The following is a 57,702-nucleotide window of genomic DNA, read 5'->3' as shown; positions in this document are numbered from 1 at the left end:
TTTAATTATTTTTTTTTTTTTTTTAATATTTGACTGACTGTTAACTACTGTGATGGTTTTAATGTGAAGAATGAAGTAACTGTTTAATTCAAATGTAACTCTTTGCTCAGCTGATGTGTTTGTGTAATTACATGTAACAGCTCATAATCATTTGACTTAATGCCATGGACTTTATGTAGGTACAAGAGAATATGTAACTGAAAACATCAGTTACACCTGTTTCACACTTACTCTGATTGCAGTGGGTATGCGAACAAGAAGCAGTATAGGCTCATTATACTTTAACATAAGATACCTTTGCAGTGATTCTGATCTGTGGTTGTATACCACAAATACAACTAGTTCTCCATCTATCCATTATTTTGATTTCAAATCCAAACATTCCTCAAATCCAAGTAACAGAAAAGGTTTTGTCTGAATAAACACTTAGCAACTGTATTGCAGGATCGGTGTGGTGCAGCAGTGCAGCAATTGTTTCCACACCAAGTCTATTTTTGATGTGCTGAACAAGCTGAATTAATGCAAAAGCACATTGTTCGTGGTCAAAATGAACATGGATTGATGTGGAAATGTTGCAGTTTCACCATTTATACTACAAGTCTGTTTCACAGTCAATATATGACTTTCTGCCCTATAGGTAAAGCAAAGAAAAATACCTCACATTTAATAAAACAAGGCGATGTAATGTATGGTACTCGTCACTTTGGAAGGTGGATAACAAAAAGTCAGCTGTTTGTGTGAAAAGTTTCATTTAAAATGTTTGTGATACTACCTTTTGACATAAGAAAGATACCATGTTTAAATGTTTGCCACTTTTTTGAGCACCATAATATATAAATCTGTTTAAAAATGATTAATGGATACATTGTTGTTTTAAACATTAGTTTGTCTATGAAAGACTTGTACACAAAGAGGATCACAATGTCGAAAAGCATTTTCTGCTGCTTTAACGACATTTGGATTTGAAAATTAAAATAATGGATAGATGAAGAACTAGTTGTATTTGTGGTATACAACCACTTAGAGATGTAACGGTATGAAAATTTCTTATCACGATTATAGTGACATAAATTAGCATGGTTATCAGTATTATCACGGTTTTGTTAAAATGTGCTAGAAATGTTCGAAAAGTACTGACACATAAATTGTTTCACCAAGTTTTGTATATAAAATCAACAAACATTATATAAATTTACTTTTTCTTTGCATAAACTTTGTCTGTTGTCTCTTGACAACAGTTGATCTAATAGCATGTACAAAATGTTCAAATAAAGCTTTGAAAAAGTTTTATAAAATGGTCAACCTTACATTTCAGCCTTTAAGTAAAGAAGAGGGTTAAGTCAAAATGATAATTGATTAATAAATGATGATGTGTATTTTATCTGCTCCAGAAGTAATTCTAGACACATTATCCATTTTTTTTTTTTTTTAAATATGTAGAATCCACATCAGCTTGTTTTTCCTCAACCAGTCAAAATTTACAGCAGGGCATGCAAATTCAGTCGGTTTTTTTTTGGCCAGTCAAAAACTATAATGTAAATGTAACTCTCTGTAAATCCACTCTCTGACACTAGGGGGGGCTAATTGAAGAGCTGAATTAGAGCTGTTTCATGTAACCTCAGTGGACAAAGCAGCACTGTGATTAAGAACACTACTTGATTAGGTATTACATGGAGTGATGATGAAAACAAAAATCGACTCTTTTCTGAAGACAGTCAGAGGGTTGTATTCCAGAAAGCAAGGTTAACTTACCGTCACATATACTCTTAACTCTCAGTTAATTAACCCAAACCTTCAGGGGTGGCCCTAGCATTTTGGGGGCCCTAAGCAGATTTTCAAAAGAGGGCACCCCATAACCATCCCCCATCATACACATCCACCTTATGGTAAAGCACTGTTAGTATAATTCAAGTACCAGTTTTTGTTAATATTTTGAATTATTTTTTATATTTTCTGCTGTCATTTTCATTTTAGTTAAAGTTTTAGTAATTTTATTGTTTGTTTTTATTAGTTTTTTTGATAGTCTATATATTTATTACATTTTATTTCAGTTTTAGTGTTGGTTATTATAGAACATCAAGATAAACTAAATGAAATGGGAAATGTTGCCTTGTCAACTAGCTAAAATAAAACAGTCTAAACATTTATTTTATTTCAAGTAACGAAAATGTTTATATATATATATATATATATATATATATATATATATATATATATATATATATATATATATATATATATATATATTTCATATTTTATATTTAACTTATTCAACTATAATAACCCTCTTGTAAAAAAACAACAAAAAAAAAACAAAAAAAAAACTGTCTTACTCAGTATCTTCTCAGTATTTATCTTTCAATACATAAATATGAAGATATATTTACTTAAGCACTTTTAACAAATATTTAAAACATTTAAAACTATTTAAAAGTTTAACCATTGCTTTCAGAAAAAAATTAACATTTAGTGAGATTAATGCTAATAAAGCAAGAACACACGAGAATAAACCAAGAATAAAGCATAATTATGAAAAGTAAAGAGAATAATTTATTATTATTATTATTATTATTATTATTATTATTATTATTATCAATAAAAATACAGAATAATATCTTTTCTGGCCTGGCGTGTTTTATTTCTGATTAAAATGAAAAAAATGTATAAGTGTAAACAAATAAAGATATGGCATATTTACATTTTTGGTGTTATTTGATAAACACCAAAGTGAATAAAGAATCTGAAAGGCTTTTTGAAAACATGTAAATATTGTCTGACTTCCTCCATGACAAACAAGCAGGTGTCAGGAGGTGAGCTGGGCTGCTTTGTGTAGAGGGGTAACCATGGTAACGGCTGTATTTCTGCTGTTCCTAAAGCGCCACCTGCTGTCAGAGAGTGAACTTGCATTTTTATTCATATTTATTATTTTATTCAGCGCAGTGTTGTGGCCCCCCTGGTGGCCACGGGGCCCTATGCAGCCCCTTATATTGCTTAATAGGTGGAAGAGGAAGATGTGAAGAGGAAGATGTGATATGCCAGACCCAAGAATGTAGAAGAGCTGAAGGCCACTATCAGAGCAACCTGGGCTCTCATAACACCTGAGCAGTGCCACAGACTGATCGACTCCATGCCACGCCGCATTGCTGCAGTTATTCAGGCAAAAGGAGCCCCAACTATGTATTGAGTGCTGTAAATGCTCATACTTTTCATTTTTATACTTTTTAGTTGGCCAAGATTTCTAAAAATCATTTCTTAGTATTGGTCTTAAGTAATATTCTAATTTTCTGAGAGACTGAATTTGGGATTTTCCTTAGTTGTCAGTTATAATCATAAAAATTAAAAGAAATAAAAATTTGAAATATATCAGTCTGTGTGTAATGAATGAATATAATATACAAGTTTCACTTTTTTGAATGGAACTAGTGAAATAAATCAACTTTTTGATGATATTGTAATTATATGACCAGCACCTGTATTTATCCTGAATTGTTGAAATCGCAGTAATTGAATACAGTTTTAATGATAATTGAAATATGAAATGGTAATACTAACCGTGGGGAATTTTATCATGATTCATCGTCAAACTGGTAATCATTCGGTCTCTACAACCACACCATAACACACCGCAAACACATCAGCAAGCCTGTACTGCTTCTAGACTGCATATGAACTGCAAATGGAGTATGTGTGAAACAGTTGTTATCATGCCAAGTGTTAGTTCAATGGTTAGTTAATAAATGCTACCTATTGTGTAATACAATGGCTCGTTACTTTTAACCAGTAGGTGGCACTGTAACAAAATGTGTATTGTCAGGGCATGATTACCGACAAAATCCAATGATTGCTTTAGGACAAGAGTTCTCAACTCTGGCCTTCTCAGTTTAGCTGCACTCTTAATCAAACTCACCTGCCTGTAAGTTTCTAGTAATCCTGAAGCCCTTGATTGCTTTGTGTTTGATTAAAGTTGGAGCTAATATCTGCAGGATTGCTTTCTTCAGGATGTATATATATATGTACTGAGACTCGAACCTATGACCTTTGGGTTACAACTCTCTAACTATTAGGCCACAACTGCCCCCCTAAATTGAATCAACACCGAACTGACCTCAGCTGAACAATGACACTAATGAACTGATAACTGAACCAATAATGAACATTTTTCTGTTTATTCCTGCAAAGCTGCAAACAATCTGTATTATATAAAGTGCTATATAAATAAAGGTGACTTGACCTGGCTTTTCATCACTCACACATACTACAGTACAGGAAATCATAGACCAGGTTTATTACAAAATAATTTGCTTACCATTTGCTGTCTGGTCCTTTTTCTCAAAGGCTCAACTGCAGAGGACCATAAAGCTGGTTGTCATCTTTACAGAAAAATTAGCCTCACAGTGAAGAACATGTTACAACATAAGTACAAGCAGATATTGGTTGGTAATTCTCACACAGGTCGTAAGGAGTACCTGAATGATATTTACACTGATCTATATGTGGTTGAGAAAGAGACTGGAGGAATACTGCATAGCCATGAGGTGAGACAGATCGAATCAAATCTCAACAGATTTACTGCCAAGGAGATGCCAATCCGGTGCAATGACATGCTCAAAGACCGTATGGGTCGACAAAATAGAAAAATACTGACAATGGGAATCGCAGGGGTGGGAAAAACAGTCATTGTTAACAAATTCATCCTTGACTGGGCTGAAGGAAGAGAAAATCAGGACATACTCTTCATATTTCCACTCCCATTCCGTAGACTGAATATGATTAAAAAACAGTGCAATCTCATGGAACTGCTTCATGAATGCTGCTTTACTGAACTGCCCTCTCTTCCTGAAGATGACAGTAAGGTCATGTTCATTTTTGATGGGCTGGATGAATGTTGCTTCCCTTTGAGATTTCATGAGAATGATGGATTTAGAGATATCCATAAGAAAACGACAGTGAGTAAGATCATTACAAACTTGATTGAATCAGATCTGCTTCCTTCTGCTCTCATCTGGATCACATCGAGACCAGCAGCAGCAGGCCTAATACCCCGAGACTACATTGATCAGGTGACAGAAGTGCGAGGATTCAGCAATGAGCAAAAAGAGCAATACTTCATCAAAAACAGCAGTCCTGAGGTTGCTGGAAACATCATCCGTCACATCAGGAACTCCAGGAGTCTGTACACCATGTGCCAAATCCCCGTCTTCTGCTGGATCTCTCTCACTGTTCTTCAGCCTCTGCTGGCTCGAGAGAGCAATGACAAAACTCCCACAACTCTCACAGAGATGTACACAAACTTCTTACTTTCTCAGAAGCAAAAGATGGAAAAAAAAACCCTTGAAAATCCTCAACTTAAATCCAAAGCCAAGGGTTATGATCAGATTATTCTGAAGCTTGGTAAACTGGCCTTTAAACAGCTACAGAAAGGAAATATGATTTTCTACAAAGAAGATATAGAGGAGTGCGGACTACATGTCAGTGAAGGGTCAGTGTTATCTGGGTTATGCACTCAGATCTTCCAGATGGGAAGCTCTCTTTCAGAGAGAAAGGTTTACAGCTTCATACATATCAGCGTCCAGGAGTTCCTTGCTGCTCTCTACGTGTTTTTCCAATATAAATGCTATGAAAGAAATGCCTGTCTTCAATTCTGGATAGACAAACTGAAATGGAAACTCTCCAAAACATCATTATTTGATGTTCATAAAGCTGCAGTCAACAAGGCTTTACAAAGTGAGACCGGGTACCTGGACCTTTTCCTCCAGTTCCTGCTGGGTCTATCACTTGAGTCCAATCAAATTTACCTGAAGGAACTTTTGCCGAGATTGCAACTGAAAACAGAGAATGTCAATTACACTGCTGACTATATAAAAAATACAATAGAGGTGGAGAAATCAGTAGAGAAGATCATCAATCTCTTCCATTGTCTGAGTGAACTGAAAGATGACTTTGCTGAGGAAATCCAGAAGAATTTGAGATTAGGGAATATTTCAACACAGAATCTCTCCTCTGCTCAGTGGTCAGCTCTGGTGTTTGTGCTCCTGAGGTCAGAAGAGACTCAGGAGAAGTTTGAACTTCAGGAATATGGTAGATCTGATGAAGCACTGATGAGACTGATGCCAGTGACCAAAAACACCAGACGAGCTCTGTAAGTCATGGTTACATTTGTGTATACGTATACAATTAAAGTTCTTTTTTTTTTCTAAAGAAGTTTCAGTTACACTTTACTTAAAGCCTTTATGTACTGTGCTGCTTGAAAGCTTGTGAACCTTTTACAATTTTCTATATTTCTGCATACAGTAAATATGACCCAAATCATCATAAAATTTTCACACAAGTCCTGAAAGTAGACAAAGAGAATCCAATCAAACAAATGAGGCAAAAATATACATATATACGCATACATTGTTACATATCTGTGCATTGCAAAAGTATGTGCATCTTTGCTTTCAGTATGTGGTGTGACCCCTTTTTGCAATAACTCCAGATAAAGTATCTTGTAACTCCGACTGAGCCTGGTTTCTCCCAAGGTTTTTTCTCCATTCTGTCACCGATGGAGTTTTGGTTCCTTGCCGCTGTCGCCTCTGGCTTGTTTAGTTGGGGACACTTCATTTACAGTGATATCGTTGACTTGATTGCAAATTATTGCACAGATACTATTTAAACTGAACTGAGCTGCATGATGGCATCACTGAATTCAATGATGAACTGCCTTTAACTGTCATTTTGCATTATTGACACACTGTTTTCCTAATTAACAGTTGCTTTGATGCAATCTTTTTTGTTTAAAGCACTATATAAATAAAGGTGACTTGACTTGACTTGCTGATCAGTCTTGCACAACATCTTGAAGAAGTTTTAGCCCATTCCTCAGTACAGAACTGCTTCAACTTTGTGATGTTGGTTGGTTTCCTCCTATGAACTCCTTGCTTCAGCTCCATCCACAACATGACTTGGCCATTTTGACTTGGCCATACCAAAGCATTAACCTTGTTCTTCTTTAACCATTCTTTGGTAGAATGACTTGTATACGTTGTCTTGCCGCATGACCCACTTTCTTTTCAGTCTCAGTTCTCAGTTCATTTTCCTTTAGAATTTGCTGGTATAATTCAGAATTCATTGTTCCATCAATAATGGCAATTCGTTCTGGTCCAGATGCAGCAAAACAGGCCCAAACCATGATACTACTACCACCATGTTTCACAGATGGGATGAGGTTCTTATGGTGGAATGCAGTGTGTCCTTTTCTCCAAACACAATGCTCATCATTTAAAACAAAAAGTTCTATTTTGGTCCCAACTTTCCACAAAACATTTCTACAGTAGCCCTCTGGCTTGTCCACATGATTTTTAGCTGTACTGTCTCACTTCCTCTTCACTGTACATTTTGCCCCTCTCATCTAGGAAATCCATAGCCCTACAGAAACAGACTGCCATTACTCATCCTGCATTATTGTGTGTTGTGTTGCTACGATTTACTCATCTGTGTGTTTGCTCATTGCTGTGAATAAATCTCACATTAAGGACACTCACACTGAGTCTGGATTCCCTAACATATTTTATTTATTCATTTCTGTGTTTAGTTCATGTTTTCATGCAATTGTATTATTTTGTATTATGTGTTTATTTATGGTGTCTTTTCAAAAACAATGTTTGCAAACATTTGGGACAATGAACTGAATTGGCCAAGAGTGATGTTTTATGAAGAGCTAAATTATTGAAACACAAATTTAAACTAATGAATGCTCTTTTAATTTAGCCTTACTTTAAAAAAAAAAAAAAACTGAATAATCACAGGATAAAACCGATGGTTCTAGATTCGCTTCTATTACATCACTACAGTTTTTTTCTATACTCCAGATTATAAAACCTGCTTAATAAACATTGTGTCACTGTTTGTTTTGTTCTCCACACAGGCTACAGTCCTGTAATCTCACTGCTCAGTGTTGTGAGAGTTTGTCATCAGCTCTACAATCCTCAAGCTCTGTCCTGAGAGAAGTGGATCTGAGTAACAATGACCTGCAGGATTCAGGAGTGAAGCTGCTCTCTGATGGACTGAAGAGTCCAAACTGTCAGCTGGAGATGCTGAGGTATTTAAAGAGGGTTTTAACTGGTCTGGCAGGGGTTGAAAGCAACATGGTACAACTACGCCCCTTATGAAAAATAAACCTGCAGTATTTAACATTTAGTATTTAACAGAAGTGCAGTTGTATAGTACAATCATTTTATATTGTACACTACACTGTAGAACTTTAGTACACATCAGTACAGTTACATTTAAATAAAGTATACATTTAGTCTGCTATAGTACAGGTGCAGCTGAGTGCAGTTTACCAATCTTCCCCATAATATAACTCCAGGTCACTAAAGTACAAATATAGTTAAATGGGTAACACTTTATAATAAGCATACACTTACAAAGTATTTATAAATCATTAACAAACTTTTAGTTTATAGTTAATTCCCAGTTTTAAACTTAAGTTATTACATAAATAGACTCTATACAAATTCTTGAGTTCTTCATTCATTATCACTGTAATTAACATAATTATTATTGTTTAATTAGCTCATAGTAAAGGTATTTTTAATTTGTAATAAGGAGTGAATAGTTCTCACTTTAGATTAGGTCATGAACAATGAGAAAATGACATTAAGTGCTCTAAACCAAACTTTATGGAACATTAATTGCATTCATATTCACTGTCCCTTAAAGTGTTTACAAATACATTAAAGACACACACACACACACACACACACACACACACACACACACACACACACACACACAAACACATTGGCATATGTGGTTGACAGGGACTCTTCATAAGTGTAATGGTTTTTTATACTGTACAAACTGTATTTTCTATCCCATAAACCTAACCCCTAAACCTACCCCTCACAGAAAACTCTCTCTCTCTCTCTCTCTCTCTCTCCTCTCCCCAAAACAATACAGCATTGCTGCATACAATCAAAACAGTGCATGAAAAGAGTAGTGCAAACTAACATAAAAAAGAACAAAAACAATAATTGAAGTATAAAAATATAATAGGTTCACAAGTAGAAGTAAATAAGAGTAATAAAATTAAATAAGTTATACAATAAAATAAAAAAGAATGTTAATAAAGTGTGCAGGAGACAAACTCAAGCTGGATCACTCATACATTCCCCTAGTAACATGGGCAGTTTCTCATAGTTTGACAGAGACTCAATATTCTGGTGTACATCACGGCGCCATCTTGAATCTCAGGCCACAGGCAGGGAAACACCATCTGTCTGTAGCTGATCTGTGTGTGTCTGTAGGTTGTCTGGCTGTATGGTGACGGAGGAAGGCTGTGGTTATTTGTCTTTAGCTCTGAGTTCAAACCCCTCACACCTTAGAGAGCTGGATCTGAGCTACAATCACCCAGGACAATCAGGAGTCCAGCTGCTCAACCATAAACTGCAGGATCCAAACTATAAACTGGAGAAACTCAAGTATGTCAAACACTAATGCTGACATATTGTACTGTGTGTAGGGGGACATCTGGAAAATTGTGATAATAGGTAATATAATACATAAAGAGTTCTCTGACTAAAAAATCCCTTTATAAACATTTCTTTACTGGTATTTTAAAGCTTTATGAGTCTTTTAGTCAGATGATACTGTGGTGCAAAATACTGTGTATGATTAACAGTTAATAATAAAATTGTAAACTGTACTGTACTAAATAATACTGTTTGTAATAGCTGTCCTGACTATCAACATGAGAGAGATGAAGTTCAAATGTGTGTTTGTGTGTTTATAGTGTGGAGCATGGAGGAGAGATCAGAATGACAGCAGGACCACAAAGATGTAGGTTTAAACACACAGAATCTTCATGGCAGGGTCAGAAATGCAGAAATTCATGATTAGGAGACAAAAATGACCATGCACTAAATCTATTAAGTGAAATGTGAAAAATGAATGAAAAGTGTTGATTGTTGCATGGCCTTTAGATCTGCTCACATTTATAAATAATGCATTAATTAATTTATAAATTCACTAACTATTAATAAGCAGCAAATTAAGAGTTTACTGAGGCAAACGTCATAGATAATAGTTAGTTAATAGTGAGAACTGGACCTTAAAACAAAGTGCGACCAAAAAAGTTTTCAATGTGTTTCTTTAATAAGCATTAATAATCATTATTACAATATGACAATCAATAATCAGCCATAATGATTTGTCATAGTATTGGAGCCCTACTCTTTACTAGATAATTTTGGAGTGGTCAAAACAGGCAGGATCAAACAACAGCAAACAGGTATAATCCAGGGCAGACAAAAGAGTAATCCAATAAACAGGCAATGGTCAGGGCAGGAAGCAAATGATCAAAACAAGGAAACAGTCCAGGGTCAAAAACAAGGCAAAGCAAGGCAACAAGGAACAAGGAAAACACAGGAAACATGAGAATGCAACACGTTAGTAATACTGAGCAATAAATGAATGGATAACCATACTATATAAATAGGGTGAGACTGATGAGGTAATGAGATACAGGTGAAGGCAATCAATGATGATGAGTCCAGCAAAGAATTATGGGAACTGAAGTCTGGGGTAGATTGGCAAGAGTCAGAGGTGGAGTGCCCTCTGGTGGAGTTCATAGGCACTCCAGCTGCAGATCGTGACAGATTCTTTAATTTTAGGATGTATTTCTAATAAAACCTGATCACAAATATCGATTATGTATTAATTTAGATACTAAATTATTCTGGAAATCCCATACTTTAAATTATTTGTTCATTAAGGACCCGGTGTTGCATAGAAATTAACTCGGCCGTAAGTGAAATCACGGACACAAACTCGCCATTTCTGATCTTCGTCAGAGGATGCAGGGTGATTATGATACCTTGGAGTAGGCCGCTCCCTGCTTGTACATAAAAGTGTATTTATTTATTTTTTTATTTTCTTTTTAGAATCACGAAACTGCAACTTACTAAGTCAGTAATAGTCAGACATCAGAAGGTCCTGGATGATGTGCCCCCTACTCCATTCATTGGTACTTTGGCATGATCTATCCTGGATGCCAATTTGCGGAAATGCACTTTAATCTACTAGAAATAATGATTTCAGAAGAACCCAGAATAAATCAAATATTAACATTTATTTTGCCAGGCATAATCAAACATTAATCAAACAGAATAAATTCAATAAATTAACAATGAGAGTACATCAATTAGAGAAAATATATCCTGAGTTTTGGCTTCACAAGGAAATCAAAGCGGCCTTACATAATTATAATTATAAATGATAAAAAATGTTATAATAAAAATTATATTAAAAAATTATTTTAAAAAATACACATACAAAGGTAAAATGTCCCTCTAAATCAGTTCCATTGGGCAAATATTGGCCCTGAGAAAGTTATTTCCTTACACTGATTGATGAATTGCTCTTATTGGTGTTCTTATTTTATCTCTCCTCTTGTGTTCAGGGGCCTGTGATCTCACACTGGATCCAAACACAGCAAATACTAAACTCATGCTGTCTGAGGAGAACAGAAAGATCACGTATATGCTACAGCGCCAGCCGTATCCTGATCATCCAGAGAGATTTGAGCTCTGTGATCAGGTTCTGTGTGTTGAGAGTCTGACTGGACGCCATTACTGGGAGGCTGAATGGAGTGGATATACTGCTAATATATCAGTGACATACAAAGGAATCAACAGGAAAAAAATGAGAGAGTCTTGGTTTGGATACAATGACAAATCCTGGAGTCTAAACTACTTTCAAGGGAGATACACTGCCTGTCATGATAAGAAGCAAACAAACACGATAGACCATCTATCCTCTAAGAGAGTAGGAGTGTATCTGGACTGGTCGGCCGGCACTCTGTCCTTCTACAGTGTCTCTGACACACACACACTCACACACTTACACACATTCAACACCACATTCACTGAACCCCTCTATGCTGGATTTAAGGTTGATTTGAACTCGTGTCTTTTTATCAGACTAAAACAGAGGTTTGGAAACAGAGATCATTTGTGAATATTTATTCCACATGTAGATTTGTGAACTTTCATCTTATTGCCATGTCTAATTTTTAAATGACCTTTGCCTTATTGAACCAGTAAAGACCTTGACTAACCAGAAGCTGTAGCTATAGTACATTTGCTGAATCTGTGTTTCTCTCACAAACACAAAGAGAGAGAAAATGTCCTTCATACCACATAGAATTGACGTGCTGCATGAAAATTATATTCTTTGTGTTTTTTAATGCCAAAATATCTGAGTTGGATTCGAATTATTCAGCCTTTAAGAACAAGAAGAAGGTACTGGTGGTTCTTTCTCTAGTGGGTGGAACTAATGCACAAGTAGCAATCTCACTGGCTAGCATTCACCTATTATAGTCCATGTTTTAATTTCAGCAAATCAGTTCAAGCCAAAGCAGGCAGCATGATTAATATTGATTAATCCATATCAAATCCCAAGTCCAAATACTGAGGCAAGGAGAATTGTTTGTATAGTATAACCCAAAATCTGCTCTCATCTCTGTGACAGTTTCATGTCTGTGAGAATTTGCTGGTCTGAGGAGATTATTTAGAAGGTATAGATGTGAATCTTAAAAAGAAATTGCAATGTTCAGATCAGAGGAGTCAAACATTTCAAATGATGACTAAAAACATGGAATGTGTACAGTCTGAATTTGACAGGAGTAACTGCAAGAAAGAGTTTGAGATAAAAATCAGCAGTGTGAACAAGAAAGGCTGAATCTGTAAATGAACTGCTAATCACAGAAATGTAAATGCCCCAACCATACGTTACTTAAAAAAAGCATGCAAACCGATTGCCTTAATAAAACTAAGTAAAGTGAAATAGGAATAATATGTTGTACTGACAAATGCTTAGTTAGTATAGTTCACTTACAAAGAGTTCTAGTAACTAAAAAAGATCTGTAGGGAGTACTTGATAATTTACTTTAGGTTTATATTTGACTTATTATAGCTACTCAGAATTACTAACTCCCAGAGTGCATTGCGGCATGAATAAATGATGCAATTGCTCTGTTTTACTGCTGTTGTTTTTTTAATTTTTCAATTGTATTTGCTTTACCGCTGTTGTTTTTTACATTTTTCACTTGTATTTGCTGTCTTGTGTCAGTAGTTGCACAACAAAAAGAGCAAATAAAATTGTTATTGTTACAATTAATAAAATTAATTGAATTGTTACCATTGTTTGGTGTGCTGAATGTTGTGTGATTCAAGCATGGTCGATTGCAAGATATTGCCACAAATACTGAAGGATTATATCAACCCAAATAAAAGCTTCAGAAGGTGTTTATGAAAAACAATAAAACTGTAAAAGATTGTTAATCAACGTGAAACATGCAGTAGCAAATTATATAATTAGAAGTTAGGTCACCTTCTGAAAGCAACCTATTTATTACTTCCCTTTCTTTGAAACCAAATAACCGTGATTTAATGTTGCATTGTTGCGTCAATAGGAAGAGAATTATAATAATATAAATGAAGTTCCAAGTGCCCAACCAAAGAGAGAGCACTAATCACTATAATGGTGAGTTCAAACAAAAATGTTTTTTAGGAAAATCAACATCAGTTTATGAAGTCAGCTTATGTGATGTTCTCTCAATTTTTCTATTTTATTGACAATTTAATATTCAAGATGACTTTGGTAAACAAGTGAATGCAACTAGAGAAAGAGAACTGCAGAAGTGGAGGAAATGAGTGAAAAGTTTATTAAGAATTGCCCCACCTCAAAAACTATTTTTCTTTTTCTTTTTCTTCTTCTGTTTATTAGTGCACTGCTGCCTCTCACAAGTGTATTAATGTCATTGGTTCCTTGTAAGTAAGTATGCTAAGTAAGCATCTCTCAAAGCAATAAGTAAATTGTTTTATTTGCCTTGAGATAAGCTGTAACTTAATAAAACCTAGTAAGTATAACAACTGAGTAAAGATAGCTAATTATATCTAAGGTAAACTATTGGATTTTGCAATCTATGGGCAGTCTTGTTGCTCTTGATCTTGAAAACTCTGGATCCTGTGGATTTATTGCTGAATCTGGAGGACATGGTGGACCATAAACTAAATTTTGGATGCAAATGCATGTGCAAATAAAAGTATCATTTCAGTTCTGAACGTTTACATGCAAAGCTGAAAGTCACAATTACATACCTGTACATTTTACATTCTAAGCATCCACAAACCACAAAATGTTCACTATAACACATTTTTTTTGCCCTAATGGGGGCAGCATAATGAAATACTGTTATCAAACCATTTCAACCATTATAAATTATTTGCTAATATAAGCATACCTTATGTGCAACTCTATTTTAATGCAGAATGTGGAGGAGAATAACCACCTGACATAGACAAGATAAAAAAAAAAACTTTCAATCAAGGTCTTTATCAACAGATATTATTAGAAATACATGGTCATATTCAGTACAACTACATGCTTAAATATGCCAAGTATGGTTTCGCACACTTGGAATTTGTGCTGTGCATTTAACCCATCCAAGTGCACACACACAGCAGTGAGTAGTGAACACACGCACCCGGAGCAGTTGGGGGTTCCGTGCCTTGCTCAAGGGTATCACCTCAGTCATGGTATTAATGGAGAAAGAGAGTGTTGGTCATTCATTTCCCCCACCTATAATCCCTGCCGGGACTGAGACTCGAACCCGTGACCTTTTGAGTTAAGTTAGACTTAATAGCAAGCTATTAGAGAAACTTCATTAATACACATTTAAGTGATTTTGAGTACGTAATGTTGATGAATAATGAAACAAATCAAAATGCTTAAAACATTTATGTAAAAAAGAATAAATAAACTATTATTTAATAAACTCCATCATTAAAAGCATTGTTTCTGTATGCAGATGTATTGGAACAGCTATTTTACCAGAGAACCTCAGGAAATGACCCAGCTAACATGTATAGTGTGTTTGTAGTGGGCCACTAGATCAGAGTTCACTAAACACTGACATCCACCCACACTGGACTCACATTTGACTGGATTATTCATTACAGCTTGTGTTTGATAAACTGACTGAACTGTGGAAAGATTCACAAAGTCATTCTCAGGTCTGTCAGGTAAAGAATCTCAGAGCTGGATGATAAAAGCTGTGCATTTATACACAGATCTGGACTTCTCACACCATCACTAAAATATATTCAAAGTATAGAGTTTGTTCTGTCTGTGAGGTAGTCGGCTTTGGGTTTATCTTTAAATTAATATCATTAGGTTCGTTATAGTCTATAAATGTCAGGGTTATGGACCTGTCTGTGTGTGTGTTTTTGCTCCCTGTGACCCAGTTTTTGTCTCCCATTTGTCTCCCTACAACAGTTTATTGCAGTTTCCCCTCTGCTTTGTTTCTGTTTTCCTCCCAGTGTTTTTCTTTCCGTTGTGTTCCATGGATCCCCTCCTTCACCCGGAATACCTCCTAGAAATCGTTTGAGGCCACACCAGACCGTTCCTGGTCCTGGCAAGCCTCACCAACTACCTGGACAAGGCGCTGTCATCTGAGGACAGTCCTCGAGCAAATATCCCCACCTTTGTGGAGTGGAGACTGGTGAGAAATGGATTTCCATTCCCCAACGGTTCTAAGGAGTTTATCGCCAGTACCACTCCTTACCCAGAGCCCAGCCCACCCTCTCCCCACAGTACAGAGCATCAGCCTGAACGTACTGTTGACGGAGAGCCATTTTCCGCCGCGAGCCAGAGCAAAGCCAATCGACTGAGCAGAGGATCGCCCCGGAAGTTGAGCCCAACCCGTCAGACCAAGTATGAGAGCTGGCTACAGAGCTCACCACGAGGGAGAAAGCTGCGGATGGTGTGAGCACTGAGAGGAGCTCCGCCCCCTGCATCGCGGCTGAGGGTGAGCTGAGTATGAGTAAGGCGCAGCGTTAAAACAAAAAAACAGGGGAGGGCTCCAAACCCCCAATCTAATTCAGATCACCCTCCAGTGCCTGCTCCTAGAATGCGCCCTCCAGTGCCCGCTCCTCGAAAATGCCCGCCCTCCTACCCGCTCTAGCCTCTTCTACTGCTGTCCTCTGGCAGCCCCTCTGCTTGCAGATACGACAGATACGACACAGTGTGAGCCCTGCCTCAATCACATCCACCAGCATCACCGGGGTCAGAGTATCCCTCACCTTTGCCTCCAGCCTCCGAGGCCCAGACTCTGCCTCGGCCCGTAGACCCACTGGCTCCACCTCGGCTCCTAGCTCCCTCGTCTTCACTGTCACCTGTTGATCCATCAGCTCCACCGGGCTCCCTCGTCCTTCGGGCTCCGCCTTGGTTGGGTGTCGACTCGCCATTTCCTCTGGACTCCTCTCCTCTGGCTGCACCTCATCACTCTGTCCCACCAGCTCCATTGGGCTCCTTCCTCCCGCCAGCTCCACCTTGGTCCTTAGTTGCTCTGGTTCCGCCATGGATCTCCGGATCTCTGCCTCTGCCTCGGTCGCCAGAGCCCTCGGCTCCACCCTGGCCCCCCGAATCCTCGGCATCCCCCTGGCTCATTGGCTCTCCGTCTCCATCTCAGGCTCCTCCTCCACCTGCTCCACCGCCGTTGGCCGGCCCCCTGGAGTCGGCGGCCATCCCTCCTCCATGGCTCCTCCCACCGTTGGCCGCTGTTATGGCTGTGGCCTAAGTCCTGCTGTGCTCCTCCTGCTCTGGGTCCCTCCTGGTTCCTCCCTGGCTCCTCCCTCCTTCGTCGCCCCCCTGGTCTCTGTCTGCTGGCCTCCCCCGGATATCCACTCTCCTCCGGAAACCTCCTCCCAAGTTCCCACCCACGCCTCTCTCTGTTGTTGCCACGGTGCGAGGACACACCTTCCAGGAGGGGTGTTATGTCAGGGTTATGGACCTGTCTGTGTGTGTTTTTGCTCCCTGTGAGCCAGTTTTTCCCATTGATTGTGTTAATTTGATCCCAGGTGTGTCTTGTTCTTCCCCAACTACCCTGTCTTTAAAAGCCCTAGTCCATTCAGTTCTTATTTGTCGGGTCTACTTGTTGCTACGTATGTTACCTGTGATTCCCTGTGTTGGCTGTACCCTGTTCCTGGACTCCGCTACAGATTGTTTCGTGTATTCTGCATCGCCTCATTCCTCTCTACACAGAGTGTGAATAATTCCCGTAACATTCATTTGTAATTCGTTGTTTGTTACTGTACAGGCCTGGAACACGTGTGTGGTGGTTGTTGGTGTGATTAGTCATTAAGCATTTTTTAAAACCTTTTTACAGTATTAATGTAATTTATATTTGTCCTGCACTTGTTTAAGGTCAGTGCTTTGGTTTGGGTCCATTAGTATCTAATGGTCTTCTCATGACGATTCTTATGATATCTGCTATATCAATTTTGCACCTGTTTATTATGATTTTATGTTATATAGGAATGTTGTGTGTGTGTGTGTGTGTGTGTGTGTATATATATATATATATAAATACATAAAAATAAATCAAAAGTATACATAAAAATAAATAATAAACAACACAAATAATATCCCTATAAAGTAGCAGTCAGTCAAGTTTATTATTTAGTTAACTGATTTCCACTAAAAAAAAAAAAATGTTTTTCTTTTACTCAACTCCTTTTTAATAGTATATACATTTTCACATCAATTTATTAAAAGTTTAACAAAAATATACATTATTTATTTTTTCTCACCATATTTTTTATATTTTGTTATTGTTACCAAATTCTGTGTTTTAGCATGTCTAACTATTTGAATGCATAACACAACTTAATTTATTCATTTCATTTTTTCTTAAAGTAGCCCTATGATTTTTTTTCCCCTCAGAAAGTCACTGTTGTGTATTTACATTTTTCTGGTTATCAAATGAAGGCATAAAACATTAATTTCATCATTTATCGTTGAATTATTGAAAATTAAGCAAACTTTATTTTTTTGGCAAACAAAGGGGATTTACTATTAAAATTAAAACATGGAAGAAATGTTGTGTGATTATTATTTTAAAATTATGTTTGTTTCATTTTAGTAGTAGTAACAGTAGTAGGCTGTGTACATCCTATTGTCGTTATTTCAAACCGGACTTTTATTTTGACGGGTTGCCGTGAATACCTTTACAGTTCTGATTATATAATACGATACAATCAAAACAAAAATCAAAATGTCAAATAATAAACAATCAAATCACATATCAATACTTTAGATTATGTTCACGTGTCTACATCCTCATTTAGTGAGAGTGCAGACGCAGAAGTCACCGCGAGCATCACGCGTGCTTCAGTGTGTGTGTGTGTGTGTGTGTGAACCGCGCCTCTGCGCTATTCATTAACAGACAGAACATGCAGGATTCATATTTAAATTGACTTTTGCGGCTTAACTAATACTAGCCCATATCGTGATTTGATTTAAGTGTAATGACCTACTTTTAATTAACCAATTAAAAATTTGAGAAATTCCGTGACATTCCGCATAATTCAGTTTTTATGACTGGATAAAGACTTCACTGCGTAATTTTCCCGCTTATCATGCTGCCAGCAAGTGTAATTTGCAAGTGTTGTGAGGATTTGCCGTGCTTTTGTTAATTTGCATGTGTTGTGAGTATTTGCAGCACGTTTCTCACTTTGCATGTGTTGTGAGGATTGGCAGCGCTTTTGTTAATTTGCATGTGTTGTGAGGATTTGCAGGGCATTTCTTAATTTGCAGCATGTTTGCTAATTTGCATGTGTTGTGAGGATTTGCAGGGCGTTTCTTAATTTGCAGCATGTTTGCTAATTTGCATGTGTTGTGAGGATTTGCAGGGCATTTCTTAATTTGCAGCATGTTTGCTAATTTGCATGTGTTGTGAGGATTTGAAGCGTGTTTCTTAATTTGCATGTGTTGTGAGGATTTGCAGCGTTTCTTAATTTGCATGTGTTGTGAGGATTTGCAGCGCGATTCTTAACTTGCTTGTGTTGTGAGGATTTGCAGCGTTTCTTAATTTGCATGTGTTGTGAGGATTTGCAGCGTTTCTTCATTTGCATGTGTTGTGAGGATTTGCAGCGCGATTCTTAATTTGCATGTGTTGAGAGGATTTGCATCGCGTTTCTTAATTTGCATGTGTTGTGAGGATTTGCAGCATTTCTTAATTTGCATGTGTTGTGATGATTTGCAGCATTTCTTAATTTGCATGTGTTGTGAGGATTTGCAGCGCGTTTCTTAATTTGCATGTGTTGAGAGGATTTGCATCGCGTTTCTTAATTTGCATGTGTTGAGAGGATTTGCATCGCGTTTGTTAATTTGCATGTGTTGTGAGGATTTGCAGCGCGTTTCTTAATTTGCATGTGTCAGGATTTGCAGCACGTTTCTTAATTTGCATGTGTTGTGAGGATTTGCAGTGCGTTTCTTAATTTGCATGTGTTGTGAGGATTTGCAGCGCGTTTTTAATTTGCATGTGTTGTGAGGATTTGCAGCGCGTTTCTTAATTTGCATGTGTTGTGAGGATTTGCAGCGTTTCTTAATTTGCATGTGTTGTGAGGATTTGCAGCGTTTCTTAATTCGCATGTGTTGTGAGGATTTGCAGCGCGTTTCTTAATTCGCATGTGTCGTGAGGATTTGCAGCGCATTTCTTAATTCGCATGTGTCGTGAGGATTTGCAGTGCGTTTCTTAATTTGCATGTGTTGTGAGGATTTGCAGCGCGTTTTTAATTTGCATGTGTTGTGAGGATTTGCAGCGCGTTTTTAATTTGCATGTGTTGTGAGGATTTTCAACAATTCTTAATTTGCATGTGTTGTGAGGATTTGCAGTGCGTTTCTTAATTTGCATGTGTTGTGAGGATTTGCAGTGCGTTTCTTAATATGCATGTGTTATGAGGATTTGCAGCGTTTCTTAATTTGCGTGTGTTGTGAGGATTTGCAACACTTGTGTTGTCAAACTGATGAAGATGTTTTCTTCATTGCTGGTGTTTTTTCAATTTGCATGTGTTTTCGTTGAGCTCTCTCGGCCACCATATATCTGGGTTTAATTTTACCCAGGTCAGAATGTGACTGAAAGTAATCAAATATTGATTTAATTAATTAATTAAGGACTGAATTCTGAACACCACTGAAGAGCAACATTTACTAATGGTAGATGAACATAGACAAAAGTTTGAACATAAATGCAACTGTTTCAGTGAGATTTCTTTTATTTATGCATTTGATTCCTCTGTCAGTGTTGCAGCAATAGGAAACTGTAAATTGCAAGTTGTAGTTTAATTGTTAAAATATTTAAAGTAAAGTGAAAGCGATGGCATTGGCTGTGTCTTGTCACAGTCATTCTGTTAATGAATTTTCACATATTTCCAAGTTGTGAAGATGTTGGGTCAGATGTCTCACGCACCCTCAAAAGTGCACACTAAACGTCCACATAAAAACTACAGATCAGTGAGAAAGGGAACAGTAAGAAAATCACACCAAAACCACTCTCAAAATCACTCTCACAGACTTTTTCCTGGACTGCGCCCAGCTGGTGGAATGACCTCCCGATCTCAATTCGAACAGCTGAGTCTTTACTCATTTTCAAAAAACATCTAAAGACTCATCTTTTTCGCCTGCACTTAACCAACTAATACTAGTACTTACCTTTTTCTTTTTCTTGTCTATCATATTTAAAAAAAAAAAAAAAAACCCTGGCTACGTGTTCTGTACTAGACTAACTGAGACTTGCCATAGCACTTGTATACCGTTGTTGTTCTCTCGTTGATCTGATTGTTTCTACTGTTCTCATTTGTAAGTCGCTTTGGATAAAAGCGTCTGCTAAATGATTAAATGTAAATGTAAATGTAAAACCTCAATGGCTACATTTCCATGCACAATTTTTGGTTAAATCAGACTGAACTCATTCCTATTGATGAATCTGATTGTAGTGTTTATATGAACACTAAATAAAGTGATCGGGTTGATGTGCGCGTTGATATGTCACAAGCTTCAAATAGGAATTGATTTTTTTTTTTTGACATGCGCACACTGCACAAATATAGAGTTTCTCACAATTTGCACATAATAACCAGTCTCCTACATGGTTTCTTTATTTGTTTTTAATAGCAGAATTAATATTTATCCATTTATGGATAACTGTACATATAACCGCTGTGCCGTGCTGCTCATATTTATCATGCAGTAAAAATGCCCCTCCCTATGCCCAAAAAGGGTTGCCTGTGGTAGAGGTCTACACGGGTCCAAAAACTCGTACCCGAACCCGAAGAGACCCGTAAATGTGTTACACTGAACTGACCCGGACCCGTATATTATTTTGAAAGTTGGACCCGGGCCCGTGCAGAAACGAGATATGTCAAAAATGTACTACCCGGAACTGACACAGAGCGTCAATTATTTGAAAGCTGGACCCGAACCCAGCCGGGAAGATACAGACCCGACTGGACCCGATCGGCACATATTCCACAGCAAATTGCTATTAACAAGATGATAAACAAGTTGCGAAAATTAAACTTTTTGTCTTGCCTAATGTAAGTAGCCTTCTCCCTTGCATCTGACTGATGCACACAATCCTCCTTGCCAAGAAAGTTCCATCCATGTTATTCCTCTGTTGCCAATTGAAATGCTTAATCCACTCATTATTCCATCTTCAAAAGTCCAAGTCCACGCTGTCACGGTGACGGATGACAAATGTGACTTTGCAGTTTTGCATTTTTTGTTTCACGAGTCAACTTGCATAATAATTTAGACTGTTTGCCCATGGATTATAGCCTATTAACGACTGCTCGTCCAGTGCCATTGCTACAGACGTTAGCTGTACTTATTTGCTATCATCTCTGTGCTCTCTGAGCCGAGTCTGAGCAAAAAATGTAGATATAGGGCTAACAAGACGGTTCATTCGTAATATTATTATAAAAATTAGAGAATCTGCAAAGCGTAGTATGGCGGAATAAGTCCCGCTGTCTAAATAAAAAAAGCCAGTTGTCAAGGTAAAGTCATTGCATCATTTGTTTTCCCACCTTATTTCAGATTACCGACACTTTTCTCATCCTAATTTTACAAGTTGAAAGTTACAAAACAACACAGGCATGGCGCTGACTGACTTTGATAACTGCCAGGTGTTCTCTGAGTCCAAACGACTCTGGTATTACACACAATGTTAAACAGACAATGTTAAAATATAGCCATGAACCCGTATGGATCCCAGGTCGGGTCCCGGGTCCTCCGTGTAGACCTCTAGCCTGTGGATGAGAATCCAAAACAAGGACTGGTGGGAGGTTGTCCTGCTCGACTTCACAGTTGCCGAGCAGGGTTGCCAGGTTTTCACAACAAAACCCGCCCAATTGCTACTCAAAACTAGCCCAATCGCGTTTTGAAGCGGGTCCCCCAGTACATATCGCTTTCTGGGGGGTAAATACATGTTTTATGGTGGGGTTTCCCTGGTAATATTCACTTTTAGGGGCTAAATATCATGTTCTTGTGGTTGCTTAAACCCACAGACATGAAAAACAACCCACGGAAACAGTGCTAAAGTAGCCCAATTCCACAGGAAAACCGCGGACTTGGCAACACTGTTGCAGAACGAAAGCAAAGTTTTTTTTTAATGACAGAACACGCATTTATACAACACTTTATTTAAAAGGAAGAGCTGTTCGTTCTGCATGTCATACGTCATTACGCTATTTCTGCGTCATTGCACGCAGTGCTTTCAGTTTCGGGGTTCAATCTAATCGAGTATTTACATGCACTCTCAATCATATTAGAAAAGGAATAAACCACCCCTTTCAATCCAATCTAAATTTTATTCCGATCGAGCTCAGTTGTATCGATTAAGGTGTTTACATGAAGGCTTTTCAGTCCGATTGAGCTGTCAATCCGATTACAAACATTATTTTGTTGCATGTAAACAGCCACTTTAAGCTGATACAGGCTGCATTATAACACACATGCACAAGTTCATTTGAATTCTTCAAATTATTATTGATGATCAGCTTGTGAATGCAGTCTTTATGGTTGCAAGATGATGATAAAATATGTTAATGTTCATTATTTACTACTGTCTCTGTAGGCAATGGACAGAGAAACATGAAACTGACCAGCGAGTCCAGCCACAATCACTGTAATGCACATCCTGTGGTAATTTATGGTAATTTCATTTGGGCCTGTTTTAAAGAATGGTGCAGAATCTTTCAAAGAATCCCTTCTTCTTGGGTAAGTTCTCTGAGGGCCCTTGCATAGGCGTGTCATCATCTAACTGGATTATGGTGTCATTGTTCTGTGCTGCAGGAGGCTCATTGTGTGCTGGAGGACCGACTGATTGAGTGACCGCAGTGAAATCTGAACTGACTGTGTTTGTAGTTTGAGGTCTGTAATTAATGACAGGCATTGGTGGGACATACTCTATGTATGAATAATAACCCATCTCCACCAGAAACTCATATAAACTCATTCTCCTGATGATCATGAGAAGGCCTCTGGAGATCCGGTGAGTGGCGTTTGGATCGTAGTTTGATCGGTCGTGGTGTTGAGTCACATAAACTCTATGAAACCACTCCTCATCAAGACTGACGATGATGCGATCCGTGTTGCTGTTGTGCTCGTCAGTATATTTGTCCTCTGAGACGTAATCATGAAGATCTTCAGCTCCTGGTGAATTTAGATTCCCAACCACATAGTAAGGAAACTCTTCGTCTGGAAGAAGTTTATTCCCATATTGGTCGTATCTGTTCTGAAAATAGTGAAAACCAAAATCTCCCTCGGCTGGGTCACATTCAGAGAGCATGCTGTTGTTCTCAAAAGAAACGCATTCATTGGCAAACCAGTAGAGGAGTCTGAGTCCATGTCTAGGCCGGGGTCGACCGAACCCAGAGTCTCTCAGCTGGACTAATTCATTTAATGTTCCCACCATGGTCCTGCACCTTCAGAATAGAAATGAATGTATAGGTATTTATGAAAGTGCATGATCACTCAGAGTTCTGTAGAAGTATGTTCTCTACATTTACTGTACATAGCCCACTGATTATAATGGTATATAAAGCTATGCTTAAATTTATTTATTTATTTGTGATTGCAAACTTTTTTTTTATTTATTTTTTACCAGTATTCAATAAATACACACTGTAAAACCTGACAAGTCACAGTAACTCAAACCGTTTGAGTAAACAGATTGCCTTTACTTAAACCATGTAAGTTTTAAAACTTTGCAATTATGTAATCAAGTGATTAATTAAGTGCTGATTGAGCTTTAGTGATGAACAGCTGCTGTTAACAAACAGAATCACCAGCTCCACTTATTAGTAACCAGACTGACTTTATTTCGTCTTTTAGACGTCTACAGAAGATCTTATTGAGAATTAACTAAGGTTTAGATGTTGATTTATTGTTTCATTTGAAGTAACCATGTTAGAGATCAGTGTTTGCTTTAGTTGGGCCCTTCACCCTTGATTTCTGTCTTAGATTATTTTTTTTGGACGTTGTAACCATGTGTTTTTGAAAAATGTTTGTTATAACTCAAAAAAACCAGAGAAAATATGATCAGGTATTGGTTGTTATACAGCATATTGGTGATGATAATCATCAATTATGGAGCTGTTCAGAGTTCAAAATCTTACTAAATATGTGTTCTATAGTTAGTTCAGTTGATTACAATGAAAGCCATTCAAAAAGTCAGTGGTTCTTTCATAATCAGTTAATATAAAGGACTTTCCAAACAGTTTAGTCTTCTATGGTGTCAACTAGTCACAAACAGACATCAATAATCAGAATATGAACCTCAACAATGTTTTTTTTTTTTTATGGTCACCATTGTTGAGGTTCATATGCTGATTATTGATGTCTGTGTGTGACTAAGTGACACCACAGAAAACCAAACTGTTTGTAAAATTCTTTATATTAACTGATTATCACAGAACCACTGGCTCCTAGAATCACTTTTACTGTAATCAATCCAACTAATTACACAACACCTATTTCATCAGAGATTAGACTCCAAACAGTTCAATAATCAATGATTATTATCACCACCAATATACAGTATAACAACCAACATCTAGGTACAGATTAGATAAAAAAAAAAAAAAAAAATGCTAATCTGAATGCACTGTAAGTTGCTTTGGATAAAAGCAGCTTCTAAGAGTGTGAGTGTGTGTATAAACACCTGATGATATTTTCTCTGGGCTTTTGAGTTACAACAAATGGTTACAACAGCCAAAGAAAAAACTAAGACAGAAATCAAGGGTCAAGAGCCCAACTAAAGCAAACACTGATCTCTAACATGGTTACTTCAAATGAAACAATAAATCAACATCTAAACCTTAGTTAATTCTCAATCAGATCTTCTGTAGACGTCTGACAGAAATAAAGTCAGTCTGGTTATTAATAAGTGGAGCTGGTGATGCTGTTTGTGGGGTTGTTTAATCAGATCTTGAGAGATTTAATGTATTTTATTTCAGTTTATTTTATCTAAGGCTGTGTCTGAAGTCAGTTGTAGTTCTTGTGTTTCTCTTTTCTTCAGTAATTCTGTTTGTTAACAGCAGCTGTTCATCACTAATTCACAATTATCACTCCATAATCACTTAATTACTTAATTGCAATGTATATCTTCTTTCAGTGAACTCAACTGAATTAAGTTCAGAGTACTCATAACTGTTAAGTTTTAAAACTTGAATGGTTTAAGGCAATCGGTTTCCTCAAACGGTTTGAGTAAACCTAACTTGTCAGGTTTTTAAGGATATCTGTTTACTCAAACGGTTTGAGTTAAGTTACTTGTTGGGTTTTACAGTGGAATAAATGAACTCCTCTAGACGTTATATAGCGCTGCTCTCTGATTGTCATACTCTAACAGCAGTCTTACTCAATCACAGCCTTACTTTCTGTCCGTCACTGATTTCTGGTCTTTTTTCTGATATGTCTGTTTTTTTTTTTTTTTATTGTTTTTTTTTATCATAATTTGAGAATCTTTGGTTGTCAGTAACTTTCCACAAGCAACACATAACACATACAAAGTTTTGTGTGTGTTGTATATTTATAAATTCAAACATTTTTTCTATAATTTTTTTTTAATAGAGAAATATTTCTTTCACGAGTAATAGAAAGAAAATGAGACCATACCTCTCTGAAAACTGTCATATAAACCTTCAGTTTGTTTGCTGCTGTAGAATTACAGATAAGCTGAAAGACTCACTCACTATCTGACAAACACTAAAGCAGACGCTGGTGTGGGCGTGTCGTTTCTATGGAGAGTTCACTGACGCCACGCTTTGCTGTGATGATTTCCAAGCTGTTCCTGGATCCTCCTTATTGTAGCACATTTTGAAATGTTTCTCATATATGTTTAGAATGTCCAACAAATGCACTCATGAGTTCTGTTTAATTTTTTTTTTTTTTTGCTATGATCCTGTCTTTTTTGTTTTACTATTTTCGCTTTTCACTCAACTTATTTAGCCAGTGTATTTACTCATTATAATTAACCTAAAATGTCTTATGAACTGTAAAAAATAAATAAATAAAAAAGACTGAAATTTTAACAGCTTTCAAACTTTTTTTTCCTTCAAACATTCTCATGTGTGTCTGTGTGTGTTCAGGAACATGAGGCAACAAAAGTTATGTTAAAAGATATTAGGACAGGGAAGAAAAAGGACTTTGGACACCTTGGCCGAGTTACAGAGATGACCTCACATCCTGATTATAAAAGACTAAGCTGATTGTTGATTCAAATTCTGATCCCACTGAACAGTCTCACTGAGGCTAGAAACGCAAAGCTGATTACACCATAGATTTATTGTGTTTTATTCTTTAGTTTAAGACATAATTCAATGGTTTTATCTTATACTTAATTTCATTTCCCTTGACCTTTTTGGTTAAATTAAAAGGATTTGCAACAAAAAACTGCGTACTGAGGCTTTGGATTTATATTTTTTAAGACTTTGAGCACGAACATACAACTAGGACTGAAGATTCATCTGTGGTGAGTTTTTTTTTTTTTTTTTTTTTATGCTTATAATTCAAGTGCATTTTCAACTTACTTTAAAAATACTGTTAAAGGCATTAAGACACACACCCCAAAACATCTTATGATATTGGTTCCTAGTACAAAGGTTGCATATGTTTTACAGTCTTGCTTTGTCTAAAGTCCATGTGAAGTAACGGTCCACTGCATGTCATTTATGATGCTGCATTGCACTGGTGTTTTTTCTTTTACTCATCAGTGCTGTTTAATGCTGAAAAACAAACTAAAAAGTAAAATAATAATAATAATAAAAATAAATAGCTTGTATTAAAAGAAGTCCTTTCTGTCCCGTTCCAGTACGATTCTGTCTTGCTTCAGCATCATTGACATTTTGTCTTTTTTGTTGTTAAATTTGTCGCAGAAGGAAGGTGCTTTACCTTGCTGTCACAAACAACTGAAAGACATTCTTTCACGGAAACAATCCCATGTCTCATTTCTTCCTTCCTTCCTATACTCAGCAAATTCAAAAGTTCAGACCAAATGAACTTTAAGAGCAACCACAATAATGAGTGTACAAGTGATGTGCACCCAGCAGCTAGCAAATACCCATAATGCACTGTGAGGGTCATATCAAATGAATTCCCGTGTCTCGCCAGAAGATGGCGCCTGCAGCTGAATCATCCATGCATTTTCCAAACCACTGGTCCAATGTGGCTACAGTGTAATATCATACAGGTACAAGTTCCTTTTTGGTTGTCAGTGTTTGTGTGTGACTCTTTTGTGTGTTACTGTGGGATGAATTATCGTTTACTGGAAAAGAACATGATAAATCCATCTATAATTTACTCTTATTTTGACTAAGTGTTCATCTGGATGGTAAGGAGCAAGTTGCAGCTGGCAGTCACTGCATGAGAAGCTGCTGTAGTCTTTAGTAATTTTGAATCAGAACATGTACAGTAAGTCTGAAACATTAGTTTTACTGCACTGTCACTCATGGCCTGATCTCACTGCAGCAAACATCTAAATAACATTTGTGCACAAATCCACATGCTAAGAGTGAAACTAATTAAGATTTTGTTCTTGTCCTGCAGAAGTGAATCATTGAAGGACGATGGCATCTGTTAAAGAGCTGCTCGTGAACTCACTGAAGGATCTAGTAAAAGATGATCTGAAGGAGTTCCAGTGGTACTTGAAGAATCATGAGTGTGTTTCTGCTTCTGCGATGGAGAATGCAGATGTCTTAGACACAGTGGATAAGATGGTGGCATGTTTTGGAGCAGTAGAAGCTGTGAAGATCACAGTGGACATCCTGAAGAAGATGAACCAGAACCTTCTGGCTAAAGAGTTAGAGAACGAACATAAGCAAGGTGACTAAAAGTCAACAGCGTGGCTTCGGAAGTGTAAAGAATTAAGTAATAGTTGAGTGTCAGCTTAAACGATACTATTTGCTTTGTCAATGTGTTTGTGCGATTTATGTCACTGCATTTTGATTTTGATTTTGATTCGTCTCTCTTTAGCAGTTCTGGCTCAGGGCAATATAGAGGTTTCTGATACCATTGAAGCTGCTTCAGAACAGATCTGGGGTAAATAATGATCACTTTCTCTACATGGGAATATTTATTTACCCCACAATGGGGTTTATTCATATTTTAGTCATCAAATCTTTATCTCAGTAGATACAAGAGAAATAATTGCTAGCAACAAAAGCAGCAGATCTGATATACCGGTAAGTAAATTGAGTGGGATGTAGCATCCCCTCCACAAGACTGCAGCTCTTCAGAGAGCACACCTCACAACACGAGTACAGAGACAAGATTAGACAAATGGTCTTCTGTGCCGCTGCTTCATGATCTCTTCTCTAGGTTTTTAGTTTTATTGCATGGTGTCTGTGCCTGTCAGGAATTCAAGCCAACCTTACATTTCATTCATAGTAAGTCATATTCCCTGAAATAGCACATTTACAGACTTATTACAGTAAGCATTAAACTTGGCTTTATTTATTCCTATGAACCCCTGCATAAGCCAAAGCAAATGCATGACATTACACATCTTCTGTTTATTAAGCATAATCAGAGTTAGTGTTGTAGTACGTGCACAAAACATGAATGTGTTTAACTGGATGTGTGGTAAATTTGTGTGGCAATTAGTGAACAAGAAGCATTTTTATTATTGCTGTTGATTTAATGTGTTAATTTAATGAATAATCTGTTGAAGCATTTAACGCATCTTAGATTTCATACAGTTAATTGGCGGCACAATATTGTTTGTTTTAGCAAAATTTTCAATGAAAATATTACCTATAAAGCCACAGCAGAACTGTTGTGAGTCTCCGAGCAACACAGCAGTGATTTGTTTCTGAATGAATCTAGGTTCTGAATGAATAGTGGAAACCAGTGATGGAATGGCCAATTCATAAAGAGAGCCATTTACTTCATTCCTAAATGCATCAGCCCTTTGACTGAATCAAATAAATAAATGACTCAGTAACTTACTCATTAACACATTTACTGCAACCTACTGGCAGTTTTAGTTTTATGTTTACAGTCTTATTAAAAAGATATTTTGAGAATGTTGGTAACCAAACTGTTTTCAACAATGCATTGTATGAAAAAAAAAAAAAATACTGAGACATTTCTCAAGTGTGATTTGTGTACATTTATCTTTGCATCTGTTTCTCATTTAAATAATAATAATAATAATAATATATTTGTTTTTAAAAATATTTACACTACAGTATCTTATAACTATAACTAACAATAAAACTTTTTTTTTCTTGACCATGTAAGAACTCTAGCAACTGCATTCTGTAGCTTGTTTTATGAAGATGCAGAACAACCACCTAATAGTGCATTACAATAATCCAGTCTCAAGGTCATGATTTAGCTTTTCTGGATCAAAGTGAAATAACATGTTTCTTAGCTTGGCAATATTTCTAAGGTGGACTGTAGAAGTAACAGTACATTCCTCTAAGTGCAAGTTGTCTTCTAAAAGCTTTTTAGGTGCAATTTATATATATATATATATATATATATATATATATATATATATATATATATATATATATATATAAAATATCTCTGTCTTATCTGAATTTAATAGAAGAAATGTACTGGTCATCCAACCTTTTTATACAGTATCTTTAAGACACTCTGTTACAACTTAGATCATTTAGGAATGTCAACTGGTCTCAATTAAATATATAGTTGTGTATCATCAGCAACAATGTAAAATATAGCTGCAAGCAGCGATTACCGGGGTTCAAGCACTTTAAGACCTTTGGGGTGGTCTTGACCAACCTGGATGTATGGCTGACAGTTAAACACATCCAAAATGGAGAATAGGCTCACAGACACACAACACACATATACACACACACACACTGAAATTAAATGATTAAACTAGTATATTAATGATTTATATGCATATACACACACAGACACAGACACACATGCATAGATATTTTGTTACAGATATAAATATTTGAAATAAGTGATAGGTGACACAAAACGTATTGCAAGTCTTCTTTTCAAGAGTGTACAGTATATGTCATTTTCAGGTTTCACTGTAATCATAATGTGGCAAAATTGTAAAAACTGATATGTCTGTATGAACAAAATGGGAAAACTTTGACTCAATGAGATTTAAAATGTTATAACAGTGGTTTTATAATGTTTTGGCATTAATCCATAAAACCTTTGAACAGTACTGTTTAAGTTAGTTGAATGAGCCCATTATTGGTCTTCCGCTACCATCTAGTGGTTATAAATTGCAATTTCTCATACATCACTGTGTTTAACCTTTGTAACTATTAAAGTGTTATTTTTTGCCCAATCTCTTTTAAATTTTGCCAAATGCAAATGTTCAACATTTTCTGTACTGCAGTGGTTTTATTGATCTTCAGCCAAGACTCTTGGACTAGTTTACAAAAGTATTATTATATCAAAATCATCAAAATATAAAAAAAACTATTATTGACAACATTGGTCCCAGAGGCAAAGTTGTCCAGAATGATGAGATCATATCTATCATATGATATAAAGATCTAGTGTTTGTGTGAATATATGGGCATTTTCAACCTATTTGAGGCCATTTACCTTATAAATCTTGTGTTTTTGAGGCCTTTTTAACTGTTATTGCGCCACCTGTGGTCCGATCTTTATGAAACTTTGCAAAATTATTAAGAGTCATCTCAGAAATGTTTTCACCAAGTTTCGTAAAGTTGTGAGTTTTCATTTATGTTTTATAGGCTTTTGGGTATTATTGCCACACCCCTTTTAAAAATTAACCTGTTATAGCTAACCAAAGGACAAAATTCAACATTTTTTTGATAATTATTGATCTAGCGAGTCCAGAGAATATTACTGCAGTGGTTTGACTGAGATTAAGCAAAAAACCTAGGACAAGTTCGCAAAAGTAGGTTTTTAATTCATTTGTGAATATTTAATGAATGATTTGATTAACAGCATTAGTCCCAGAGGCAAAGTTGTTCAGAATGAGGAGATCTATCATATGATATGAAGATCCAGTATTTGTGTGAATATATGAACATGTTCTATAATTTCAGGTCATTTTCTATTGAAATCTTGTGTTTTTGAGTCCCTTTTTACTGTTATAGCGCCACCTATTGTCTGATTAACATGAAACTTTATATGCTTCCTAAGAATCATCTGAGATATTTTTAAGTTTTGTAAAGTTTTGAGTTTTCGTTTAGGTTTTATAGGCATTTAGGTACATATAGGCCGCCCCCCTTCTATAAATGTCACCATTAAAAGTAACCGAAGGACAAATTTCATTTTTTTTTTCATAATTATTGATCTAGAGTGTACAGAGAATGTTACTGCAGTGGTTTGGTTCCGATCGGGTAAAAAACCTAGGACTAGTTTGCAAAAGTATGTTTTTAACCTAATTGAGAATATTTAATAAACAATTTGATTGACAGCAATGGTTCTTGAGACAAATTTGCTTGTTATGAGGAGATCTATCCAATGATATGCATATTTTGTTGATGTGTGAAAAATTGTACAATATGCAATCATTTACGTACTTGAATATGTAATTTCGCCCCCTAGTGGACGATTTCTTTCAAAATTCTTACAGACCTTAAGGGCCATGAGTCGAACATGCCCACTGAGTTTCATTCGGATCGACCTCCGTTAACCCTGTCAAATAGGTGCTTAAATTTGTTTGGCCAATGGCGGCCATGTTTTGTTCTCATAGATACTTGTGCCCCTTTGGACAAAGACACTGCATACCAATTTTCAAGTCAATCGGAATAACGGTTGCCTAGTTATAACCATTTATGTTTTGTTTTTTTTTGGTCTTATATGGCAACGGAGCACACTTTTTTTTTTTTTTTTTTTTTTTTTTTTTTTTTTTTTTACCAAAGATTGAGCTTATACACATGTGTACCAAGTTTGGTGAAAATATCTCATTTCGTTCACAAGTTATAGCCTTTTGTGTAAAATTGGTCCTTGACTTTCGAACGTTTTGGGGCCCCATTGCGACAGTGAGTTGAAATTTCAACTTTTTTTGATAATTATTGATATTCAGTGTCCAGACAATATTTCTGCAGTGGATTGATTCCGATCGGGCGAAAAACCTAGGACTAGTTCGCAAAAGTAGGTTTCGGATATAACTAAATTTTTAGTTTTTTGCGCTGTAGCGCCCCCATTAGGCCAATTGTGACAAAACTTTTTCAACCTCTCCCCAAATTGAAGTTTCAAGTCTCTAGGCATTACGGTTTGGTCTGCACGATCAGTTTTACTGCAGAAAAATAATAATAATAATAAAAATCTTAACAAATACAAGAGGGTTTCAGCACTGCGTGCTTGAACCCCTAATTAATCCAGTGTTTTCTAACATTACCAAGGGCCAGCATATACATTTTAAATACCAAAGGGCCTGACAGAAATCTTTGTGGCACTCCATACTTTACTGTTGTTAACTTAATTAACATAATTCCCTGTTTACATTTTTTAAAAAATGGTAACAGTCAGATAAGTAGGATTTAATAAATCTTAATGCTTGACCCTGAATTGACTCCTCTGTAATTTTCTAATGAATCTGAGTATGTTGTGATCTTAAGTGTTACTTACAAGTACATGTATTTTTAAAGGTTATCAAAGACAATGTTTAAATTAATTATACAGCTTTTAAAAATGATTATGCAAAGTTCATTCAGCAAAATTATTTCAATCCAAATTCAGTCCATAGTTCTAAACAATAGCCTTTTTTTTGCTGTTTTGTTTTTATTTTTTCACAAAGGCTCAACTGCAGAGGACATTAAAGCTGGTATTCCTGATTACAGAGAGATCAGCCTCAGACTGAAGAACAGATTACAAGAGGACTATAAGCGGATATTGGTTGGTAATTCACAAACAGGTCATCAGAAATATCTGAATGATATTTACACTGATTTATACATTGTGGAGAATGAGACTGGAGGAATAGTGAGTGACCACGAGGTGAGACAGATTGAATTGAATATTCACCAAATTACTGTAAAGGACACCACAATCTTTTGCAATGACCTATTCAAAGTCCAGTATGATACTGGTCGGCAAAATAAAAAAGTGCTAACAATGGGGATTGCAGGGGTGGGAAAGACAGTCTCTGTCAATAAATTCATTCTTGACATTGCAAAAAAAAACAGTCCTCTCCCATTCAGTAGACTGAATTTGATTGCAAAAAAATACAGAATATGATAACAAAGAACTGCAGTCTCATGGAACTGCTTCATGAATGCTTCTTTAGTGATCCTGAAGAACTGCCCTCTCTTCTTAAAGATGATGGTAAGGTCATGTTCATTTTTGATGGACTGGATGAGTGTCACTTCCCTTTGAGATTTAATGATAATGATGAATTAACAGATGTGCATGCACAAACAACAGTGAGTAAGATAGTTACAAACCTGATCAAGAGACATCTGGTTTCTTCTGCTCTCATCTGGATCACATCCAGACCAGCAGCAGCAGGCCTGATACCCCGAGACTACATTGATCAGGTGTTAGAGGTGCGAGGATTCAATGATGAGCAGAAAGAGCAATACTTCATCAAAAACAGCAGTCCTGAGGTTGCTGGAAACATCATCCGTCACATCAGGAAATCCAGGAGTCTGTACATCATGTGCCACATCCCCGTCTTCTGCTGGATCTCTCTCACTGTTCTTCAGCCTCTGCTGGCTCGAGAGAGCAATGACAAAACTCCCACAACTCTCACAGAGATGTACACAAACTTCTTACTTTCTCAGAAGCTTCAGATGGAAAGAAAATACAGTGATAATCCTGAACTTAAGTTCAAAGCCATGTCTTTTGATCAGATTGTTCTAAAGCTTGGGAAATTGGCCTTTCAACAGCTAGAGAAAGGAAATCTGATTTTCTACAAAGAAGATCTTGAGGAGTGTGGACTAGATGTCAGTGAAGGGTCAGTGTTATCTGGGTTATGCACTCAGATCTTTCAGACGGAAAAGGCTGTTTCAGCCAGACATATTTACAGCTTTGTACATCTCAGTGTCCAGGAGTTCCTTGCTGCTCTCTATGTGTTTCTGATTTTCAAAGATGAGAAATCAAACCTATTTCTTCAAACCTGGAGAAAGACACTATCATGGAAACTGTCTAATAAGCAGCTGTTTCATCTTCTGAAGTATGCAGTCAACAAAGCTTTACAAAGCAAGAATGGACACCTGGACCTTTTCCTCCGGTTCCTGCTGGGGCTCTCACTGGAGTCCAATCAGAATGACCTGAAGGAGCTGCTGCCAGAACTGAAACTGAGAACCGTGAACATTAAAGACATTGTTGACTATATCAAACGGACAATAGAGAAGGAGAAATCAGTGGAGAGGACCATCAACCTGTTCTACTGTCTGGGTGAACTGAAATATGACTTTATCAAGGACATTCAGAAGAATCTGAGCTCAGGAAATCTTTCAGCACAAAATCTTTCCTCTGCTCAATGGTCAGCTCTGGTGTATGTGCTGCTGATGTCAGAAGTGACTCAAGATAAGTTGGAACTGCAGAAATACAAACAATCTGAAGAAGCATTGATGAGAATGCTGCCTGTGATTAAAAACACCAGAAGGGCACTGTAAGAACCATTTTTAAATTTATCAATGTAATTATTAATCTATTTTATTTCATAAATACCTATATTGTATCATAAATTAAAGATACTGAATGCTAAAAAAAAATATTGGGTATTTTGCTTATCTTGATCTTGCCACATATCAGTTGATTTATGAAGTAAACGAAAACCTTTAAATTCCTTTTCACAAACTTAAATTCAATAATCACAGGATACATTTTATGGTGTTAACTTTGCTACAATCAAAGTTTTTACAAATCCTAGATCATAAATCCTGTCTGATGCACATTATAACATTATTTGTTTTGTTTTCCACACAGGCTACAATCCTGTAATCTCACTGTTGAGTGTTGTGAGAGTTTGTCATCAGTGTTACAGTCCTCCATCCTGAGAGAGCTGGATCTAAGTAACAATGACCTGCAGGATTCAGGAGTGAAGTTGCTCTCTGATGGACTGAAGAGTCCAAACTGTCAGCTAGAGATACTGAGGTAATTTAAAATACAATGCTGTCTTTTACAATGATGTACTGAACAATGATTAACTACTACCTTTAAAATTATAAACAGTAGTACTGCAGTGCAGCTACATTTAAAGGTTTTGATGTTCCAGCTGTCAGCTGTCACATGTTGCTCTCTGTTCCTTGTGTTTTTGTTTTCTCTCTATTTCCTGGTCTGTCGTCATTAATCTTTTTTTCCAGCTGTGTCTAATTAACACCTGTGTATATAGGACTTGGTATTTCTTCCATTCATTGTCTGGTGTTGTTCCTTTATGGATATTCTGCTGGCATGTTCAGTTCTGTTCCTTGTGCCCTGTTCCCTGATTCCTGAGTAGGTTTTGTCTTGTTATATTCTAATAAACTGCTTGCTATTGAATTTTATGCTCCCTCAGTCTCTGAGTTCATCAGCATGAATTTGAGATTGCCTCAGAGGATGAAATATTTGGCATTACCGTAACTTTCAATGCAATATATTTAGAAAAGCTATCAGCATGATGATAATAATTAAGAAAAATGTTGTGAAATGAAATGGACAAATGAAAACATTGTTCAATCACTCTGGCACATTGTCAAAAAAAAAAAACTCTACTTATGCATTTCTAAATGTTTGATATTTTGGAAGGGTATGCATAGTTTTTGTCTACATATGGGGACAGATCAACATCAGAGGGTCTTACTCATCTCCAGAATAAAGAAACAGGTGGTTAACTCCTCACAGACCCCTCTCACCCAGGCCACAACCTATTTTCACTTCTACCCTCAGGCAGACTCTACAGTCAGATCTGATACAACCTAAAAGAAAACAAAGGTTTTCCCATTCTGGGAGATAAACTGATGATATATATATATATATATATATTTCAAAATATGAAATCGACAAGGATAAATATTGTAACTATTGCAAATTTAACCCTGCCACTGAATCTTTCTTAATATAATTCAAGCCACTAATATAGGAATAAGTGTCCATACATGATATTTGTAATGTGACCAATAATGTGATTTGACTTTTAATATGTGTCCATAAATGATGTGATTCTTGATGTGTGTCTGTAGGTTGTCTGGCTGTATGGTGACAGAGGAAGGCTGTGGTTATTTGTCTTCAGCTCTGAGTACAAACCCCTCACACCTGAGAGAGCTGGATCTGAGCTACAATCACCCAGGACAATCAGGAGTCCAGCTGCTCAACCAAAAACTGCAGGATCCAAACTATAAACTGGAGAAACTCAAGTATGTTTGGCAGTAAAACATTGTACAGTACACTAACTCATTTTTTATACACTACTCAAGAAAAAAAAAGAAGAAAAGAAAAAAAAAGGTAACACTTATTTATCACAGTATAACACAAAGTCAGTTAAACTTCCGGGATATCAGTCTTTATAGTTAGGAAGCAAACGTGAGTGTAAATTAGTTTCACCTGCTTCAGTGCAATTGAAAGTGATAAAAGGTTCACTGGAGAGGCAACAGCAAGACAACAAAAGGGAATGATTTTACATATATATATTAAGTTAATTAAATTAGGCTGCCTGGTTGGAAACTGCTGGTTTAGGAATAGGGCCATGTATTCAACAGTCCAGGTCAAATAAATTACAACCAGTAGCACAGATAAATACAGGAAAACTGACAAGCATTTTGACAAAATTGTGTGTGACTAGCTACTTGTGTGCAGTCTGAGAGGTGGCTTTCTTTGTCCGTGCATCACATCAAGTGAGTACTGATTTGAGTTTTCTTTTATGGCGTATTGCAATTGAGTGGCTTAAAATCACTTGAATGTTTAAATTAACAAGACTTCACAAGAGTCAAGAACTGTCCCTTGTGTACACCATTCAGATGACTCTTCACAAAACCACTATTTATTTCTTAATTAGTACAAAAATACTGACTATGGCATACTCTCATCTCTTGCCATCAAGTCTAAGAGCAATGTTCATTTTAATCTATGACAATGGAAGAAAAAATGCAGATCCCAATAGAATTTTAATATTTTTTACTACATTTTCAATAGATTGTGTAGTGAAAAATACTACTTGTCATGAATGTCCTGATAATGAACGTGAGAGATAAAGTTCAAATGTGTGTGTATGTGTGTTTATAGTGTTGATTATGGAGGAGTGATCAGAATGTCAGCAGGACTACAAAAATGTAAGTCTTCGAACACATGCAAACCTTTAATAAATGTTGTTTTGTTCTAGATAAGTGATTCTCAAGCTTTTCTTTTTTTAATTAATAATCGCAAACTTCCTTTGAAACCATCCTCAACCTATCTTTTATGTCTTTGTGATGAACAAATGCAATTAAGTATAATTCACTTCTAACGTCAGTGGACTTGTCTAATATTCAGCCATATCATCAGTTATATTGCCTTTTTAATGGGAACATGTAATCTGTCAGAATATTATATTGTTAAATAATTATATGATATATGCTACTCAGATATTATATTAAGACCTACTGGAATTACTTAAAGAACCAATAGGGGTCAATGGACCACAGAAACACTGTTTTATCTCTCTTCTTGTGTTAGGGGCCTGTGATCTCACACTGGATCCAAACACAGCACACACTCGTCTCTTCCTGTCTGATGATAACAGAAAGATAATGCTTGTGTATGAGCATCAGCCGTATCCTGATCATCCAGAAAGATTTGAGTTCTGTGATCAGGTTCTGTGTGTTGAGAGTCTGACTGGACGCCATTACTGGGAGGCTGAATGGAGTGGGAGGTTTGCTATTATAGCAGTGTCATATAAAGGAATCAGCAGGAATGAACGTAAAGGTTGTTGGTTTGGATACAATGATAAATCCTGGAGTCTGTGGTACTTTGATAACAGATTCACTGTCCGTCACAATAATAAGAAAACTTACATCCCTGCCCCTTCATCCTCTACTAGAGTCGGACTGTATCTGGACTGGTCGGCCGGCACTCTGTCCTTCTACAGCGTCTTTAACACACACACACTCACACACTTACACACATTCAACACCTCATTCACTGAACCCCTCTATGCTGGATTTGGGGTCCATTATGATTCTTCACTGTCTCTGTGTCAGATTTGAGTACACACATTGTTGTGACACTAAGCCAACAGTTGGGTATCTTCCAACAACAGACCATCACTGAGCAGTTTTTACGGTGTGTTCTGCACCCTTGGCACTAGTTGGACCTGGTTGGTGGTTTTTTGATTGTTTTGAATCCACATCGGGCAGCTGGTGAAAGACATCATTCTAACTGGCTGTTCAGTTCAGAAAATCACTGCATGAGAAGAAAATAAATATCAAACAAACAAGGAAGTCAAGTGGTCACACACATCTTACCTGGCTGTCTGGAATGAAGAAAGTGATCATGTTCCATTATATGGGACACACATCTGATATTTTCTTAACTGTTTGTGTTCACCTAAGACCTAACCGACTGTTTTCAAGGATACTCGCCAAAGACAAGTATTTTGACATCATTTTATATGTATTTGTCCATTCAAGCGTGAAAAGATGCGAAAGAGAACTTGTTTCGGTGTTTGCAAGTATGAACTGAGTTCTTTTGCATTATCTTGAAGCTATCTTGAATGCTCTAAAATCACTTGAAAGTTTAAATAAGCAAGGCTTAAAACATGCAAATTATAAACTTTCGTGATGATGCAGAAGTTGCCCAATCAACTGTCCAGAATAAAATCCTATTGCCGTGTTTCTTAATTTGTTTTCAGCCATCCTTGAGTATGAACTTTTTAGCAAAACCTGCCTTGAATTGTGGCTCATTCAGAAAGCAGACTGGAGTAAAATGATTTGCACATACATAAGATGTCGGGAGAAAATGAAGAGACTTTTGTTCACTTTTACATCCATCTACAAAACACCTGAACTGCTTATGAGTCATTAGCCCCTTTCACACAGTAATACCAGTAAGTTGCTGTGAAATTACTGGAATAACTTTATCTGTAAAATACAAAAATATAAAAATGTGCTTTTCACACAGGCAATGACATTCTGTTTTTCTACCAGTAAAGCACCATTCACACATCAGTTTCAAAACACTGGTAAATTTTGTGACATCGTTAACTTGAAATGACCTCTGTGCCTCCTGGTGTTGTGTTTGTAAACATGAAGGTTAACACGCAGTTAGTGTTTTTGTTGATGCTTTCATTTTCAAGCAGTTCACATTAATGCAACTGCTTTTGGTCCAGAGACATCTTATTAGACACCTGCAAACTGAATTACACAGCGTAGAATAAATGCTTCATCTGTGTCAGAATGCGTCCACACAGAGCGCCTTACCGGTAATTAACTGGTAAAGTTACATTGCCAGAACAAATTTACTGGTATTATTTGGTATTATTTACCATTAAAGACTGAATGTGTGAAAGGGGCTATAGTTGTAGCTACAGCTGCTTGAGCTGGGAATATGCTAATACGGGTCTGTGGTCATGGGGGGGACCTGAGCAATATGACATCATACTGCTCAGAAAATTAAAACCGCTTGATAATTGGCACATTTGTATTTCAAACACTATTTTCACATATCTTGCAGTAGTCGCTCTGTTACGACCTCTCATAAAAATATCAGCTCAGAGAGAGAAAATCTACATAGCATAAACAAGAACGAATAAATAGCGAAGTCGCTCAAATCTATTTATTCAATCACAACAGACGTCACAATAATAACGAACATACCAACCAGGGAAAAAAATTATACAGAACAGACAACAACGAACAAAGAAAAAAAATAAATACAAGCAAAAAAAAAAACCCACTTGTTTGCTGGCTTGCCCACAAGCTCTATCAATCCCCTTCATTCTCCTCCTCGTTGACGTTTATACCGGTATCAATCAGCTCCAACAATCAGCCACTCAAATCATGAACAGGTGCGTCCACCTAAGAGAGAGATAGAGTGCATACATGCTCCAAAAGTATAGAGCAACGCCAAGAAAAACAAGGGAGGGACAAAACAAAGAAAACAGACACAGACCAAGCCACCGACCATAACACGCTCTATTCAAAATTCATGAATCATGCAAAAAATGACATCATACTTTCTATTTCTCTTCTTGTCTGTTTTTTTTTATTTATTTTTTTTTTACTTTTTTTGTGGTCTCTTTCTGAAACTATTTTTTTTCTGCTGGGACTTGATCTGTTCATAAAACCCTAAAAACAAGGCAACCAGGACCAGGAAATACTGCATAATCCACAAGTGCGCCAGTGAAGTTTAATTGGGGTAAATAAGACCTAAAATACATTATATTCACATAATTTTGTTTCCTTTAACAACAAAAAGTTCAACTCTTAAAAATGAACGGGAACAGCCAAAATGTGTCCCATTTTTGAAAGACTTAGCGTTAAAAGGAGGTTCTACAACTTCAGGAAACACTTTCAGTATCTTAGTAGGTATAGAGTCTAAAATACATGTTTATTTAGCTGATTTAACAAGTTTAAACAATTCTAAATTTCCTATTTAAAGTTTTCACATGACGTCACATCCTTAAAGGAATGCCCTTTATCAGCTTGTAACACTTAAAAAGCACACTCTTTCATCCAGTCCTTGCCTGAGTATTGACTCCCTACACTTCCCCTTTGCTCACTTCCTGTTTGCAGCACATTTTTGCTATATATTCCTACAAGCTAACCACAAAGTATTGTCAGTTCCCACTCTTATGAAACATTTCAATGTTCTGTTTATTTCATGTTTAAGATCATGTTGCCTGTTCGATTTTTTATCATTTTTGGATTACTGATTGAATTTGTTTGATGGACTGTCTGTCTGTGTTACTGACCTAACCTTATTATTGATTTGTGAAAAGAAGAAGAAGTGACCCAAAACAAAAAAGAAGAAAACAGTTGATGAGAGCACAACACAACAGCCATATATATTCTTACATGATTCGCTACAATTACATAGTTTACAGAGGAAAGAAACCTTTAAACTTTAATTCAATTTTTTTTGTTGTTTGTTTCTGAGAAACATGGTAATGTTTCTTCAAAGGTCTATTACACACATCTGATCTTCATGCTGATGGATTTCATACCAACAGCATAATTGCTGTTCCAGGTCTTCCGTTAATTTCCAATAGTGTAATGGGTGGGATCTTCACCCCGTAAATACACATTATTGGGGTTTGATTCATGACAGGCTTTGTACCAAATTGCCCCAAGAAACAGATTGGTATAGTTTTTTCACTGGAGTCTTGGTCCTTATCAAAGGTGGTGAACTGTCAATAACGGTGGGACAAAGAGTTGCCTGCAGAGAGGAATAACATCATTAAGGAGATCAGGTGCACATTTACTCATCTGCAGTGTGTGTGTGTGTGTGTGTGTGTGTGTGTGTGTGTGTGTGTGTGTGTGTGTGTGTGTGTGTGTGTGTTTTTGTGACATATCAAGACACAACTTTGTATAATGACGTATAATATTGTATATAATATTGTATAATAACCCATGTCCCCATTTTTCAAAACGCTTATAAACCATACAGAATGAGTTTTTTTGAGAAAGTAAAAATGCACAAAGTTTCCTGCAAGGGGTAGGGTCAGGTGTAGGGCGATAGAATATACAGTTTGAACAGAATAAAAACCATTACGCCTATGGGATTTCACTTTTTGTGTGTGTGTGTGTGTGTGTGTGTGTGTGTGTGTGTGTGTGTGTGTGTGTTTGTGTGTGTGTGTGTGTGTGTGTGTGTGTGTGTGTGTGTGTGTGTGTGTGTGTGTGTGTGTGTGTGGTGTGTGTGTGTGTGTGTGTGTGTGTGTGTGTGTGTGTGTGTGTGTGTGTGTGTGTGTGTGTGTGTGTGTGTGTGTGTGTGTGTGGTATAAAAGGAAGGGGAAGTTGTGGCCTAACGGTTAGAGTGTTGGACTTGTAATCCAAGGGTTGCAAGTTCGAGTCTCGGGCCAGCAGGTGGGAGGAGTGAATGTACAGAGCTAATCTTATCTATGCTCTGTCAACTATTACATGCCTGTGGCTCTGGCAGTGGAACTAGATCTACTCCTGACCGTTTCTGGAAGCTGCCTGTCCTCTTTGGTTTGTGGAAGCTGATTTTCTTTAATGGGGCTGGTTCGACTTCTTTCCTGTGTAAGGCTTTCCACTTGCACTCTCCAGAAGTGAGTGCTGGTTTCTCTGTCAATCCCATTCTAACACAGATTTCGATTTTGAATAAAATTGCAGCTGCATGACTGCAGCATGACCCAAGCCTTAAATTAAATCACATATAATTTACATGTCAAACTATTATCCTTCATGAGTGGTTCTTGAAATTAACACTTGCTCTCGGCAAATGGGTCTGCAGGTAAGACATAGCTACAAACTAAATAATAAATACTACTAACATGTCTACTATGATTTTTTTTATAAAGTTGGCTACTATGTATGCCTGTTCTAACCGTGTGCTTTGTGTCTTAATTAAATGTTTAATGATTTTTTTTTATTTTTTTTTGACATCATCACGCACTGACGCGCTTTCTACGCATCTCCGAGCTAACTGGTGGAATGACAGACACGTTTAGTTTAGCAGTAGCTACCCTAGAGGAAAGGTGACGGATGCAGGGTATAAGTGATTAGTAGTCGTGACAGTTTTCTAGGGAAATAAAACCACCACGTCAATGAAATCAGTCTACAGTGCATCGGTCTCCAGTGGTAAATACTTAACGTTACCCTGCCATGCAGGTGCAATTTGCAGTATGGATGTAGCCTTCCCGCTTGTTGATCACAATCCAGGCTTGGTACATAGAGGTGTTTTTCCCTTGGCGCTGGCTCGGTAAAACCTCCTTTTAACACACAAAAGTCATCGCCTATATCGCTATATAAAACCATCTGGACATGCCCACAGACTACGTAATTATAAGCGTCTAGCGATTTGTAGGCACTTAGTTTTTCTCGCGTGTAAACACTCGGCTGTATAGCTGTATATGGCGGGCCAGTGAATATCTGGCCACTTGCTGACGTTGTCTACCCATTTTGTTATGAGCTCGGGATCAGGCAGACAATTTCCATTAACTAAAACAAGTTTGTTATGTTACTGTTCCCGTTCCTGTGGTGGCAAAGACTGTGCATAACTTGACACAATATGCCGGTCTATTAGCCAAGCCATTTTTCTGACCCCATGCTGCGCGCGCACATAACCTAGCAATCTAATGTTTACAAACATTGAAGGGGTCCATTCAAACGAACTACATTTCCCATTAGCAGCAGCACAAGAGATGAGGAAGAGAGGTATGCTGGGATCGTTGGCCTGCTGCGAGCAATCTATGTTTTGTTAATCACTTTATCGTCACTTTGTTTTCTCAAAAACTTTGTTCAGTAAAGTTCCCATAGACAAGTTGTTCCCCGATTCATTATTTCGCTCCAAACTATATCAGAGCACCAGATGTATGAGTCCCCGCGTCTCAGTGTGCCTACTTATACGTGAAGAAAAACTACAAACTTTTGAGTGTGTAGTAGAAGAGTAGGCAAGCTTTGGGACATCCTATCATGTCACAAAACTGCATCTTTAAAGGACCGCTCTGTCACACCTGTTACACACACCCTGTCACTGTAAACTGGCCTGTCAATCATCGTCACAGTTAACATCCTCCACATTTCATTTAATGTAACTTACTACTTTACTGGAGAGAAAAGAAGTAGCTTGTTGATCTGCCAGTCGCAGGTCTTTCACGTGGAGAACTCTGCTTATATCTTCTGCAAAATGATGCATTTAAAAGGTAACGACCAAATGGATGTTTATAAAAGTTCACATTGCTGTTGCAGATTAAATATAATAATAGATAACAATGGATAACAATAAATAAATATTTTTTACCAGGTTAAATGTTGATTATTAGTAACTCAAACCCCTTTTTGTAAACCTCTCTACCTAACGTTGATCGCGCATCCGCCTGTTTGTAATTTTTCTAACACGTTTTATTCGTGTTTGTAGTTCTGGACCAAATCATTCACCAAAGCGCAATGGATTGTGGGCAGTTTTAGCCATTAGAGTGTGCATGGATCCACACTTCCAAAATCGACCTGAAATAGTAGATCATCAGGGGACTTTTGGAATACTCTTTTCAACATACTATGATTTGGGACACACTTCTAATCTCACATACTATTTAGGATGGATAGTATGAACATTGAGATGCAGGGAGAGTTAAGAATTCTTAACAAATTAGCTATGTGATACGTTCAACTGCTGTGGCCTGGCTTCATATTGCTACCTGAAATACAACAGGCGAACTGCATATGTTTTTATTAACAAAAGTGTGAAATGAGGGGTCAGAAAAAAGATTGGACTGAATGAACTTGTGTATAAAGTTGCATATGATTATTTTTGGTAATTTTTGTTTATAGATTAACAAAAGATACAGACCATGAGGTAAAATGTGTAATTTTGCTGTCATATAAATGGGGATGTCTGTGTTATGAACAGTACATGTTGCTCATTTACATATATAGGGTTGTATTTATAGAGAAAGATTATCAGTTTGTGAACAGTTGAACTGAATTCCTCATTTACGGTTTCTGGTATCAATTGTGAAAATGAAGAAAAAAAATTCACATCAACACATAAAGCCTTTCATTACTGAAGTTTATTGATGTTTGTTGATTTGTTTCCATTGTATATTTAAATAAGTGACCCAAAAAAAAAAAAAAAAAAATAATAATTGATTAGATTACCCAACATAACAGATTTACTAAGTTACTCAGTTTACAGAGGAAAAGAAACCCTTAAACCTTAATTTGATTGTTTTGTTTTTTGTTTCTGAGAAACACTGTAATGTTTCTTCAAAAGTTCCTAAAAAAAACTCCAAATCCACAAACTGATGAATTTCATACCAACAGAAAAATTGGTCTTCCATGTGTACCAAACATTTCCAACGGCGAAAAGTGTGGGATCGTCTCCCCATAAATACACACCATTGGGGTTTGCAAGATGACAGTTATAGTACCAAAATGCCCCAAGATACACTTTAGCACAGTTTTTTTCATTGGCGTCTTGGTCCTTGTCAAAGGTGGTGAACTTCTGTCCATTATGGTGGATCATAGAGTCGCCTGCAGAGAGGAACAGCATCACTAATTACATCAGGTGCACATTAACTCATCTGAGTGTGATTGTTAATGTGAATGAAAGTGTCCTACCTGCTCCTCCATCCTTGAACCCTGAAACTTGTAGTTTATATCCATCAGTTTCACAATCCACAGAGAAGGACGAGTACAGAGCGAAACCTTTCCTTCCGGTGAAGTCCTCCAGATCCACTCCTCAGCATGTACTTGTTGTTACGTGTCAGCTGGTACATGTTCTCCAGCCCTGATCATACACACACATGAAGAACACGTTCAACCAAAACACTTGACATGAACATCCACACAAACACACACACGCTGAGAGATCTTACCCAGCCAGTATTCTCCCTCCACATTCCCAAATCCTCTCTTGTACTGATTCCACGGCAGATAGAAATTCACACTGCCGTCCATTCTCCTCTGAATCACCTGTGATGGGTTTATATAGAATATATGATTCATCATGAATGTGCTGATGTGTGTATGATGATGTAAAGTCACATTCGTACCGTCCATGCTCCTTTGTCTTCATCTTTCCCAACTGAGATCATCTCACAGTAAACCCAGACAGGAATGTCTCCTGCTGGATAGATGGAGTAAATCCCACTGACTGTTTGTCCTGATTTATAAAGGTTAAAACAGTCGACTGGCATGTCTTTATCCTGACTGCATCCGTTCACCAGAACAACAGAGAGAAGAACTGCTAAAAACACCATCATCTACAGAAACAGAGAGAAAGAGATGAACATCACACTGAAAACATCTCTAGGATTGTAGAGTTATTGATGAACTTACTCCCATCTTCTCCTCAGTAGATCACAGCAGAGATCAGTTTTATCTAGACGAAAATAATAGAAACATTTCATATTATATGTCATGTGTCTGTTTTCTGAAAGTTGTATAAATGTCTGAATATTCTGTAAGAAAATCATGAATAAAGCAGTAACTCACCGTTTGTGTTCTTCAGTCTGACACAAACACTCTTTATATCTGTCAGATTCTCAGGCTCCTCCTCTGCATCTTTATGTAAATGTCCACCATGAAGCTCTAGACGTCTAGCTACATGATTAACTTTCATATTACCAGTAGTAAAAAAAAAAAAAAAAAGAAAGAAAGGTAAACACTGGAGTCTCTATTTACATTTGCAAATAACCCATCCTGACAATTTACAGACTAACTTGCACATCATCGCTAATAACAAAGGTCAGTACAGCCACAACAATTTTATTTATTTTATTAAGGTTTATATTAAGTGTAAATTGCCTCTGCCACACTCACAAAACCTGGCTACTTGCATTCAGATTGTCTTGTTGAGCTGGACAAATACAATATATGATAGTAAACCCAGCAAACAAAATATGTTTCATCATTCTGTAAACATTATGGGAATGTTACTTCTGAATGGGAACATTCTGAAAGAAGTAGCAATATTCAAAAACAACAAAAAAAATTCCAATCACAACATTTGTGCTAATATATTAAGAAAATGATTAAAAAACAGAGGATTTTTTAAGAAACATTCTTTTAACGTTACTGGAAGAATGTCAATTAATTGAATTGTGCTTTAGGAGCAACTGACCTCAATTTGAATATATTCCCATTTCCTTTCAAACGAAGAACATATTAGAAAAGAGGAAATTTATGAGTATTTAATAGGTCAATAATATTGGAGTTGGATGTGTGTCTTCATGATGACTGGACAGATTGACTCAGCCACAACCCGTGTAACTCCAAGTAAAATGTTTCAGAAAAACATAATGTTTTGTGCTGAAATTTTGAGACAATATTAAAGACCTGGTAACTTTCAAAAAAAATTATATTAATGTACCTGGAAGAACGTTCCTATGTTCCCTGTTGGCTGGACTTTAATATTCCACTCTCTTGTGTAGCAATTACTTACACTTTTTTTGTTTTCATCTGTACATTTTAATCTGAACATGTTGTGTGTATTTTGAAAGGGAAACATGGATCTAGCGATTAATCGTTAGCACAGTAAGGAAACTAGTGGGGAACACAGACAGTGAAAAAAAGTGACGTGACATACAACCAAGTATGGTGACCCATACTCAGAATTCGTGCTCTGCATTTAACCCATCCAAAGTGCACACACACAGCAGTGAACACACACACACCGTCAACACACACACACGGAGCAGTGGGTATCATTTATGCTGCGGCGCCCGGGGAGCAGTTGGGGGTTCGGTGTCTTGCTCAAGGACACCTCAGTCGTGGTATTGCCGGCCCGAGACTCGAACCCACAACCTTAGGGTTAGGAGTCAAACTCTCTAACCACTAGACCACGACTTCCCCCAGACAGGCCTACAATGTTCTTCTGAAACACATCCTGGTATAAAAGCATTACTCTATTACTCTGATTAAACCACCAAATTAAAGAAAGGAATGTAAAAAGAAGAGTTTTCCAGCTTTAGAAAGGTTATTTTCATAGCTGTTGTAGTAGATGTTTAGTCAGGTTGTGATCGAGGGATGGATTCACTGTAAATTCTGAAGAAATATTAGTTTGTTCTCGTTGTATGTTGTATGTAAGTGCTATTTGGTGGGTTTTGGTCTTGAATGTGTTCTATTGAAAAGCTAAATAGCTAATTACAGATCACATGACCTCCAGCTTTGCGTGTGAATGTGTCAGAACTGCAATTATTCTCATATTGGTTTTTTGGGTGTCAAAAGCAGCGCAAAGTAATAAATTTTACTTTCAGAGAAAAACACCATTTTTTTCAAGAGTACACATGTATAAAAACAAATAAATGGCCATGTAGACACAAATACAGACAGTGTCGCAAAATATCAGCCTGTTTACCACTCAAACATCAGATATACTGAAGACCAAACACTGAGGATGTCATGTCATGTAATTTGAAAGGAAAACATGGATCTAGGAAACATGTCTGTTTATGTATGTTAAACGGTACATTGCACATTAAGATTAATTTCCCTAAAGACACAAAACCCAGCTGAGGGGAAACACAGACTTCCTCTTAGAACATGTTGTCGTATAAACTTTATATCACATCTAAAACACATTTAGTGTGATTGCATTTCATTACACTGCATCTCTTTCAATTTCCTCCTATACTGCCAGCATATTTTCCCAGCTTTGTCCACTAACTCACACTGGTTCAGTCAAGGCAAGTCCTAGCTTGAAGATAAGTCAAGCAACTTCTAACCAGAAAACACAATTAAATAGTTTTTGGCCAGTGATGGAGTTTGCATTTCCAGTATACGCTACAGTCAAATGGTCTTCAAAGAGGAAATGTATGGAAACGGCCTGAAACTGATGCAGGCATATTTAATTACAGTTCATTATTCCCATATAATATCAGTTCATATGTTGAGATGTATTGCATTGTTAGTGGGTCTCTTCTCTTTCATCGGAGTCAGAAATAAAATTAAATTGTTTACAACAATTTCAATGGTGAACAAGAACACTGAATGTTATTTTGGCAACTAAGAAAAGCATTTTTTTTTTTGTTCTATTTTGTAAGTATTATTAATATTAGTGTTTTTATCAGCACAAAGTCGGTGTTTAATTAAAATTGTCAAATTGAAATTATGACATATTAAGTGAAAATGTTAGATGCCATAATTATGACATAAAAGTTGAAATGATTGAAATTAATTACTGAAGTTAAGATAAACTATTTCAGTCCAACTAAGTAATATTTATGCGATTCAAAAGTTGAAATGATGACTTTCCATGTCAAACTTATGATTTTCATGTCTTAATTTGTTGATTTTTGTTGTAATTATGACTTAGTAGGCTATGTCATCATTATGATTTAGCATGGCATATGTGGTGCAAATGGGTTCCTTAATATATCCGTCATATATTAATCATAAATCTTGGGCGCATTGAAGTCGCTTCACTATGCATGCTGGCTTTTTATGGAGTCAATATAATATCACATATATACGCAAAAAAATAAAGTTTTGCAAAAAGAAAATAAAGTTTTGCAAACAAAAATTAAAGTATTGAGGAAAATAATTTTGCTTTTTGCAAACAAAAATAAAGAATTGCAAAACACAAATGATACCGCACGAAAACAATGATTTTGCAATACATATTTTCCATGGTCATATCTACAATTTTATTTGCAACACTGATTTTATTTTGCGTGTCAGTCTAGTTTGAGCTTGCGCTGCAGTTTTTTCCTGTGCGCTTCATTTTTCTGCGCGTCTCGCTTTGTGACGCTGTTTTGAAGTGGGGGTGGAGTCAAGGGGCAGGGGTGTGTACAACATGCCTCCCTGGAAGTGACGTCATCGGCCCGAGACGCAGCTCACTGATCCAGGTACTGTCATGATGAGCAGATGCATGCGAGTGGATCGCTTCCTTTTATTCACTAAAACATGCATGGTTTTTCGTTTTTTTTAACTTTATTAACAAATGTATATGTGTATTAGCAGCGTTTGCTCAAGTTAAAGAAGTTGTTACCATGCACATCTGTTGTTTATTTCTCTCGATGTGCACTCTTTTACTGGCATAAAGTTGGCTTGACGTTGGACGTTCGATATTCGCAAATCTAGGGACTGTCTCTAAAGTTACATGCGAACTACTATACACTTCTCTAACGTCAATAGCATGCAGGGAGAATGACTAACAGTCATGAAAACAACTGTTAACTGTTCATCCAGGTGTCAACTATAATGCACACCTTTTATATTTTTTGATAATTATTAAAAATAAACTGTAAATCAAATGTAAAATATTGCTAATTTTCATTACCGAATGGGCTCAAATTTTAAAATATGCCATAATTTGAAGCTCAATAGCATTTGAACAGAATGACTCACTTTCATAAAACATACTATAAAGTGTTCATCTAGGTGTCAACTATAATGCACACCATTCATATTTTTCATAATTATTCAAATTAACTGTAAATCATATGTAAAATATTGCTACTTTTCATTACCGAATGCACTTAAATACAAATTTAAAGCTCAATAGCAATTTGAACAGAATGACTCACTTTCATAAAACATACTGTAAAGTGTTCATCTTCGTGTCAACTATAATGCACACCGTTCATATTTTTTCATAATTATTCAAATAAACTGTAAATCATATGTAAAATATTGCTATTTTTCATTTGAGCTTTTGAGCTTTAAATTAGTGTTTACGTCCATTTGGTAATGAAAAGTGTAAATATTTTACATTTGATTTACAGTTTATTTTAATAATTATCAAAAAATTATAAAAGGTGTGCATTATAGTTGACACCTGGATGAACAGTTAAAAAGTTGTTTTTCATGACTGTTAGTCATTCTCCTTGCATGCTATTGACGTTAGAGAAGTGTATAGTAGTTTCGCATGTAACTTTAGAGACGGTCCCTAGATTTGCGAATATCGAACGTCCAACGTCAAGCCAACTTTATGCCAGTAAAAGAGTGCACATCGAGAGAAATAAACAATATATGTGCATGGTAACAACTTCTTTAACTTGAGCAAACGCTGCTAATACACATACATTTGTTAATAAAGTTAATAAAACGAAACCATATATGTTTTAATGCTAGTGAATAAAAGGAAGCGATCCACTCGCATGCATCTGCTCATCATGACAGTACCTGGATCAGTGAGCTGCGTCTCGGGCCGATGACGTCACTTCCAGGGAGGCATGTTGTACACACCCCTGCCCCTTGACCTCCACCCCCACGTCAAAACAGCGTCACAAAGCGAGACGCGCAGCAGAAAAATGAAGCGCACAGGAAAAACTGCAGCGCAAGCTCAAACTAGACTGACACGCAAAATAAAATCAGTGTTGCAAATAAAATTGTAGATATGACCATGGAAAATATGTATTGCAAAATCATTGCTTTCGCGCGGTATCATTTATGTTTTTGAAATTCTTTAATTTTTGTTTGCAAAAAGCAAAATTATTTTCCTCAATACTTTAATTTTTGTTTGCAAAACTTTATTTTCCTTTGCAAAACTTTATTTTTTTGCGTATATATGATACACTATAAAAACCACATATCTTTTCGCTTTCGGTCCGGTTCAGTGAAGCCAGGGGTGGAGGGGAAGGGGGCAGTAACTGGTTTGGGGTTTCCCCTGAATCGCAGTACTGAAAACAATCGAGCATCGGTCGCTCCAGTCCAGCAGGAGACGGAAGTGTGTCGTATTTTGCTGCGCGAGACCGCACGAAATGAAGAGTTCTGAGCACTGTCTATGGTTCTGAGTGAACGTCCAGCGCTGTCTCGTGCGTTATCGCATGTCGCTGTTTATTAGTTGAAATGATTTAGCATTTTACGAGTACAAATCCTAGAAATCCAGCATCTGCGCGTAAATGTCGTTAATGAAAGTTATGTTGTTATTTATCATAGTATAGTATTCCTGTTCGAAAGCATTAGTCATGTTTATAACATTATTTTTTGCTGTCTTTGGCAGTTTTTTGTGTGTAAACTTTATTATTTTACCATTGTCTCAGATGTTTAATTGAATTTACGGTGTGAAAATAATATTTAAAGAAAGACTGTCTTTGGGAAGAAATATTAGATGTGATATCTGAGAAAAATAAAGTTGAGGTAAATTGTTAAAGAAGCACCTAATCTTATGTAAATACTCTTTTGAGTTTGATCAGATAAATGTGTGTTTCAGTTATCACGGTGTGTCTGTGTTCAGATGTTGATCATGAGCGCTCAGGTGGAGGTGGTCTGCTGTAAATCAGTAGGAACTGATCTGTCCATGCTGGATATTGAGGATTTCATCACAGAAATCTGTCAGCTGAAGAAAGAGGTGGCTTCACTGGAGGCAAAGCTGAGAGAAAGAGGAGACGATCTGAACAGAGAGGTTTGAACAGCTCTTTATTTCATCCTTCACTTCAGTCACTCAGTCAAACTTCTCTCACAAACCAAACTTCTGAGTAATGAGGTTAATCTCTTGTTCTTTATTTGTGTGTTTGTCGGGATGTGGAGCAGGTTTGGGTGCGTGAGACTGATGGGACAGAAGCTCAGGATTCAGTCTGGAGCGTCAGAGATCAGAGATCCAGAGACACACAGGACTCAGAGCTCAGCCTCACTTTACTCTGTTATACTGACGCTCAGGATCTTGAATCCACTGATCAAACCTCTGACTGTAACGCTGGAGAACAGCAGATGCTGCAGACGCCGCTGAAGATGTGCTCCGTCAAACTGGTGGACTGCAGGAACCTGATAGAGAGCAGAGGAGAAGAAACCACCGCAGAGGAAGAGCAACAGCACACTGATGAGGAAGAGGAGGAGGATGAGAATAATGGAGATGATGATGATGATTTCATCCCTACAAGTTTGTTTCTTCCTTTTATGACCTTTTGTAGTTTTTCATGACACTTGAATGTCAGCAGAGACTGGATCAGGTTCATATTGACTGATGGTTCAGATTTTCTGAGATATTTGGGAACATCATGGAAAATTTAAGTAGGGCTGAACAATTTGTGGGAAAAAAATCAAACTGAGACATTTGTCATAAAAAAAAAATATATATATGTATATGATTGCGATTTAAAGGTATTTTTTGTGCTCCAGGTTTGCTGTGCTTGTTTGTTAGGCTGCTGGATTTGGCCAAATGTCCAATTACGGTTGTTTTGTCATATTTTGTGATAATTATTCATACATTCTGAATAATAATTATTATTATTGTTAATTAATTTATTGTAAAAGTTACAAGCATTATGCAGATATAGGCCTTTGTGTGGAGCAGCATTTACTACAAACTACGGCTGCAACTAACGATTATTTTGATAATCAATTAGTTGGTCGATTATTTTTCAGATTAATCAAATTTAATTAAAAAACAACAACACACTATTCCACATTCTGCCCAATGTCCCAACTGAATGCTAAGAAAACATACAGTGCTTAACAATTTATTAGACCACCTGCCATAAAGAGAAAACACAGTTTAGGAATCTGGCAAAATATTGTTTTAATCAAAAAATGTCACTGTCATTTATTGGGCAAATAAACTTAAACAATAAAATGGTATTTATTCACATAACTAAAAATGGCTTCCTATGCCCTTCATAACAACTTGCATTCTTGCTGGCATTGTTTATGTACTTTTTGACTGTAATTGGGTATCTGAAAAAAAACCCCACTATAAAGCTCTTTGTCTTTCTTTCATAGATAACAGCAATAATTATATTATAGCATTAGAACTAGCTGTTACTAAAGAGCTTAAGCATATTGGAGGACTAACCCATACAGAAAACTAAAAAAGTGATTTTGGTAATCACCAGTACTGTTAGTTAAGAGCAGCAGTGGCACAAACCATGATTTGTTAAAAACCTTACATAAATTTGTTTTAATAAATTTAAGCATTGTATATAGTGAATATAGTTAAAATCTCTGCATTAAAATTGTAAATAATAATGAAGATAATGAAGACGAATAAAATCACAAACTCAAGAAACTCAAAAAAAGTTGTAACCAGTAGGTAAGAGTAATGTTCTGCAGGAACACACATTCACTTTGACCACAGTCACGTCTTACTGTCATTTCTTTATCCTGTAAAAGGCGGTTAAGAAGTGTTTGATATTTATATTCATACAATTCAAGAGGGTCTGTCTGCAGACTTGCACTCTCAGACACTTGCACTTCCGCTAGTGACATCACTTGCAGTCTTTTTTATTTTTTTATTTTGTTCTATGTATTCATCACTTTTTGATTGAATCTCTCAACATTTTACAACAGTAGCCAGGTGGTGAAGACAAGAAAAAAGAAATTGCAGTTCGGCATGTTCCACATGCGGCCGTTTCAGTGGTGGGCCAAGAGCCAGAACATTTCACCTCATTGTCATCCGCTTCGCAGAATTACAGTGACGCACAAAGGCTTTCGTGGTCTAAGCCCTCGGATGAGAAAAAAGAGCCTTAGAATGAAAGGCCTTGGCTATCGAACTCTGGTCTATCTGCTTATGTTACAGTGGGTGAACAGGTGAGCGAGACCTAGGACCCCAGTCCTTATGAGGGGGTACCATAGGCGTGACCGAATCCCCGAACAGACCATCATTAGAAATGGGGCCATCCAAAAGCAAGGTTCTGTCCTTTTCTTTAATGTCAGTGAGAGTGAGCCAGAGGTGGCACTCAACTGACACCAGACCTGCCATGGACCTGCCCACTGCTCGAGCCGTGTGCTTGCTAGCCCTAAGCGCCAAGTCCGTAGCTCGCTTGAGCTCTTTAACAGCTTTCCCCCTCATCCAGCTCCTTAAGCACTTCTGCTTGATAAACCTGGAGTACACCGATATAATAAAGCGTGGCCATGGCCTGTCCTGTGGCCATGTAATTTCCCGACCAAAGCGAACATAATCCTGCATGGCTTGGACAGCAACAGGGGGCGTGACTTCAAAGACGGAGCTGTGTTTGGCGCGAGATGTGCAGCGAGAGTCTCTTCTACGGCTGGCATCGCCGCGTAGCAATGTTCCATCATTTTGGAAATCGTGGTGAAATCAGCAGCAGCGGGATTGGTAATACGCACCGAAAAAGGTTGTTTCCAAGATCTCTTAACCTCGTGTTGGAGGTCTTGGAAGAAAGAGAGAGGCCTACGGGTCTGAGACGGAGTGCGGCTAGACAAAAATCTGTTGTCCAGTTTTAACTAGGCCTGATTTTGCACCTGAACCCCAGCTTATCCACAGCATGCGTCACAACATCTAACAGTTCGCTGAAAGATGGGGAGGTGCGTTTCTCCTGTCCGCTCTGAGGGAGAAAACTGCACCCTTCACCCAATAAATCCTCTGAATCGGAGGCCGCTGTGGACAGCATGTCTTTGTCATATGGTTCACAACTGAAAGACATCTCGTCACGAGCTTCCGGGATAGGTCACAAATCATTGTTGACAAAGACAAGCACTCTTTCAGCTCTTGCACGTGGCCTGGAGAGTGAGAGGAAGGGAGAAAACTCAGGGCAAGCCATTACGCTGATGCATCAGCTTAAAGCTTGAAATAAAGAATTCTCATGTTTTGGGCAGCTTGGATCACGTAACTCTCCAGCAGAATCTCATTCTGTTTCCTCCACTATTTTTAGATGCATTTTGCCCATAGAAATTCATAATGTAGTGCTGTAATTTGATGTAACCAGCTGAAGTGTGTAGACCCGACTAATCGATAATGAGAATTGTTGTTGATGATTTTCATAATCGATAATTATCGATTTTATCGATTAGTTGTTGCAGTCCTGCTACAAACCAAGCAATGGAAAACAACAGTTGCTTTTATTATTACTGATTTGACCTGGATTAATATTTTGTTAATAAATGTTCGTGTCAGAAGAATGGCGGAAAAACATCCAAATTATTGTGGATGTTGTCTAACATTTTCAAGTAAATTTTCAAGTTATTTTATTAAAAGTTTTTTTCCTTTCAGATGACAATGGTGGTTCATCTTCTGATGGAAAAACAGCCTTGACCTCAAAAGAGCAGCTGAAGAGTTTCTCCTGCATCACCTGTGCAAAAACATTGAGTTCACAGAGAAACTTACTGAGACACCAGAGAACACACACAGAACAGAAAGACTTCAGCTGCAAGAGATGCGACACCAGCTTTCCTACTGCAGAAGAGAGGACACTTCATTCAAAAAAGCACAAAGTGAAGAAGGAGTTTCGCTGTGAACAGTGCGGGAAGGATTTTTTCACCACTGCTCAGAACATGAAAGCTCATATAAAGACACATGAGGAAAAGTCTTTCCACTACAGTGAATGTGACAAGTATTTCAGCACCAAAGGAAGTCTGGATGCTCATAAGCGAATCCACACGGGAGAAAGACCATACAAGTGTCCTCACTGCGAGAAGAGCTACAACCATCGGTCGGTTCTGAAGAAACATGTGCGTGTTCACACCAATGAGAGACCGTACCAGTGTAGTGAATGTGGGAAAACCTTCACAAACTCAGGCACTCTAAACTCACACAAGAGAATCCACTCTGATGAGAAACCGTATCAGTGCAGACACTGTGAGAAAGGATTCCGGCAGATTTCCAATCTGATTTGTCACGAGAGGATTCACACCGGAGAGAAACCATATCTGTGCTCCCACTGCGGGAAGAGCTTTTCTGATCCGACTCATTTTAGAGAACATCAAAGAATTCACACGGGAGAAAAACCGTATCACTGCAGCGTTTGTGAGAAGAGGTTCAGGAAGTTCGATACTTTACAAAAGCACAAGAGGATTCATACCAGAGAAAGACCATTCAAATGCTCACAATGTGACAAAACGTTTGCACGATCAGACGTCCTGAAGGTCCACGAGCGAGTTCATACAGGAGAGAAACCTTACCACTGCTCCATCTGCGGTGAGAGATTCGCTTATTTAGGTAGCTTTCAGACCCATCAGAACAAACACGCTAAAGAACAAACTGCTCCAGAATCATCAGAGTGACTTTTCATGCCTTGGTCTGTCAATATAAAAGGCTTAATTTCCACAGTTGCTTACATCATTCATGCCATGTGATATATGACAGTAACGTCATTCACATGATAATTTAAATTTAAAACATGAACCTTATCTTATACAACAGGTGAACTGGATTTCTGAGCAGCGTTCATACTGTGGATATTTAATCCAACATCACCGAGTGATTTCATTGTACGTTATTACAGACCAGAGTGTGAGTTGTGTTATGTGTGACTGTCATTTTTCTCATATACTTTGGAAATATTTTCATCTATTCAGTAAAAGTGTATGAACGAAACATTACTCAGTATTAACTGTTTGTTAAAAGAATAATTATACTATTAGCTTAAGAAACTTGGGGCGGACCTCATCCACCCCGGAGCCTTGCCACCGCAGAGTTTTTTGACTACCTCAGCAACTTCAGCCAGGGTAATGGATGAGCCCACCTTGTCCCCAGCCTCAGCTTCCTTTACGGAAGGCATGGTGGAGGGATTGAGGAGATCCTCAAAGTACTCTTTCCACTACCCGACAACATCCTCAGCTGAAGTCAGCAATGCACCACTTCCACTGTATATAGAGTTGGCGGAACACTGCTTCCCCCTTCTGAGCCGCCGGACCGTTTGCCAGAATCTCTTTGAGGCCAACTGAAAGTCTTCCTCCATGGCCTCACCAAACTCCTCCCAGGCCCGAGTTTTTGCCATGGCGACTGCCAGAGCCATGTTCTGCTTGGCCCGCTGGTACCCGTCATCAGCTTCAGGAGTCCCACAGGTCAGCCAGACCCGACAGAAGTCAACTTGACAGCATCCCTTACCTCTGGTGTCCACCACAGTGTTCAGGGATTGCTGCCACGACAGGCGCCAGAGACTTTAAGTCCGCAGCTCTGAACTGCTGCTCCAACAATGGA

General features: G+C 37.3%; 4 protein-coding genes and 1 pseudogene across 4 annotated transcripts in view; 3 read left to right on the top strand and 2 right to left on the bottom strand.

Moving 5' to 3' along the window:
- The first annotated feature begins 4,338 nt into the window (after positions 1 to 4,338).
- Positions 4,339 to 13,063, top strand: LOC109061915 (NLR family CARD domain-containing protein 3-like). The gene is made up of 5 exons (XM_042765746.1): positions 4,339 to 6,139; positions 7,907 to 8,080; positions 9,291 to 9,464; positions 9,776 to 9,822; positions 11,444 to 13,063. The coding sequence occupies exons 1-5, from the start codon at positions 4,404 to 4,406 to the stop codon at positions 11,998 to 12,000; spliced, it is 2,688 nt and encodes an 895-aa protein (XP_042621680.1). The 5' UTR covers positions 4,339 to 4,403; the 3' UTR covers positions 12,001 to 13,063.
- Positions 13,064 to 20,908: 7,845 nt separating this feature from the next.
- On the bottom strand, positions 20,909 to 26,127 carry LOC109053286. The gene is made up of 2 exons (XM_019070701.2): positions 26,002 to 26,127; positions 20,909 to 23,810 (listed from the first exon to the last, which is right to left on the bottom strand). Exon 2 carries the CDS (start codon positions 23,798 to 23,800, stop codon positions 23,060 to 23,062), a length of 741 nt encoding a protein of 246 aa, XP_018926246.2. The 5' UTR covers positions 23,801 to 23,810; positions 26,002 to 26,127; the 3' UTR covers positions 20,909 to 23,059.
- Positions 26,128 to 26,591: 464 nt separating this feature from the next.
- Positions 26,592 to 39,101, top strand: LOC109053296 (NACHT, LRR and PYD domains-containing protein 12-like). Its single transcript, XM_042770584.1, has 10 exons — positions 26,592 to 26,857; positions 27,261 to 27,574; positions 27,931 to 28,206; positions 28,357 to 28,422; positions 33,104 to 33,477; positions 33,537 to 34,921; positions 35,239 to 35,406; positions 36,471 to 36,644; positions 37,510 to 37,556; positions 37,939 to 39,101. Exons 3-10 carry the CDS (start codon positions 27,951 to 27,953, stop codon positions 38,466 to 38,468), a joined length of 3,000 nt encoding a protein of 999 aa, XP_042626518.1. The 5' UTR covers positions 26,592 to 26,857; positions 27,261 to 27,574; positions 27,931 to 27,950; the 3' UTR covers positions 38,469 to 39,101.
- A 6,055-nt stretch (positions 39,102 to 45,156) lies between these two features.
- LOC109053287 lies at positions 45,157 to 46,241 on the bottom strand (annotated as a pseudogene).
- Positions 46,242 to 51,629: 5,388 nt separating this feature from the next.
- The window catches only part of LOC109053294 (zinc finger protein 501-like), a 7,043-nt gene continuing 970 nt past the window's right edge, over positions 51,630 to 57,702 (top strand). The window contains exons 1-4 of the mRNA XM_042765472.1: positions 51,630 to 51,965; positions 52,063 to 52,230; positions 52,359 to 52,704; positions 55,774 to 57,702. The exon at positions 55,774 to 57,702 is cut by the window's right edge and continues 970 nt beyond it. Coding sequence (XP_042621406.1) covers positions 52,063 to 52,230; positions 52,359 to 52,704; positions 55,774 to 56,783 — 1,524 coding nt within the window. The 5' untranslated portion in view covers positions 51,630 to 51,965 and the 3' untranslated portion in view covers positions 56,784 to 57,702. The remainder of the gene's footprint in view (positions 51,966 to 52,062; positions 52,231 to 52,358; positions 52,705 to 55,773) is intronic.

The sequence above is a fragment of the Cyprinus carpio genome, chromosome A1 (genome assembly GCF_018340385.1).
Source record: "Cyprinus carpio isolate SPL01 chromosome A1, ASM1834038v1, whole genome shotgun sequence".
Taxonomy (NCBI): Eukaryota; Metazoa; Chordata; class Actinopteri; order Cypriniformes; family Cyprinidae; genus Cyprinus; species Cyprinus carpio.
This window is presented reverse-complemented; position numbering and strand designations above follow the sequence as displayed.

Bases quoted from the DNA above. Each gene is read 5' to 3' on its own strand.
- LOC109061915 (XM_042765746.1), top strand. From the start codon at position 4,404: ATGTTACAACATAAGTACAAGCAGATATTGGTTGGTAATTCTCACACA. The intron at 6,140-7,906 runs GTAAGTCATGGT...TTCTCCACACAG, and splicing joins AAAAACACCAGACGAGCTCT to GCTACAGTCCTGTAATCTCA. The intron at 9,465-9,775 runs GTATGTCAAACA...GTGTGTTTATAG, and splicing joins TATAAACTGGAGAAACTCAA to TGTGGAGCATGGAGGAGAGA.
- LOC109053286 (XM_019070701.2), bottom strand. From the start codon at position 23,800: ATGGTGGGAACATTAAATGAATTAGTCCAGCTGAGAGACTCTGGGTTC.
- LOC109053296 (XM_042770584.1), top strand. From the start codon at position 27,951: ATGGCATCTGTTAAAGAGCTGCTCGTGAACTCACTGAAGGATCTAGTA. The intron at 28,207-28,356 runs GTGACTAAAAGT...GTCTCTCTTTAG, and splicing joins AGAGAACGAACATAAGCAAG to CAGTTCTGGCTCAGGGCAAT. The intron at 37,557-37,938 runs GTAAGTCTTCGA...TTCTTGTGTTAG, and splicing joins GTCAGCAGGACTACAAAAAT to GGGCCTGTGATCTCACACTG.